The sequence below is a fragment of the Megascapheus bottae genome, chromosome X, assembly GCF_031878675.1.
Source record: "Megascapheus bottae isolate mThoBot1 chromosome X, mThoBot2.hap1, whole genome shotgun sequence".
NCBI lineage: Eukaryota > Metazoa > Chordata > Mammalia > Rodentia > Geomyidae > Megascapheus > Megascapheus bottae.
Genome location: NC_143547.1, coordinates 81087921 through 81159548, shown reverse-complemented (window position 1 = coordinate 81159548; position 71628 = coordinate 81087921). Strand labels below are relative to the sequence as shown.

General features: G+C 39.8%; 2 protein-coding genes across 7 annotated transcripts in view; one reads left to right on the top strand and one right to left on the bottom strand.

Moving 5' to 3' along the window:
* The window catches only part of Mcts1 (MCTS1 re-initiation and release factor), a 10178-nt gene extending 1446 nt beyond the window's left edge, over nt 1-8732 (bottom strand). Inside the window, exons 1-4 of one of the 2 annotated variants that reach the window (XM_090325818.1) lie at nt 8400-8732; nt 7095-7247; nt 5822-5919; nt 2192-2325 (exon numbers count right to left, since the gene is read on the bottom strand). In XM_090325818.1, the coding sequence (XP_090181944.1) occupies nt 2192-2325; nt 5822-5919; nt 7095-7247; nt 8400-8410 (396 nt within the window). In that variant the 5' untranslated portion in view covers nt 8411-8732. Of the gene's footprint in view, nt 1-2191; nt 2326-5821; nt 5920-7094; nt 7248-7792; nt 7967-8399 lie in introns of those variants that run through there. The other variant, XM_090325816.1, reaches the window with a different exon arrangement.
* Nucleotides 8733-15115: 6383 nt separating this feature from the next.
* On the top strand, nt 15116-70153 carry Cul4b (cullin 4B). Of its 5 annotated transcripts, none has more exons than XM_090326805.1 (22): nt 15116-15220; nt 16611-16682; nt 30461-31024; nt 32927-33042; nt 39977-40080; nt 40621-40690; nt 41842-41915; nt 43407-43569; nt 43710-43799; nt 44097-44179; nt 44784-44851; nt 47378-47496; nt 48296-48488; nt 51325-51429; nt 52877-52987; nt 53659-53744; nt 55406-55513; nt 56663-56776; nt 58681-58786; nt 61453-61625; nt 65130-65282; nt 67629-70153. In XM_090326805.1, exons 2-22 carry the CDS (start codon nt 16625-16627, stop codon nt 67722-67724), a joined length of 2754 nt encoding a protein of 917 aa, XP_090182931.1. In that variant the 5' UTR covers nt 15116-15220; nt 16611-16624; the 3' UTR covers nt 67725-70153. The 5 variants fall into 5 exon arrangements, with proteins under 5 accessions (XP_090182931.1, XP_090182930.1, XP_090182934.1 ...); XM_090326804.1 differs by having other exon boundaries at nt 40618-40690; XM_090326808.1 differs by lacking the exons at nt 15116-15220; nt 16611-16682 and adding an exon at nt 29641-29722.
* Nucleotides 70154-71628: the final 1475 nt, after the last annotated feature.

Below are 71628 nucleotides of genomic sequence, written 5' to 3'. Positions count from 1 at the left end.
ACCTACAAAATAAATATCCATTTCTCTAACTGCTTTGGTCCCTGAATACTGGCCTTATATAAAAGACATAGTAGGCCTGGGAGTGTGGACTAGGGGTAGAGTGCTTGCCTACCCTGCATGAAGCCCAGGGTTCTATTCACTGGTACCAAATATATAGAAAAATCCAGAAGTGGTGCTGTGGCTCAAGGGTAGAACACTAGTCTTGAGAAAGCCCAAGGACAGTGCTCAGGCCCTGAGTTCAAGCCCCAGGACTGGCAAAAAAAAAGACATAGTAAAATAATAATTGTATACCAGGTGGGTGTGATAATACATTCCTGTAATTTTGGTCCTTGGAAAGCAACAAGACTGCAAGATTGAGACCAGCTTCAACTACAGCAAATAAACACAAGGCCACGCTGAGCTACTGTGAAACTCTGTGTCAAAAAAGATGATAATAACCCAATTTTTTTTATTTTAAAGATTCCCAGGGGAAAAAAGTCCAGTATTGGTTACTACCTGAAGCTTCTGGAAAAATACTGGCTGGCACACACACACCCACCCACCCACCCACCCACACACACACACACACACACACACCAAAAAAAAGAACCCTACTGTAGTATGTGTTTATAGGACACAAGCTAATCGTGAAATTCAAGCCATCAAGAGGCTATGACTTTAACACCAGTACTACCATTTAAAAAAATGCCTCCAGGGTACAGAAAACCTCTTTAACTCTGTATACTACCTTTCAGCACTTGCTTATAAGTCTATACTATTTCAAAGTACAAATTATTTTTTTTTAAAGTTGCTAGGTGTGGTAGTTCATACCTACCTACTACCTGAATAGTTCTGTTAATCAGGATACTGAGGCAGGATCAATTTCACCCATGCATTTGAGACAAGCCTAAACAAGATAGCAAGACTGAGCTAAAAATATAAATAAGAAGTGGAACTCTGGCTCAAAGTGGTAAACACTAGCCTTGAGAGAAAAAGATTAGGGACAGTGCCAGGCACTGAGTTCAAGCCCTGAGACAGGTGTGTGTGTGTGTGTGTGTGTGTGTGTGTGTGTGTGTGTGTGTGTGTATGTGTATGTGTGTGTCTGTGTGTGTCTGTGTGTGTGTGTGTGTAGTTACTCGCAAATCTTCCATTTAAGAAGTCTACTGCTGGGCTGGAATGTGGTTTAGTGGTAGAGTACTTGCCTAATATGCATGAAGCCCTCAGTTCAATTCTTCAGAACCATATAAACAGAAAAACCAGAAGTGGCGCTATGGCTCAAGTGGTACAGTGCTAGCCTTGAGCAAAAGAAACTCAGGGGCAGTGCCCAGGCCCTGCGTTCAAGTCACAGGACTGTCAAAAAAAAACTGTTTAGAATTTAAAAAGTCTTCTACTTAAAGCCTATTGGAGCAGGAGTGTGGCCTAGTGGTAGAGTGCTCACTTCGCATGCATGAAGCCCTGGGTTCAATTCCTCGGTACCACATACACAGAAAAAGCTGGAAGTGGTGCTGTGGATCAAGTGGCAGAGCACTAGCTTTGAACAAAAATTATTCAAGGACTGTGGCCAGGCCCTGAGTTCAAGCCCCAGGACTGGTGTAAAAAAAAATTTACAGAAACCACATCACCTATGTCCTTTCTACTAGTAATGAAGAATCTAAGGACATTATCTAAGTTTTATACAAAAAACAAATCAGAGCCAGGTGGCTCACACCTGTAATCCTAGCTACTCAAGAGGCTGAGATCTGAGGATCAAGGTTCAGAGCCAGCTCAGACACAAAAGGACCTGAGACTCTTATCTCCAATTAACCCCAAGAAAACAGGAAGTGGTGCTTCGCTCAAGGTTATGGTGGTAGCCTTGAGGTGAAGAGCTCAGGAAAAGTGCCCAGGCCCAGGGTTAGGGTAGCCTTGAGTTGAAGAGGTCAGGAAAAGTGCCCAGGCCCTGGGTTAGGGTAGCCTTGAGATGAAGAGCTCAGGGACAGCTCCCAGGCCTAGTTCAAGCCCCTTGATCCACTGAAAAAAAAGAACAGTCTTAATTAGCCTGCATTGCAGATGAGATTCATAACCTGTCTTCATCTAACTTTTATGAAACTATATCAGAGGAAACATAATTGTAGTATTAATATAACAGCACTTGCTTCCCATTTGTATGATAGATCTTTTTGTACTAACAATACAACCAATGCATTTTTCAGCAGTTAGAACCTGGGAAGGATACAACAATGGTATCTACTGCAGCAGGGTAAAGCTTAGCTCCGGGAGAAGTTAAGCCTGGACACATGATATTTGCTCCACTGAGTACAAACTTGATGGCTCCTTTGTCAACTTGCTGGTGTGGCAAGATAAAAGGATCTAAAAAAGAAGAAATAAATCATATAACTTATTAAGAATAAGACTCAAAAGAAAAAGCCAAAGAACATGAATAAATGTTTTCCAGAATTATAGTACTGTCTGACATGCAAAATTAAACTAAAACACTATCTTTCACTGATCCTATTACTAAATGCTGTGGTTTTTTTTCTTTATTGTAGACTTGGAATGTGGCTTAATGGTGGAGTGTTTGCTTAGCATGCATGAATCCCTGGGATCAATTCCTAAATATCATATAAACAAAAAAAGCCAGAAGTGCTGCTGTGGCTCAAATGGTCGAGTGCAAGCATTAAGCAAAGAAGCTCAGGGACAGTTCCCAGTCCCTAAGCTCAAACCTCAGCACTGATAAAAAAAAATAGCTGGAAAAAATAAAAATAAAAAAATAGCTGGGAGCAGTGGGTAATGCCTGTAATCCTAGCTACTCAGGAGGCTGAGATCTGAGGATCACGGTTCAAAACCAGCCCAGGTACAAAAGGACCTGAGCTATCTCCAATTAACCACCAGAAAACTGGAAATGGTGATGTGGCTCGAGGGGTAGGGTGGTAGCTTTGAGCTGAAGAGCTCAGGGACAACGCCCAGGCCCAGAGTTCAAGTCCCATGACCACCAAAAAAATATAGTAGACACCAATGCTGGTGTCATACACTGTACTCCTAGCTACTGAGAAGGCTGAGATCTGAGGACGGAAATTCGAAGTCAGCCTTAGCAGAAAAATCCCCATGAGACTCTTATCTCCAATTAACCACTCAAAAGCCAGAGATGTCCTAGTCCTAGTGGTAGAGTGCTTGCCTAGAAATGCACAAAGACCCAAGTTTGATTCTTCGGTATTACATACATAGAGAAACCGGAAGTGGTGCTATTTTTCAAGTGATAGAGCTCTAGCCTTAAGAAAGCCCAAAGACAGTGCTCAGGCCCTGACTTCAAGCCTCGGACTGGGGAAAAAAAAAGAACACAGGTGATATTTAAGACAGTAAAATCACTGATACTGTAACTGTATGAGAATGTCAATGGCAGTGCTCTATGCAAGTTTTAAAGAAAAGGAGGAGGAGGGGGATAGTTGTGCACCAGAGCCTCAAGCCTGTAATCCCAGCTGCTCAGGAGGTTCGGATGTTGAGGATCCCAGCTCAAAACCAGCCCAAGGAAGGAAGTCCCTGACACTCTTAATATTCAATTAACCAGCAAAAAGCTGCAAGTGAAGCTATAGCTCAAGCCTTGAGCAAGAAAGCTCAAGGGCAGTGTCCAGACCCTGAATTCAATCCTAGGACCAGCAAGAAAATAATAACCAAACTATTACATTTACTATGCACAAGCTTTGACTGAACTTATTTACTACACATTAGTTTTCATTTGTTTTCTAGACCTTCATCCTCATTAATATTTTATGCTTCATAATTATGATAATGATGATGATGATGATGATGATGATGATGACTGATGATGGTAAGTAGTACTGAACATTTATTGAACAATTACTACATCATTATAAACTCTATCATATATTGAACACTTACTATGTTTCAGGCATTGTGCTAGGTACAATACATGCACTATTTCATTTAATCCTCACAACCTCAGCGAGATGTACAGTTATAGTGTCCATTTCTAAAGATAAGGAAGCAAAACTTAAACAGGTTAAATGATTTGCCAAAGAGTGATATGCACTGAAAATTGACCCTAGCTCGGCCTAATTCCAAGATTATGTATTAAACAACCATATTATCCTGCTTTGTGTCTAAGAATAGCAAAGGTGTTCTATAAGGTAAGTCTCCAAAACATTATGAACTAGGACAACCTTTTCCTCAAATATGATAATGCTCAACTTACAGAAAAACTGGGAGAATAGTTCATAATCTCTACCTAGAATCAATAATTGCTCATTCAAAATGTTTTGTGCAACCAGGAGCTCATGAATCACACTTGTCATCCTAACTATTTAGAAGGTAGAGATCTGAGGATCTCTGAGGATCTTAGAATCTCATGAGACTCTAATATACAATTAAGCACCAAAAATCCAGAAGTGCAGCTGTGAACCAGAATTGGAGCTGTGGCTCAAGTGGTAAAATACTAGTCTTGGGCACAAAAGCTAAGGGATAGTGCTCAGGTCCTGGGTTCAAGTACCAGTAACAAGCACACACACACATTACAGTAATTACACCTAAAAATTTAATAATATTCTTATAAGTTTATCGCAGCCAGGCACTGATGGTTCATGCCTGTAATCCTTGCTACTCAGAAAGCTGAGATCTGAGGATTCAGGTAGGAAGGCAGCCCAGTCAAAAAAGTAGCCCATGAGATTCTTTTCTCCAGTGAATCACTCAAAACCTAGAAGTGGCACTGTGGTTCAAAGTGGTAGACAACCAGCCTTGAGTAAAAGAGCACATGGGGCAGTGCCCAAGCCCTGAAATCAAGCCTCCAAACCAACAAAACGTTTATAGCCAAGCCATATCTAAATTTCCCCAAATCATAAGGAAGTCTTTTATATCTTTTTTATGGGTGAGGGCTTGCATTTGTTTGTGACTCCAAAGCTCATGATAAATATTTAATAACTTTTAATCCCTATTATGTCAGTTGATGAGGAGTTCATGTCAAAATATCCTAACGTTATATTATTTTCACTTAAGACTTCTATCAGTATCATTGTATCAGTATTTAATTTCTCAGTTTTTTCAAGTCAACAGTCATACTTGCTCAAATAATTATGATTAATCCCATATAAATCTTTAAATGATTTACCTCTAGAGACTTGCCTATCAGGTTACTGCTTCAAACCTCTGTTCCACCAAGTAATTCAAAATTGATCTCTTGATTCCAAAAACTAGCACCAACAATAGAGGCTGACAGTTACCACCTTTCCTTTCCTTCTGCCTCTTGACTAAAATATTGGACTAAAAAGCAGAAATTTTCTAAACTTTCTGCTCCCTAGCATCTTATCTGCCTGTGAAATTTTCTTATACTCAACAATAACTTGCAAATGTGAGTATGAAATAAATATAAGTTAATAGTATCTGACCATGGTATTCAACTAGTATAAATGAGACTCTTACACTTAGCTAATGCTTTCCCGTGTATAGAATTACAACTATTAGGCAAATCTCGATACAAATTTAAAAAAAGATAATGCCCATAAGTCGTTGCTTTGTGAACACATATTTGTATAATTACCTGTTATCTCTTCTCCTTATTATATTATTACCTTCATAAAGATAAGGATTATGTCTGTTTCTCTAAGTATCTAGCTCAGTGCCTGGCACATACTAAGTTCAATAAATATTTATTGAATGAATGAAAGAATGAATGGAATCATTTTTATGATTTCTAGAATGCAAAATAAAAGGATTTATGATTTTCAGACTTACCATAAGATGAGCATTGACCTTATATACCTCATTACATTCTACTAATAAATAATTATTAGAGGTTATTTTCAATTCCTTCTGTGACTTTCTGTATCCCCAAATACATATTTCTAGCAAGACTTACATTTGTGAAGTAACCTTAGGGTTGGATAAAAAGGCCCTTCTCTTTGTCTAAAAAACAGTAATTCTCCATTTACTGTTAGGATTTCTATATGTTCATGGCTGCAAAAGAAATGTTACAAAGTACCAAGTTAGATATTATCTGTCAAAAAAGAATGTAAGTCAAACATCCTTGAAAATGTCTAACACAGAATTGGCACATAAAAAGATACCAATGCCTTTAACCGTGCTACTCAAGAGGCTGAGTTTTGAGGATCGTGGTGCAAAGCCAGCCCAGACACAAAAGTCCGTGAGACTTATCTCCAATTAACCACCAGAAAACTGGAAGTGGCACTGTGGCTCAAGTAGTAAAGCAATAGCCTTGAGCTGAAGAGAGGACAGTGCCCAGCCCCAGAGTTCAAGGCCCAAGACTGACAAAAAAAAAGATACAAAATGTTACAAAGTACCAAGCTAAATATCATCTGTCAAAAGTGAACAAGGGGGCCTGGAGTTTGGCCTAGTGGTAGAGTGCTTATGTGGCGGGGATCCTGGAGGTTGACCTGGGTTTTGAACTATGGGCTCAAGGCTCAAGGCTCAAGGCTAATGCCCTATCCCTTGAGCTACAGCCCCAATTCCTGTTGTCTGGTGGTTAATTGGACATAAGACACTCATGTACTTTAGTGCCCAGGATGGCTTTGAAAAGCCATCCTCAGATCTCAGCCTCCTGAATAGCTAGGATTATAGGCATGAACTTCCGCACCCTGCTCCAGTAAACATTTTATTTCAATAAAAATCCTAGTCAAGGGGCTGAGAGTTTGGCCTAGTGGTAGAGTGCTTGCTTAGCATGCATGAAGACCCAGGTTCGATTCCTCGGTACCACATACATAGAAAAAAAGCCGGAAGCGGTGCTGAGGCTCCAGTGGTAGAGCTCTAGCCTTGTGAAAGTCCAAGGACAGTGCTCAGGCCCTGAGCTCAAGCCCAGGACTGGCACACACACACACACCACACACACACACAAATCCTAGTCAACAGAGAAAACATTGTTTATTGTTTATCCTATTCCACAAAGAGAAAAAAATAGTATTTGCTATAGTCAATTTCATTTTAACATTTTATTATTTTAATTCCATTGCTAGACAATCTAAAGAATAAAATGAACTGTGAATAAAAAACATTGAGCTAGTATTTCTTTTATCTACACGTGGTTAATTTGGAAATCATTTCATTTAGAATGAGTACAAGTAATCATTTAAAATTCAGGTATGCTAAAGTTTAGATGAAGGAAAAGAACCACTTACCATCGAACAATTTTGACAGGATCTTTCTTAGGCATGATTTGATTAAGCCATGGCTCAATACCTGGAAATTGGTCTATCAATTGGTTCTTAATACCCTTAATAACGGAGGTTTTCAGTTGGATGCAGTTGGACACATTTTCTTTTTCATCAAATCTGCAAAATGATTTTTTGCAAGAAAAACAAAAACATTGATAAGCAAAGTCTGAGAATGTCTGTAAGTATTGTTCTACTTTATCATCTATTCCAAAGCAAATATTTCTATTTTAAAATTATTATAAACTAAATTATTTTAAATACCATTTTTGTTTTATTCTGTCCAATACAGAGCCACACTTAAAACAATATTAAACTGTCATGTACACAAGAATTAGTGTGTGTGTGTGTGTGAGAGAGAGAGAGAGAGAGAGAGAGAGAGAGAGAGAGAGTTTGTAGTATAATCTGTTATAAACGATATACATATATACACGCCTTTCTTGGAAAATCTTATACTAAAAGAAGAGACAGAAGCTCGCTCGCACTAATAAAAGCCGTCTTTAAAAAAAAAAGCATTAAAACACAAAATAACAACCGAAGCATAACAAATCAAATCGGTCCCTACTAATGTATGTAATCTTCTGTGATTGGTTTTAAGAGATGGTAGCGATGATTTCTAAGATCTTTAGCTATCTTTTCCTCAAAATTTTACATGCAAAACCCACCTTCCTTTGCCCATGTTCCCCGTTTGATTTTCGCGTCTACCAAGTGTGGAAAGTAAACGCACTAGGTAGGATCCCCAGTAATTTTGTCTTCGTTTCACTGAATAGCCTATGGGGCAATCACGTTATTTTCAAGACAAGGTTAATCTAGCAACTAGGCAATTGGCTTGACAGGCCACTGGCTTCCTGTCACCCAGACTCCTTCGCTCCCATGACCCAGGAAGTCAAGCCTTCCTTTATTCAAGTTCATAAGTAATAACCACATGGCAGCGAACGCAGGGCTTCCCTCTCAGCTAAAGAGGATAAGCCCCTAAATCGCAGTGCAAAGATGTGATTGGTAGAACCCTAGTAATGGAGATAGGATTGCGGGTGGGGACAAAAGAAAGATGGGATGGGGGGGGAAGGAAATGGGAGTGGAGGTACCGAAACTCCATGGAGAATTAGGGATGAAAAGCTGAAAGAAGTGTGGCAAGTTGCGAGTGAGAGAAAACCTTAGGGAGTCAGGATGGCAGGGACACAGGGGGAAAAAGGCTGTGAGCTCTCTCCCTCTCCCCCACCCCCACCCCACCGCCTTTGGGATCAGTCGATGGAGGCCACAGCATGTCCTTACTTCTTGAACATGATCCAAGGTGAAGGGGGCGACGATAGGGAAGGGCCCGGAAAGGGAAAGAAATGGAATTAGCAAGGGCCCGGCAGATTCCCTTTACACGAGGAAGGCCGGCACTGACAGTCTGAGCAGGTGTCGTTATCCGGAAGGTGAGCAAGCCATCCGCGCTTTACGACCCTAAGTGAAATCTGACTACTTCCGCTCCTCGGAAATCCACGTCGACGCTTTCGCTGGCTCCTTTTGGGTAATCGATTTTCACCATTGGGGGGGGGGGGCAGCCGAAAAGGCGGGACTTTGAGAAGAAAGAAGTGGTCGAGCAACTCTTTTCAAGTTGCCAGAAGGGAAGAATGGAAGCGGGCAAATCAATCAAATTAGCGAGTGTGTCACTTGGGTCAGCTACGGGTTCCTGAAAAGGCCAAGATTCTTTCGTACTTTGGTATCGCAGTTCCTTGATTGGCTTGGCTTTTTTTTTGTTTGTTTGTTTCTGTCATTTTGCTTTTGTGTATGTGTGTGCCAGTCCGAAACTTTAACTTAAACCCAGGGCCTGGTCACTATCCCTGAGCTATTTGTATACAAGAGTAGCACTCAACCACTGCAGCTTCAGGCCCATTTCACACTTTTTTTCTACTGGTTAATTACAGATAAGAGTCTCACTGACTTTCCTGCCCTGCTTAGCTTCCAACGGCATTCTCCAAGTCTCACCACTTGAGTAGCCAGTATTATGCACATGAACCAGCAGCGGCAAACTAGACATGTCTTTTGTTCCCTGTCTGGGGCAACTGAATGGATTAGTACCTACTAAGCACCATAAACTCAACGAAGCCTAACACTTCGTGTTAATGTACTAGTACTCTTCTCGGGAGTAGCAAAATAAAACGACAACATAGTTAAACTTGAATTTAAAATAGTGAACTTTTTTTAGTATAGGTGTACCTTATCAATATTGTAGGAATACCTACACTAAAAATATATAAAATACTTGTTAATCTGAATCTCAGTGTACTGTTGTTTGTTTTTCTTTTGTTGCCTATCTTGTAACCCTATATGCTGGCTGCAATCAGACGCCCCCATAAAAATCATTAAATAAGTCACTACATGTTGTCTGTTACTTCACCCCAATTCTTGTAAGTTGGACTATAAATCAAGGGAAGTAATTTCCTTGAAGAAAAGAATTTCCTGAAGAAGAGAGGGAAAGGGGTACAAAAACATGAGAAGGGTATCAAGGTTGCAGAAGTAATGTACCCACTACCTGGCAAATGTAACTGTAACCCTACTATACATTATCCCAACAAAAAAATACAATGAAAATGTTTTTAAACAAGAAAAAAGAAAAGAATGTCCTCTAGCAATCAATGCTATCTGACTAAAGAGATAACAGCTAAAACATTTTACTCATCTTGGGTTATTATGGTTTGTAAGGCTTGTTTTTTTCTTACCAATACTGAGACTTGAACTCTGCCTAGATGCCTAGATGCTATCCCTTAGCTTTATTTACTCAGGAATTGCACTCTGTTACACAAGCCACAGCTCCATTTCTAGCTCTTTTTTTTTTGGTGGTGGTGGTGGGAGTGAGGGGTGATACTTTATTGGAGGTAAGATCCACGTGAATTTTTTTTTGTCAGTCATGGGGCTTGAACTCTGGGCCTGGGCACGCTTCAGCTCAAGGCTCCTGCTCTACCACTTGGAGCCATAGCTTTTATGGTGGTTAACTGGAGATGAGAGTCTCACAGACTTTCCTAGCTGGGCTGGCTCTGAACTGCAATCCTCGGATCTCAGCTTCCTGGTAACTAGAATTACAAATATAGCCACTAGCACCTGGCTGCAACTGTATTTCAATATTTCTTTCTCAGTACATTTTTGTGGTACTAGAGATGGGACCCAGTGCTCATACACACGGGAAAAGCACTGTAGAACTAAGCCACATTCCTAGCCCTTATGTTTTCAATTTACTTTCCGAAACATGTTCTCACTAGCTTTTCATAGACTGGTGTCAGACTCATAATCCTACCTTTGTATCCTAGAGAGCTAGGATTAAAGGCATGTGCATGTGTACCATTATAACACAATATTATGAGACAAGTTGGTTTATAGATAATACAAATGCAAATTCTCATAGTTCTGCAGGCAGAGAAGCCCAAGATTAAGGCATCTTTGAATTCAGTGTGTAGTGAAGTCTGTTCCTCATAAATAACAAGAGTGAGGGAACGGCACCAAATCCCATTCATGAGAATTGTCCTCAGTTGCCACCTAAATGCTATTTCTCTGAATACATTTCAATTGTGGATGAAGTTTCAATATAAATTTTGGAGAGGGTAAAAACATTCAAAGCATAGAATATGTCTAGCAAAACCATGTATCGCAACAGATTCAATGAAGAAAACATAAAATTCAGCTTCTGTTAATCCAGGTTTTAAAAAGACCTCCAGGACCAGCCATGGTAGGTAGTAAATGGTTAGACTCCTAGCTTTTGACAGGCTAGGGCAGGTAAATTGTGAGTCCCAGACTACCTGATCAACATAACAAGATTTTGACTCCAAAAATATGATCTTATGGGTAACAAAGATGCATTGTATACACAATGAAACCCCCTTCTGCCACTATTTAAAGATGGGCGGGGCAGGAGTTTGGCCTAGTGATAGAGTGCTTGCCTAGCATGCACAAAGACCTGGGTTCAATTCCTCAGTACCACATAAACAGAAAAGGCCAGAAGTGGCACTATGGCTCAAGTGGTAGAGTGCTAGAGTTGATCAAAAGAAGTTCAAGGACAGTGTCCAAGCCCTGAGTTCAAGCCCCAGGACTGCCAAAAAAAGTGAGAAAGGGAAAGACAAACAAGAGGGGAGGATAGAACTAGGCTCTAAGTACTCCTGTACTGCCTGTCCCCACACACACAGAGCTTGCTGACACATGGTGTCCTTCACCATGTTCAGAACTCCCACTATTGCACTTTTTCTCATCAGAGCCAAATACTACCTTTCCAGTTAATTGCTTTGCTTTGCCTTTTGTTCCTTATCCAATACTTTCTATGGTCTATTGTGGTCTTGTAAGCTTTTCATTGAGTTGTCTTCTTAGGATGAGTATAAAATTATTAAAAATAACCCCTAAAGTTTTGCATCGCCTGGTCAATATCTAACTTTTCACGAAATTTTCCACTTACTGTCTGACCTCTAGTTACCTAGCTCTTCTTTGACAGAGTGTACTTTTGCCACAGGGCTTTGCACATGCCCAAGGGCTAAGTTAGAACATCACTTGTCTTTTTTCATGTGGTCAACATCAATGTACTCTTTGATCTCTGAGAAAGTTTTTTCAGGGAGCCATCTCTTACTTCATGAATCCCTGTACCTCTTCTACAGAAGATTCATCACAGTTGTCACTTTACATGTATTTCAATAGGTATTGAAATAATATTTGTCTCCATGAATAAGTGTCATGTGGAAGATACCAAGGTTATTTTGCAGTAATGTGAATGCAATACTTAACAAAATGTCTACTATATGTTATGTGGTAAGTATATATTTGTTGGAAGACAAGAGAAGTCAGAAAGGGCTGGGAGTTTGGCCTAGTGGTAGAGTGCTTGCCTAGCATACTCGTAGACCCGGGATCAATTCCTCCATACCACACATGTAGAAAAGCCAGAAGTGGTACTGTGACTTAAGTGGTAGAGCAATAGCCTTGAGGAAAGCCCAAGGACAGTGCTCAGGCACTGAGTTCAGTCCCCAGGACTGGCAAAAAAATTAAAAATGAAGGCAGAAAATAAATAAGGAGCCGGGTGTGGGTGCGGTGGCGATTGTCTGTAATCCTAGCTACTCAGGAGGCTGAGATCTGAGGATCAAGATCCAAAGCCAGCCCGGGCACAAAAGGACCTGAGACTCTTATCTCCAATTAACCTCTAGAAAATGGCAAGTGGGGCTTGACTTAAGGGTAGGACGGTAGCCTTGAGCTGAAGAGCTCAGGGACAGTGCCAGGTCAAGTTCAAGTCCCATGACCCACCCCCCCCCCCACACACACACATGCACATACACAAGAGTCAGGAAAGGAGAGAGTGTCGCGGGAGGGGGGGGCGGGATGGGGACAAAAACATGAGAAAAGAGATATTAATGTGCAAGAAGTGAATGCACCTACTACCTGATGAATGTAACTGTAACCCCTCTATAAAAAGAGCAAGGAAAAAAAGAAGGAAAGGTGAAAAAACAGAGAGAGAATTTCCTTTTCTATTTGTACATTTTTATTTTTCTTGTCCTCTTTCCGTTTTGTGTGAGTTATAATATTGCTAGCCAGACCAGCTCAGCTTGAAACTCTCAGCCCAGGCTGCCCTCAAACTTTGAATTCTCCTCAGGTCCCCAAATGTTATGATTTAGAAGCATATACAATCATGGCTACATTCCTTCTTTCTATATTCCTGACAGGTTTCATATGCCTCTAATTTATGTCATTTTGTGAATAAAAACATTGATAGTCACATTCTTTTTGCCGGTCCTGGGGCTTGAACTCAGAGCCTGGGCACTATCCTTGGGCTTTTTTTTTCTACATTTAGTTACTTTCACTGTTAGATTCAATTTCCTTATTCCCAAGTGGTATATTAACAGTTATAGTCCTTATTCACTTTTTTTTGCCAGTCCTGGGCTTGAGCTCAGGGCCTGAGCACTGTCCTTGGACTTTCTCAAGGCTATAGCTTTACCACCTGAGCCTCAGCACCACTTCCGGCTTTTTTTTCTATGTATATAGTACCAAGGAATCGAACCCAGGTCTTCGTGCATGCTAGGCAAGAACTCTACCACTAGGCCAAACTCCCTTATTCACCTTTTATGTGGATAATTTATGTTGGAATAATGGATGTGTGAGGAAAACTTCCAAGGTCTTGATTACTGGTTTTCGTTGGCCTATGAGACTATACTTTGAAGAACATATATAAGGCTTTCCTACCCAGGACCACAATCCTCAGATCTCAGCCTCCTGTGTGGCTGAGATCTGAGGTTTGAGCCATTAGTATCTAGCTTGCTTGTTTTTGAGATAGAATTTTGCTGTGTAGTCCAGGCTGGCTACTAAGTCACAGTGCGCTTGTCTTAGTGTCCAAAGTACTTGGATCCTCTAGGCCTGGACAGGCCTGTGGTAGACTTTTTCTGAACATTTCTAGAAATAGTTTTCTGATTATTTATATTAACAAGGGAAATTTTGAGTATTTACATGTAGTTCATGGGTAGTTTGCCTAGTATGGTAAGTTCCTACGTAATTTCCACCCTCAATCCTTCAGTAAAGCACGGAAACAAATTGAAAGTTTCCTTAGCTGTTTTCTTGGCCTGTGTTCCTGGATTGTCTTATTTCCTGGGGGAGAGAATTTAGGATCAGTGGATTGAAGAGAGATAAGAAAAATCCCAGAGGACAGAGGCCTTGTGTCTAAGCACTGCGAATGGCCCTGTTTCTGCAGGGTGTGATACACATCTGAGCTGTTTGTATGGGAATTAGATTTCACCAATATTCTACTAGTGAACTAAAATTTGTTATTGACCTGTCACGACAGGCTTTTCTTGCAAGGTGAGTGATAGGTCCTTTTCCCCTCTATAATCTGTCAGAATAATTTTAGTCTGGCAGTAGTACTTTAGTGTATCCCTCTTGTGATCAAACCTGGATCTCCCCCTCCCTATGTTTTCTATAGGTCCAGAACACACTAAGGTCTATTCTACCTAGGATTCAACCATTACATTAGCAAACTTTTGAAATTACACTTCTTTTAGTATTAGATCCTAGGGTTAAAAAATAAATCTGTGGCCGGGCGCGGTGGCTCACACCTGTAATCCTAACTACTCAGGAGGCTGAGATCTGAGGATCGCAGTTTAAAGCCAGCCCAGGCACTAAATGTCTGTGAGACTCATCTCCAATTTATCATTGGGAGTGGCATTGTGTGTGCATAAAGAGTTAGGATGGCAGCCATGAGCTGAAGAGCTCAGGGACCAGGCCCAGAGTTCAAGTCTCATGACTGACAAAAATAAAAATAAAAATCGTATCATTATGGAAGGAAATTCCATTTTGACAATTTTACTCATGTTTACAATGTATTGCAATCCTAAAAAAAAGCTGGAGGAAGTAAGGACATGATGGTCACAAAGGCACGCAACCTGCCTCTGTGTGTGTGTGTGTGTGTGTGTGTGTGTGTGTGTGTGTGTGTGTACAAGTAGTGGGGTTTTAACTGAGTGGTTTATGTTATTGCTTAGCTTTTTGGGGGGGTGGGTCAAGGCTGGTACTCTGCAATTTGAGCCATACATCCAGTTCTAGCTTTATGGATGATTAATTGAAGATGCCCTGCTGTTGTCAATAGGACTCCTCAGATCTAGATTTCAGCGTTCCAAGTAGCTAGGATTAAAGGTATAAGACACTGGTGGTCAGCCTTCCCAATGTCTCCCTCCTCCCTCCAAGTTCTGGGGATGGAACTCAGGACCTGGACACTGTCCTAGAGTGTTCTGAAAGGTAGCGCCGTATACCACTTGAGTCACAGTGCCACTTCCAGCTTTTTCTGTGTATGTGGTAATGAGCCAGGGTTTCATGCATGCTAGGCAAGTACTCTACGGCTAAGCCACATACACAGCTCCGTCATTTTCTTTTATGATTCCATGTCTACAGGACTCTAAGAACATTGTGGTTTGCTTTGCGGTGATTGGTCAACTCTGCTGTCAATCATCTATGAAGGTCCAGCCTCCTCTGTTGGCCCGTTTGGAATAAAGCTCATTGTGAAGTTTGTTTCTCCGATGGTCTCTTCTGCTGCACCGCTTTTGAGAGATCGGATGGACATTAGATAGAACAAAACAGCAAATTTCCTTGATCCTACAGTGACGGTGAGCAAACAGGTCTTCTGAGATAAGGAAATGTATTTTCTTTAGAAAATTAGGAATGTGTGCCTACTTTCAGTCCCTGGGGGTCCGGCAAAGTGCCACGGCCTAAAGTGAAGCCACATTTTGTGGCTGCTTTTAATTACTTCCACTTTTAGACTTAATTTCCATATTCCCAAGGTGGTTATTGACAGTTATAGTCCTTATTCACCTTTTATGTAGATAATTTATGTTCGAATAATGGGTATCTGTGAATAAAATATCCCAGTCAGGTCTTGATTACTGGTTTTTGTTTGCCTATGCGACTACACTTAGAAAAACATACAATAAAAAAGGCGGGGGAATCTGGGATCTTCTATTTGTTTTTGACCTTCAAGCTAGTGGGGATTCCCAACGGAAATGTAATTTAAAGTGTATGTCACATGAGCTGGGTGCCGTTGGCTCAAACTTCTAAATCCAAGCTACTCTGGAGGCAGAGATTTGAAGATGGCGTTTGAAGCGAGCTGTGGCAGGAAAGACCATTAGACGCTTATCTCCAGTTAATGGCCAGAAAACCGGAAATGGCATTGTTGCACATGTCACCCGGGCCCTGAGTTCAAGCCCCGCAATGGACATTAAAAAAAAGAAAAATTAAGAAAAGAAACAATACTAGTATGACAAATGCACATAACTCTCAAATTAACTTTAAATAGAAAAGGAAAAAATAGAAGAAAAGTAATACTGGAAGCCGGAGGTTTAATCCTCAACACCAACAGAATAAAAACAACAAACACACAAACAAAAACACCCTCGGACTGCCAGTTTGGCCTAGTGGTAAAGTGCTTGCCTAGCATGCACGAAGACCCAGGTTCGATTCCTTGGTACCACACACATAGAAAAAAGCCGGGAGTGGTGCTGAGGCTCAAGTGGTAGAGCTCTACCGTTGAGAAACTCCAAGGACAATGCTCAGACCCTGAGTTCAAGCCCAGGACTGGCAATAAAAAAAAAAAACACCCCATAAACCTAAATTCAGGAGGCTGGTATCTGAGGACATGCAGGGAAGCCAGCTTGTGCAGCAAAGTCCATGAGAATGTTAGCACCAATAAACTACGCAGAAAAAGCCACAACACTGTGGCTAAAGTGGTAGAACACTAGCTTTAAGTGCCAAGGCCTTGCGATCAAGCCATAGGACTACCACCAACAACAACAACAAAGACAAAAACCAATAACTATCATCAGCATTGAAGAGAACAGGATAAAAATAAGAGCACACGGATACAATTAGCAGGGTAAATCTTATTTTAAAAGTTTTTTTTTAAAAAGTAAATAGGATAAGATATAAACCAGGGTCAAGGAATCCTTAATATTATGCAAATGAGGGAGGTGCTACTATATAAGTGAATTGTATTTCTTACAGGTCCCAAAGACAGGATGTCACAGTCGGGATCAGGCAAAGGGAGTGATGATGGATCCAGCTCAGAAAAAAAATGTGAGTAAATGATCTACTAAAACTTAGATTTGGGAGCCAGAAGTTTGGCCTAGTGTTAAGAGTGCTTACCTAGCACACATGAAGACACTGAGTTCAAGCCCCAGGACTGGCAAAAAAATAATAATTAAACTTAGATTTGTCTAAATTGTTAATACTGTGTCTAGCAATGGGAGAGGGATTTTGCCCTAGAGTGCTTGCCTAGCATTCACGAAGACCCGGACTCAATTCCTTGGTACCACATACATAGAAAAAAGCTGGAAGTGGTGCTGTGGCTCAAGTGGTAGAGCACTAGCCATAGAGAAAAAGCCCAAAGACAGTGCTCAGGCCCTGAGTTAAGGTCCCAGGACTGGCAAAAAAAAAAGAAGAATATGTCTAGCAAGCATGAATGCATTAAGTGTCTCTGGTCGATAGGCACGCCTCAAGAGGAAGAGAGCCTGCCTAGCAAGCCCAGTGTTGCATACCAAACACCACACAAAGAAAAGTATTCCTAAGAAGCTCAAGTATAGTGAAACAATAAAAATTCACAAAAGTGGGTATAAATTTCTCCAAAGAGAACTGGGAGAAAAATCAATGCACCATAGTTTGCAAAACCTTAGTCTAGTTTATGTAAATTTTTGTAGTGCTGCCCAAGAGAATGATTGTATTAACACACTTGTATTTGTATTATTATTCACCCTTGGCTTTATTTTCGTTTTCATCCCTTCCCTCCTTTGTGATTCTCAGTTTCTATAAACATGGACCAGTCCAACATATAGGTCTAATTCTGAAGTAAGTATGGATCAAGGCAGTATTATCAGTAATCACAGCTCTAATAGCAAGTAAGGTATATAAAGGTATGCTAGAGACCTAAGAATTGTCATCATAGACTTCAGACTGGTATATACCACCTCGATTTTCTTTGTTAGATACTCAGTTTTTTTTGTTATTGTCATAATAATGTATAGAGGGGTTACAATTACATTCATCAGGTTGTAGATGTATTACTTCACACACACATTGATACCCCTTCTCATGCTTTTTGTCCCCATTTCCCTCCCCACACTCCCTTCCAAACATCTCCTTATCCCCCTTTTCTCTTTCCTGATTCAAAAACAAAACAAAACAAAAAACCACCACCACCAACAACAACAAAAAAAACAAGCCAGCTGTGATGGCTCTTACCTGTAATCCTAGCTACTCAGGAGGCTGAGATCTGAGGATCAAGGTTCAAAGCCAGCCCAGCCACAAAAGGACCTAGAAAAAAAACAGGAAGTGGTATCCTTGAGCTGAAAGAGCTCATGATAATGCCCAGGCCTAGGGGTAGGGTGGTAGTCTTGAGCTGAAGAGCTCAGGGACAGTGCCCAGGCAAGTTCAAGCCCCATAACCCACACAAAGAAAATGTGTATACAATACACCAGGTAGGCCGGGAGTTTGGCCTAGTGGTTAAAGTGCTTGCCTAGCATGCATGAAGACCCAGGTTCGATTCCTTGGTACCACATACATAGAAAAAAGCCAGAAGTGGTGCTGAGGCTCAAGTGGTAGAGCTCTAGCCTTGAGAAAGTCCAAGGACAGTGCTCAGGCCCTGAGCTCAAGCCCAGGACTGGCCAAAGAAAAAAAAAAAACAATATACCAGGTAACAAAGTCAGATACAGCAACAACATGAGATTAACCATAAGGGCAAAAAAAAGAGAACCTAGTATATTATGAACAACAATCTCACCAGATAAAGCTCTTGTTTACATATCCTAGAGTTCATTTCATTTAGTCTCATCCTATATGACCTTATGAACCTAGGTTTTGAGTTATTGTAATCTACTAGGAGAGTCCTAGATGTGCACTAATCATTACAAATGAGGGCTTACTTCACTTATATGATTTTTTTCCCAAGCCTTTCATTTCCTTACAAATGGGACGATATCATTCTTTCTGATGGCAGCAGAGAATTCCATTGTGTATAAGTACCCCATCTTCTTGATCCAATCATCTACTGAGAGGCATCTGGGTTGGTTCCATATCTTCGCTATGGTAAATAATGCTGAAATGAACATTGGTGTGCTAGTGGCTTTAGTATGTCCTTGTTTCTGGACATTTGGGTAAATGCCAAGGAGTGTAATTGCTGGGTCATAGGGGAGCTCTATATGTTTAGTCTTTTTTTTGCCAGTTCTGGGCCTTGAACTCAGGGCCTGAGCACTGCTCTTGGGCTTTCTCACGGCTAGAGCAATACCACTTGAGCCACAGCCCCACTTCTGGCTTTTTTCTATGTATCTGGTACTGAGGAATTGAACCCGGGTCTTCATGCATGCTAGGCAAGTACTCTACCACTAGGCCAAACTCCTGGCCCATATATGTTTAGTCTTTTGAGGAATTGTCATACTGCTTTCCAGAGTGGTTGAACGAGTTTACACTCCCACCAACAGTATAGTAGGGATCGCTCCTGGCCACATCTCTGCCAGCATCTGTTATTAGATTTCTTAATGATAGCCATTCTAACTGCAGTGAGTTGTTTTTATTTGCATTTCTTTTATGGCTAGAGATGTCGAGCATTTCTTCATGTGTCTATAGGCCATTCTTATTTCCCCTTCAGAGAAGTCTCTAAGACTTTAGCCCACTTTTTAATGCAATGGTTGTTTCTTTGATGATTTGTTTCAGAGAGATTCAATTTTTTAGCTGTAGATATATTTTAGGTATGAGGTCTTTGTTGTATGGCTAGTGAAGATCTTCTCCCACTCTGTGGGCTATCTACTTAACTTGCTAGCTATGCCTTTTTGCCATAGAGGAGCTCTACAGTTTAATGCAGTCCCATTTGTGCAAACTTTGATTTGTTGTTTGTGGGTGTCTATCAAGAAAGTTTCCACCTGTGCAAAGGAGACCTAGCATATATCCTATTTCTTTTTATAAAGGTTTCAGGATATCTGCTTTTACCTCAAGTTTTTGATCCATTTGGAATTAATCCTGGTGCAGAGTGACATAGAAGGATCCAACTTTAGTTTTCTGCAGGTGCTTAACCAATTCTGCCAGCACCATTTGTTGAAGAGGCTATATTTCTTCCATCTTTTTTTGTTTCTTTTTTTGTTTTTGGCTTCTTTATAAAAGATTAGGTGGCCATAGGTCTGCGGGTTGATTTCTTGGTCTTCAGTTCTATTCCAATGGTCCTCAGGCCTGTTCTTGTGCCAGTACCAAGCTGTTTTGGTTACTATAGCTTTGTAATAGAGTCTAAAAGTTGGTATTGATATTCCTCCAGAGCTGTTCTTTTCTGCTAAGGATTGTTTTCACTATATGGGGTCTTTTATTATTCGGTATGAAATTTGGATTGCTTTTTCTATTTCCTTAAAGAATGACATTGGGATATTGATGGGTATTGCATTGAATTTATAGATAGCCCCTGGCAGGATTGCCATTTTCACGATGTTAATTCTTCCAATCCAGGAGCATGGGAGGTTTTTCCATTTCCTCAATTCTGCTTTAATTTCCTTTTTCAGGGTTTTAAAGTTTTCCTCATAAAGGTCCTTTACATTATTAGATAAGTTAATTCCTAAGTACGTTATTTTCCTTGAGGCTATTGCAAAGGAGTTGCTTTCCTGATTTCTGCCTTGCTCATCTCATTGTTGGCATACAGGAAAGCAGTTGATTTTTGACAGCTAATTTTTTACCCTGCTACTTTGCCAAAGTTTTTAATAAGCTTAAGCAACTTGGAAGTGGAGTCTATAAGGTTTCCTGGAGCTTGAACTCAGGGCCTGAGCACTGTCCTTGAACTTTCTCGAGGCTAGAGCTCTACCACTTGAGCCACATCACCCTTTCTGGCTTTTTCTATGTATGTGATACCAGGGAATGGAACCCAGGTCTTCGTGCATGCTAGACAAGCACTCTACTACTAGACCAAACTCCCGGCCCAGAGTCTATAGGGTTCTTTAAATACAGAATCATGTCTAGATATTCAGATTTTTGGTAATAACTAGTCTGATTTTAATTTCTTTAAGTATGCCTTATTCTGTCTCAGAGTTGTCTGAGAGAGAACTTTAAATTGAATCGCTATGTCTGAATGTTCCTAACTGCCCTCCCACCACCACTCTAACCTCTTTCTCTCTCTCTTCTAGTTTGGGCCAAATAGCCCTCTATTGGGTTCCCAGTGTACCCTTTATAATTCTACCCTACCATTTTCTCTTATCTAGTAAGCCAAGTATTAACTGAGGGTCGAGGATGTTTCAGTACTATTAGGGACTAGATATTACCAGGCAGTGTTTACCTGGATTATTGGGGGGAGGGGTGTATGTGCCAGGGCTTGAACTAAGGGCCTAGACACTGTCCCTGAACTTTTTGGTTTGCTTCACAAGGCTAGCATTCTACCACTTGAGCCAAAGCTCCACTTCTGGGGTTTTTGGTAGTCAATTGGAGATTAACAGACTCACAGACTTTCCTGCCCAGGCTGTCTTCAAACTATGATTCTCATGGGCTGGACTTTGGCCTACTGGTAGAGTGCTTGCCTAGCATTCAGGAAGCCCTGGGTTCAAGTCCTTGGTACCACATACACAGAAAAAGCTAGAAGTGGTGCTGTGATTCAAGTGGTAGAACACTAGCCTTGAGAAAGCCCAAAGGCAGTGCCCAGGCCCTGAGTTCAGGCCCCAGGTCTGGCAAACAAAACAACTATGATCCTCAGATCTGTCTCCTGAGAAGTTAGGATTACAAGTATGAGCCACTGGTGCCCAACTTTTACATGGATTTGGTCAGAAAAGGGGTTGTGTTTTACCTCTCATGAAGTTCAGCCACAAGATGAGTGTTCAACCAAGAAATGGACTAATTTTCTATAACCAAATAGCCACTGTTTCCTGAAAAGTGCATTGCCTGTTACTTTGTCCTACCTTTTAGATGATGAACAGCTTGAACTACATCCAAGTTTGGTCTCTCTTTGAATATTTTGATCAGCTCTTCCTAACTTGTCTGATGCTTGATACTATTTTATAACATATCTTCGTACTGAATTGTAAACTACGACAGGTATTATACTTGAGGTTGCTGAATTATTTGATTAAAGTTTGTGTCCTTAATGACTTAGGTACATAGATTTTTACCTCCTTGGCTGAGCCTGTATCTCATCTATAAAATGGGAATGGTATCTGATCTACCTTACATAAGGATAAAATAAGATTGTGTGTGGGAAAAAATTGAAAATCTGTAAATATCAGCTATAACAAAGTAAGAAGTGACATTATCCAAAAAGAAATATTCTCATGCCAGTGGTTCATACCTGTAATCCTAGCTACTCAGGAGACTGAGATCTGAGGATCACAGTTCAAAGCCAGTCCCGGCAGGAAAGTCCATGAAACTCTTATTTCCAGTTAACTACCTGGAAACAGGAAGTGGTGCTGTGGCTCAAAGTGGAAGAGCCTTGAGTGCAAAAGTTCAGGGATAGTGCAGACCTGAGTTCAAGCCCTATGACTGATAAAAAAAAATAAACTCATTACCTGACTTACTAAATAGTAACCCTTCCATAAAACTTTTTAATAATCACAACAAAATTATATATAAACAGAATTTTAAAAGTAAATAAATAAACCATAAATGGGATTTTGTATTACTTAAGTATTCCCTTATAGCATCTAGCACCATTCCTTGCCTAGAGTGACTAAATTGGTAAGCTAAAGTTATTGGTAGTGAAAAAGCACATTTCACAGCATCAAAAACAAAAAACAGAGCTGGGAGTTTGGCCTTGTGGTCTGGGTCTTAGTGTATGGTACCACATACATAGAAAAGGCTGGAAGTGGTGCTATGGCTCAAGTGGTAGAGCACTAGCCTTAAGAAAGTGCAAGGACAGTGCTCAGGCCCTGAGTTCAAGCCTCAGGACAAATAATAAAAATTAAAATTAAAAAGCTGGGTGTGGTGGCTCATGACTGTAATCCTAGCTACTCTAGGAGGCTGAGATCTGAGGATCGAGGTTCAAAGCCAGCCTGGGCTCCTAAATGGGGTTTATAATTCAGAAGTTGGGTATCAAAACATGGAAATTTACACCTATAATCCCAGCTACTAAGGACAGGTGGACATAAGAAGAACTGTGGGTTGAGGCAAGTCCAGGCAATCAGTTTTTGAAAACTCATTTCAAGTAAGCCAAGCATGTCTTAAATAAGCTCCCTGGGGCACATTTAGGAACTAGCCCTGGGCAAAATGTACAAGACCATGTCTGCAAAACAACTAAAGCTTGGCTCATGTAGCAGATCATTTTCCTTAGAAACTGGGCACTTGTGGATAATTCAAATCTATATTCTTTCTTTTCTGAGATAAGATCTCACTTTGTAGCCCAGGCCAGTGTAGAATTTATAATCCTTCTGCTTCAGCCTCCAGAGTGCTAGAATACAGGTATGTGCTAACCCACTGGACTCAAATCTGATACTAATGTCTGATTTTGCTTATAAATATATGTAAAATTTTTAAGTGACTTTGGCAAGTGAGATAAGCAATAAAACTGGACTAGACTTACATATACCATTATTGGGAAGAAAGATTAGCCCTAGGCAAAACTATAATGTCAGAAAAAATTTACTCCCCAAAATATTTCCTGGTGAATTATTTTTGTGGGTCATGGGGCTTGAACTCTGGTCCTGGGCACTATCCCTGAGCTCTTCAGCTCAAGGCTATGGCCCTACCCCTTTGAGACTCAGCCCCATTTCCTGTTTTCTAGTAATTAGTTGGAGATAAGAGTCTCATATTCTTGTTTTTTTTGGGGGGGGGGGAGTCATGGAGCTTGAACTCTGGGCTTGGGCGCACAGTCCCTGTGCTCTTCAGCTCAAGGTTACCGCCCTACCCTTGAGCCACAGCCCCACTTCCCATTTTCTAGAGAATAATTGGAGATAAGAGTCTCAAGGCTTTGTTGTGCCCGAGAGGAATGGCTTTGAAACGTCATCCTCTGATCTCAGACTCCTGAGTAGGGAGGATTACAGGCATGAGCCACCATACCTGGCGAATCTCGCATTCTTTACTACCGGAGCTGGCTTTGTTCCTTGATCCTCAGATCTCAGCTTCCTGAGTAGGTAGGATTACAGGTGTGAGCCACTGTGCCTGGCTTTCTTCTGAATTTTTGTATTTGTCTCTTACCATAAAAGTTAGTTGATGTTGGAGAGGCTTTATGAATTCAAGGCCAATTCAAGACATTGGTAACTCAGGCCTGTAATCCTAGCTATTCAGGAGGTCAAACTCTTGAGGATCAAGATAATATGCCAGCACAGGCAGAAAAGTCTATGAGACTCTTATTCCCAATAAACTACTGAGAAAAGCATAAGTGGAGCTGTAGCTCAAGTGGTAAAGTGCTGGCCTTGAGCTAAAGAAGCTCAGGAACAGGGGCCGGAGTTTAGCCTAGTAGTGGAGTGCTTGCCTAGCATGCATGAAGACCCGGGTACCACATACATAGAAAAACCTGGAATTGGTGCTGAGGCTCAAGTGGTAGAACTCTAGCCTTAAGAAAGTCCAAGGACAGTGCTCAGACCCTGAGCTCAAGCCCAGGACTGGCAAAAAAAAAAAAAAACACTCAGGAAGTGTACCGGACCAGACCCATAGTTCAAAGCCTCAGGACAGAAAAAAAATTGAAGGCCAAAGCCAGGTGCAGTGGCTCATTCCTATAATCCTAGATACACTAGAAGCTGAGCTCTGAGGATCAAGATACAGCTGGGTTGGATCAAAAAGGCTCCGAAACTCCTTTTTTTTTTTTTTGTGGGTCATGGGGCTTGAAATCTTGGACCTGGTGTTGTCGCTGAGCTCTTCAGTTCAAGGCTACCTCCCTACCCCTTGAGCCATAGCCTCACTTCACATTTTCTAGCGGTTAATTGGGGATAAATGTCTCACATTCTTTAATGCAGGGCGAGATCTGGCGCCTGATGAATGATCTGAAACTCTTATCTTCAATTAATCACTAAAAAGCCAGAAGTTGAGGTGTAGCTAAAGTGATAGAGGGCTAGTTGAGCAAAAAATCTTGGAGACCTTGCCCAGGCTGTGAGTTCAATCACCAGGATCAGTACAAAATAACAATAAATGAATAAATAAACAAATAAATAAATAAATAATAATTCAAGGCCAGTTTTGAATGTCTCAAAAAAAAAGCGGTGCACTAAGTCTGTTAAGTCAATTTAGATTTATTTTTTGAGTGGGTTGTGGGGCTTGAACAAGGCCTTTACGCTCTTCAGCTCAAGGCTAGTACTCTATCACTGGAGGCTCAGCACCACTTCCGGCTTCTTCTGATTATATGATACTGAGGAATTGAACCCAGGGCTTCATGAATGGTAGGCAAGCATTCTACCACTAAGCAAAATCCCCAGCCCCTAGGGATTTCGTAGACTACTCCTTGTATGTATTTCTCCCTTTATACATATGTTTATCTATAAAATAAAGTTTGGTTAAAAGAAAACCAATAACTACACCTCACCAGACAACATTGTAAACTTTAATTGATGTTTTGAAGGTATGTGTAGAACTCACAACATGAAAGATTCTATAAACAAAATATGTATTAAGTGACCAATCTGGTTTAGTCTGGTAATGGCTACAATTGTATGGTGTTCTATACTACATTTTGATTATTGTAGGTTCACCCTCAAAAATGTATTTAATTTAATGATTAGAATGAAGTTAACTATAATTGAGAACGTTTGGATATATGGATTCAGTGCCCATATTTTAGCTAGCCCCAATTAATTGATTTGTGGGTGGACAGGGAGCTTGTGGGTCTTGAACTCAGGGCTTGGATGTTGTTTCTGATTTTAGCTCAAGGCTAGTGCTTTATTACTTAGAGCCACAACTCCATTTCTGTTTTTTTTTTCCCCAGATGACTAATTAGAGATAAGTCTCACTGAGCCGTCTTCCCTGAGCTGGCTTTGAACTATCTATATCCTCAGATCTTAGTCTCCAGCGTAGCTAGGATTCCAGGCATAAGTCAAGAGCATCCAGCCTAGTTGATTCTTTTTTGTGCTTTAACGCTGGGTCTAGTGCTCTTGCCTGTGTGTGTACCAGTTCTGGGGCTAGAACTGAGGGCCTGGTTACTGTCTCTGATCGTGCCTTTGTTCAAGGCTAAGGCTCTACCTTTTTCAGCCACAGTGCCATTTCCAGATTTTTTGGTAGTTAATTGGAGATAAGAGTCTCCTAGACATTCTTGCTTGAGCTGGCTTTGAACTTAGATCTTTATATTTCAGCTTCCTGAGTAGTCAAGATTACACATGTGAACCATCGATTCCTGCCTTGCTTGTCTTTTTTGTTCACAGCTGGCACTTGAGACATAAGCACTTTGAGTCTCAGCTCTCTGTCTCTTGAGTAGCTAAGTATTACAGGCATAAATCACAGCTCCTCTTCCACAGTAATTTTGTAATTGTGATATAAATATGTTTTACAAAACAATGGAGAGATTTTTCTGCCAAAACTTGTTCCAGGGCCAGAGCAATGGCTGATGTGTGTAATCTTAGCTACTCAAGAGACTAAGATATGAGGATCAAGGTCAAAGCCAGCTCTGGCCTCAAGTCAGTAAGATTTTATCTCCAATTAACAACCAGAAAACTGGAAATAGGGCTGTGGCTCCAGGGGTAGGGTGGTAGCCTTGAGCTGAAGAGCTCAGGGACAGCCCCCAGGCCCACAGTTCAAGCCCCACAATCAACAAAACAAACAAACAAACAAAAAACTGTTCCAGAGTCCAAGTAAAAACGAAATTCTGGTCCTTAGAATACTTAGTAACTTGTAAGTTGGTTTGTGTAACAAAATGTCAGTCTTAAAGAAAAAACTTTAAAATTAGCTCAGCCCTGTTATCCCAGCTACTCAGGATGTCACCAGACAGAGGGGCTGTTTAGTGAAGTCCCCCTTTAAATAGAAGAAATCTTCACTTTAGATCCTTGACTTCAATGGCAGAATGAGAATTTCAGGACAAGTCAATATAGTAAGAAAACTTGGCAGCGCTTTATTGAGTAAAATAAACAGGCAGTCAGACATATAGACAAAAAGCAGACAAACAGAAGGGTAGGGGCACACTTACAGAGTGTGGGTGTGTGCTCTCATAGGGAGATAGAGAAGCACACAGCTCCTTGGGCTGTTAGGGTATTTATAGGGTAAAGGCAGGGGGCCTGGCTTCAATGTTATGCAAAGATAGATACTTTGTTTTTCTCTAATTTTTACCTGGTGTCACTTTGATTTTCTAAGTAAGAATGTATCCTGCCATAAAACAGAAGCTTATCCTTGAGAGGAGGATATGGGCCATATTTTTGAGTTGTCTTTACCAGTCCTCAGTTTCCTTAAGTTATCCTACTACAAGGAGGCTAGATCTGAGGATTATGGTTTGAAGCCAGCACAGGCAGGAAAGTCTGTGCAGACAAAGGCAGAAAAGTCCTTCCCCCCCCTACCTTTGTGTGTGTGTGTGGGGGGGGGATAATCGTGCTTGAACTCGGCCTGGGCGGCCTGGGCGCTGTCCCTGAGCTCTTCAGCTCAAGGCTACTACCCTACCCTTCAGCCAAGCCCCACTTCCCGTTCTAGAGGTGAATAAGAGTCTCAGGGTCTTTAGTGCCAGGGCTGGCTTTGAACCATGATCTTTTTGTTGTTGTTGTCATCTATCTTAGCACTTGAATTCAGGTCCTGGGTGCTGTTCCTGAGCTTCTTCTCTCAAGGCTAGTGTTCTACCACAGGACCACAGCACTATTTCCTGTTTTCTGGTGGTAAATTCAAGAAAGTCCTGTGGACTTTGCTGCCTGGGCTGGCTTCAAACCTCAATGCTGAGATCTTACCTTTCTGAGTAGCTAGGATTATGGGCAGTAGCCACCAGCCCAGGGCCTGTAAGACTCTTACCTCCAACTAACAACAATAAAAAAAGTGCCAGAAGTGGAGTTGTGACTCAAGCGGCAGACTGCTAGCCTTGAGTAAAATAGCTTCCCTGTTTTCTAGTGATTCATTGGAGATAAGAGTTTCTTGTTCTTTAGTGTCTGGGCTGTCTTTGAACCATGATCCTTAGATCTCAGCCTCCTGAGTGGCTAGGATTACAGGCATGAGCCACCTTGCCTGGCTCACACACGCCTTTTTTTAAAATTTAATTTTATTGGCAGGGTGATGTACAGAGGGATTACAGTTACATATGTAAGGTAGTCACACACACCTTTTTAAACACTGATTGGACTGGAGGTGTTATTCAAAGTGGTATAGAGACTAAACAGATGGGGAGACTAAACAGAGAGGGGAGGGGAGAGGAGAGGGGGGAATAGAGAGGGAGGGAGGGAGAGAGAAGAGAAAGGGAGAGAAAAGAGAAAGGGAAAGAGAGGGGGAGAGAAAGGGAAAGAGAGAGGGAGATTATTCCTTATATAAAAGTGATTTATTTGTAGTATTCTGATTTTGCTCATCAGTAGGTAATACCATAGCAGCAGCTTTTACTCTAGTCTTTGAGCCTGTTAATGCCTTGTCTTCTTGCTGTCTACCACTACATATACAGGATAGGTGGCACCAACTTTTGGTTTGGTGTCCCAGGGAGTTTCATCTCCTATACTTGTAACTCCAACCAGACATCCTAGTTTCAAGGCGAACTACACTTTCCATAAATTGGCCAAGCAAGCCTTTTCTTTTACATTTTCTTTCTTTTTTTCTTTCTTTCTTTCTTCTCTCTCTCTTTCTTTCTTTCTTTCTTTCTTTGTTTCTTTCTTTCTTTCTTTCTTTCTTTCTCTTCTTTTTAAGTCAGTCATTGGATTTGAACCGTGGGCCTGGGCATGGTCCCGGAGCTCTTCAACTCAAGGCTACCACCCTACCCCTTCAGGTACAGTGCCATTTCCAGTTTGGGGTGTTTAATTAGAGATAACTCTCACTGTTCTTTAGTGCCCGGGCTGGCTTTGAACCTCAAACCTCAGATCTTAGCCTCCTGAGTAGCTAGGATTACAAGGTGTGATCCACCAGGAATGGTCATGTACTTGTTTCCCTTATTCAGAGTGCACATGCTTCTCCTTGTCCTTGTTTTGCCTTTGTGAAATGCATCTTATTTCACATTTGCACACAGTGCTTGTTTTGTGTCTTCTTAGAATACTTCGTACTTTTTGTTTTGTAACAATGTTATAAAAATTTATTTTAACTATTTTTCCACACTGGCTTCTAGAAGGGAGGTGCTTGGATAAATGCTTATGGAATGATCAACAGGTTGACATGTAGTTTAATTGAACATGTTCCCTCCAGCGAAAATGTCCTAGGATTACATTAAGGAATTTGTAAGGATATTTTGGTAGTTTACTCATATTTCAAGTTATTTGTTTTATCAGTTACCAAAATGTAAACGTTGAGTTTTGCAAATATTATTGTTTTCTACAGCGTGTCCTTTGAAACTTTATAAAGTGAGATTCAGTAAATGAAGGGAGTGGGCTGTAGTTTTGTTAGGTCTGGAAATGACTGATACATGTGGGTGGAAGGAGGAGGGGCGATCCCTGGAATTGTGGTGGGGAGTAAGTCGCCGTTTTACAAGAATGGTTTAATTGGTAGGAATGTAAACGAACTTAAAGCTGTATTATTGAGAAAAATAAAAAAAATCGGTTTCTTTTCAGTATTCGACTTGTGATAGCGTTGACATAAAGGAGAAAACACTTTAGTCAGTGTATAGAATCAAAAACCTTTTTTTCTTTAGCTTTATTTTTTGGTGGGGGTGTTTTCCTTTCATCTTAGTAGTGTAACTTTTTTGTTTAACGTCAAGCTTAGACAAAGCTTCATTTTATTTTCTTCCACAACCTTGTAAATTCGCCTTTATTCCTTTTTTCTCTTTCAAAGTTTCCATTCTCCGGGTTTCCTACTTTTTACTCCCTTTCTTCTAGTCTTTTCCTTGCTAGCTCACCCCGCCCCTTGCAATCACCACCTATCCTTGCTAAGACTCCCTTCCCGCTCCTACTCTAGCCATTCGCCCCCCCCCCAGAGGTCCGCCCGCCCGCCCGCCTCAGGTTCGGAAAGGTCCAATCAGAAGCTTCCAAGGCCAGCCCCTCCCCCCTTTCCACTTCTCTTACCCCCCTTCTTCCTTACCCCCCCTCTAGTCCTGCGGACCTGGGGGCTTTGGGATCTGGGCGCTATGAAAAGTGTCTGCCCAGTCACTTCCGGTAAGGAGGCTGCAGTGCGAAGATGTGTGCGGGATCACTAAGGAGGGGGTGGGAGTTACTGATGGGCCTGGGGTGGAGGGTGCTGCCAGGGAAGAAGAGGGAGAACCATAGAAGGAGCGCAGTAACTCGGGCGACTGGAGCGTGTTTGCTGCCCGTCCGCGAGCCAGCTCTCCCCCACCCCATCCGTACTGCCTCACTCTACCTTTCCCCTCCCCCTCCCGCCCGGGAGAGCGATAGCGTCCCTCCTTCGGCGCCGCGTGACCGGAAGTGTCGCCATCTTTAGCCTCTTGTGCTATTGACAATAACAAGCCCCGGTTCTCTCCTCCTCCCCCTCCCCCCCATCCACCGCGTCTCCCCTCCCTGGGAGAGGGAGAGAAGGCGGAGGTGGAGTTGCTGCTTCACAGACTCTGAGTCGCTCCTGCAGAAAGTGGGGAGAGACTGATTGAAAAGCAGGGGAGGGGGGACGGCACGTCCGTTTACCTGTCTGCCTCCTCCTTTGCTCTCCCCTTTCGTTCTGCTTACTCTGGGTGTCAACCTAACCGCCTTTCCAAACCCTCCCATTCCCCGGTGTCCCCCCCTCTCACTTTCCTTGTCGTCCTCTGTGTTTCTCCTGTCTTCTTTCTTCCCTTCCCCCTCTGATACCGCCACCTTCTTTCCTACACGTAAGCAGGCATATATAAACGTAGATTTTGGATGCTCCTCTGCCTGTTGACCCCGCTATTTTCATGTTTCCAACAGGTTTTTCTTCCCCCAATCCCTCAGCTGCTGCTGCTGCACAGGAGGTCAGATCGGCCACTGATGGTAATACCAGCACTACTCCGCCCACCTCTGCCAAGAAGAGAAAGTTAAACAGCAGCAGCAGCAGTAGCAGCACCAGCAGCAATAGCAGCACTAATAGTAGTAACGAGAGAGAAGACTTTGATTGCTCGTCTTCCTTCTCATCCATTCCTCCCTTACAACCCAGGGATTCAGCATCCCCTTCAACCTCATCCTTCTGCCTAGGTGTTTCAGTGCCTTCTTCTAGCCACATACCAATACAGAAGAAGCTACGTTTTGAAGACACCCTGGAGTTTGTAGGGTTTGATGCGAAGATGGCCGAGGAATCCTCCTCCTCCTCCTCCTCATCTTCACCAACTGCTGCTACATCTCAGCAGCAGCAACTTAAAAATAAGAGTATATTAATTTCTTCTATGACTTCGGTGCATCATGCAAACGGCCTAGCCAAATCTTCTACCACCGTCTCTAGCTTTGCTAACAGCAAGCCTGGCTCTGCTAAGAAGTTAGTGATCAAGAACTTTAAAGGTAACCAAGGCCAAAATCCCTAATCAACTACTAAGGATTTGACACTTGAGCAGTCACATGCTCTTTTATGTTAATATATTAAGCAATATAGAGGTTTTATGTATAATCATTGAGGTGGTGGACGATTCATTTTCCACAGGGAGTTTTTGTGTTCTGCTTAAGCACACGCTGTATGTTTTACTATTTGTCTCAACCTAGTCTGTTATTCCTTGTAACTGACAATTTGCAGTATGACTAGGATTTAACAGGGGAGAATTTTGTATTCTAAACAGTTTTATTTATTTCAAGTGCATCCTTAGACTGGACACTTTTTTTCTACTTCAGTAGGCTACATTCTTCAGTCCTTAGAAATGCAGACAGCAATGGTGATCTTTCTATGCTAAAATAAAATTGATAAGTAGATTTATAGTATTGACTACCATAGTCATGAAACTCATTATGGAACAGTATTTGAACAAAATGTTTTTGGTCTCTTCATTTTTTCCAAAGATAGGGATTAGAAATGTAAAGTGTTATGTATACACAAAACTAGTAACTCTGTGCACCACTCTTCTAAAGACAGAAGCAGTTGCTACATTTTTTGTTACTAGGATATGTTTTAAAGTGTTGACATGAAGCTTTTAGGAAAATTTGTCCATTGAGTTTAAGATGTCACTGAAAGAATTATGAATGCCTTGATTTAAAAAATAAAAGTTTAGCAGATCTTTTAAAATCTCTTCTATGTTTCTGTTTTAACTTTTTCAACACTAAACTAGCAGGTAGTAGATGCTAAAATCTTAAATGGGACAGCAAATGAATGAACTTAAGTACTCTAGTGAATAAGTGCCTTGTGGCTAAACATTAACCCTGAAAAAATTAAATATTCTGTGCTTTTGTTTTCATCATTAGTGGAAGTCAGTCAGTGTGCTCTATTTAGTCTCAAGCAGAGGATTATGCTTTTTTAACCCTATTTTATATCACTGCCCCTCTATCCCCAGGCTCAGAAGTATTCCTTTTGATTCAATAGTAGAGCTTGCTAAAGTGAATATGAATCATAATTGCTTGCTAAAGTGAATATGAATCATAATTGGTTAATGTGCTAATAATTTCACCTACAGTTGTATTGGTTTGATAGCAAATTGCATTTGCAGACTTGTTTCAAATTTTTCATTTTTCCCTTCCTCTGGAAGTAAAAGCATGTTAAAGTATTTGGATGCTTTAATTGTTTTTTTTAACTTATTTCTGGTCCGGTGAAGTTAAAGTCAAGATTAAGGTGGTTCTTTCCATTATGAAAATACTGCATAGATTCTGAAATTATCTAGAGGTTTCAGTTGTTTTACATTTCATTATATTTGTCAATGTGATCTAAAACCTAAGACAGTTTTTTTTTCATTTCTGTGATTGCTGCATGCATTTGGGGGGCATATAGACCTATATTAGAATTCCACCTTTGCCATTGACTATGGTGACCTTGAACAAGTTTACCAAAAGAGTTCTGAGCCTCAGTTTCCTTACTTAAAAATATTGGTGTTTTATTGTTGGGATAAGTTTATAAGATGCACATAGAAATATTGCAGATCTTAAGAAAAAGATTTATGTTGGCTGAGGTATTACACACAATAGAATAGGATCAGGATTGTTAATTTTTATCATGTCATTTTTGAGTTTTTATTTTTTGAAACCAGTTTAATCAATAGGACAAAAAAAACCTCAACTTCGGTTTTAATGGGAGAAACAAAATGACTAAAAGAGTATTCTGTCATTTAAAACTTTGTTTATACTGAGCTTAAATACAGTGGTTATTTTAATATTTAGGCATAATAGTTATAGAGTCTGAAATAGTAATGCTGTTTGATTTTTATGGGTCGTTAGTTACTATAGCCTATACATTATTCTAATACCAGTCTTTTGCACATTATTTAGATAAGCCTAAATTACCAGAAAACTACACAGATGAAACATGGCAGAAACTGAAAGAAGCAGTAGAAGCTATTCAGAATAGTACTTCAATTAAGTACAATTTAGAAGAACTCTACCAGGTACGTACTAGTATGGACAACCAAATATGGACTACATAAATTGTGGTAGAATTCATATGGGTTTTTTCTTTTTTTCTCTTCATTTTTTGAAATAAGGTACTGCCTGTATAATCCCGACTGGCCTGGAAATCACTGTGTTGTTAGTTCAGGTTGGTCTTGAACTACCTACATCCACCCAAGTGCTAGGATTATACCTGTGAGCTACCATACCTGAGTTAGATTTTAGTTTCTGAAATGGGTTTTAAATACCCTTCTTTGTTTGTTTCTTGTTAGTTGAGGCATTCTGTTTTCTAATCAGACCACAGACCATAAACTTCGGATACACAATTGGGACTCTCAATAAAGATTTGGCTAGATATCCGTTGATATGATAGAGGTTTTACTTATAATGGAGTTCTATAGCATAGATGGTTTTTGTTGACATCTTATTTCTTAGGTGTTATCTACCTACAGAAATCATTTCAAGATAGCCAATCTTCTTTGTATCCTTTAGTCTGCCTCCTTATTAGCTTTTAGTCATTTTTTTCTTGCTGTTTATATTTGCTGGTCAACATAACATACCTTGGACTAGAAATAAGCAGCAGATTGTGGTATAACAATTTAGTTTGATTGAAATTTATTTCTTTTACATAGAAAATAGATCTTTACTTAAAATATTTAACTTCAATATGTTAGGAGCAATTACTGACTTAGACTTCATACCCAGGAGAATTTGCTATGTTTTTAACACATGCTAATTTAACACAAACTAATTTAAGGATTTTTTTCCCTTTAGAGGATCAGCATTTCAGTATTTAAATATGCCTCTTTGTACAATATGTTGAAGCTTTTTGGAGATAAGAGTCTCAGGGACTTTAGTGCCCAGTTTGGCTTTGAGCCTCAATCTCCAGATCTCGGCCTCCTGAGAGTTAGGATTACAGGCTTGAGCCATCTCGCTCCCTCGCTCTAGCACTTCCAGCGCTCTAGCACTTCCAGCGTTTTCTGAGTAGTTTATTGGAGTTGAGTCTCTCAGATTTTATTGTCTGGGATGGCTTTGAACTATGATCCTCAGAGCTCAGCCTCCTGAATGGCTAGGATTATAGACATGACCAATTGGTGCCGGGCTGTTGTTTTGTTCCCATACTGGAGCTTCAACTCGTGGTTTCTTATTCTTAATTTTATTTTTGTTTACATGGTATAAAGGAATTGAACCCAGGGCCTCATGCATGCTTGTTAAGCATTTTCACTAAATCCCATTCCTAGCTGGTTTCTTCTTCATTATTATTATTATTGTTGGTCGTGGTGCTTGAACTCTGGGCCTGGGTGCTCTCCCTGAGCTCTTCACCTCAAGGCTATCACTCTACCACTTGAGCCACAGTGCCACTTCCATTTTCTGGTATTTAATTGAAGATAAGAGTCTTATGGACTTTTGGTGCCTGTGCTTACAGGTGTGAGCCACCAGTGCCCGGCAATCTTTTTTCTTTGCCTATTCTGGGGCTGTAACTCAGGACCTGGGCACTGTTCTTGAGACTTCTCAAGGCTAACACTCTACCACTTGAGCCATAGCATCATTTCTGAATTTTTCTATATGTGTGGTATGAGAAATCTAATGCTAGACAAGCACTCTACCACTAGGCCACACTCTGGGCCTGGATTGCTCTCTCTCTCTTTTTTGCTGGTCATGGGGCTTGAAATCAGGGCCTGAGCACTGGTCTTAAGCTTTTTTCTCAAGACTAGCACTCTACCAATTTGTTTTTAATTTTATTGTCTGGGTGATGTTAATATAGGGAGGTTACAGTTATATTTGTAAAGTAGTGAGTATATCACTTCTTGAACATTGTTATTCCTTCCCATATTTTTCTCTAACTTTCCTTCCCCCACCCCCTTCCCCAGGTTTTTCATTCATTTTTCTTTTCTTTTCTTTCTTTTTTTTTTAGATTGTGTGTGTGTGTGTGTGTGTGTGTGTGTGTGTGTGTGTGTGTGTGTGTGTATGTCATGGGGCTTGAACTCTGGGCCTGGGTGTTGTCCCTGAGCTCTTCAGCTCTAGGCTACCACCCTACCCTTGAGCCAAGCCCCATTTCCTGTTTCCTAGAGGTTAATTGGAGATGAGTCTCAGGTCTTATTGTACCTTGACTGGCTTTGAACCTTGATCCTCAGATCTCAGCTTTCTGAGTAGCTAGGATTACAGGTGTGAGCCACAGGCAGTTTTTCATTTTTGATCAACTTTTTCACTCAAGACTGGTACTCTACTGCTTGAGCCATAGCTCCAGTGCCAGCTTTTGTGTGTGTCAGTACTAGGGCTTATACTGAGGGCCTTGAGCTCTCTCACTTGCCTTTTTCACTCAAGGCTGACATTCTACCGCTTGAGCCACCTTTCCACTTCTGGCTTTCTGGTGCTTAATAGGAGGTGAGTCTCATGGACAACTGCCTGGGAAGGCTTCAAACCTCTGTCCTCTGATCTCGCTCTTTTAAGTAGCTAATATTATAGGCATGAGCCTCTAGTGCTTGGTTGGCTCATTTCCAGGTTTTGCTGGTTAATTGGAGATAAGAATCTCATGGATTATATGCCTAGTTGACTTTGACTGAGATCCTCAGATCTTAGCCTATTGAGTAGCTAAAATTATAGGCAGCGCTAGCAGAGAGCTTGGTGTGTTTATAGTTTTTGTGTTTCCATTGTGGAGATAGTTTATTGAAGGATAAACCACAGATTTGGAGTCAGAGACATATTTGGGATATAATTTTTTTTTCCAGTCCTGGGTTTGAGCTCAAGGTCTGAGCACTGTCCTTGACTTTCTCAAGGCTAGAGCTCTACCACTTGAGCCTCAGCACCACTTCTGGCTTTTTTTCTATATATGTGGTACGGAGGAATTGAACCGGGGTCTTCGTGCATGCTAGGCAAGCACTCTACCACTAGGCCAAACTCCCAGCCCTGGGATATAATTTTGACTTCAGTTACCTTTGATATTTTGGACAAGGTACTAAATTCTTGGCATTAGTTTCCTTCTCTGCAGAGTAAGAGAAAGAATACCTGCCCTAGCTACATCTTATGGATGATTCTAAGAATCAAATGTCTGTGAAAATACCTTACTAAAGCCCTGATAGATAAATATAGGAAGATTTTATCATTAGTCAAAATTTTACAAATCAAGATTTATCTTGTTCACTTGTAATATATTAATTGACATTCACCAGGTTTGGTTGCTGAGAAAATTAAGAGTCAGAGTATACAAAACACTCAGACCATTGCTCAACACATAGTAATAATGCTATGTAAGTGTACTTGATAGTTTTAGTACTAAGCAAACAGAGAATAAATCCACCTCATTTGGCTCTTTTGATATGTTTATGTGGCATCACTTTTATGTGGCTCCTGAGTTGCACAATAATATTATAGAATTATAAAATTAGAGCAGGGGATCCAGGCACTGGTGGCTCACCCCTGTAATCCTAGTTTCTCAAAAGGCTGAGATCTGAAGATTGCATTTCTTTTTTCTTTTTTTTTTGCCAGTCTTAGGCTTAAGCTCAGGGCCTGAGCACTATCCTTGGATTTTTCTCAAGGCTAGAACTCTACCACTTGAGCCTCAGCACCACTTCTGGCTTTTTCTAAGTATGTGGTACCAAGGAATCGAACCCGGGTCTTCGTGCATGCTAGGCAAGCACTCTACCACTAGGCCAAACTCCCAGCCCCTGAGGATTGCATTTCAAAGCTACCCAGACAGGAAGGCCCTTGAGACTTATCTCCAATTAATTACTCAAAAAACACCCAAAAGTGGAGCTGTGGCTCAAGTGGTAGAGGATTAATTATCCTTGGACACAAAAGCTTAGCCCCCTAAATTCATGAAATTCAATTTTTGTTGTTTTTTTTTTAACTGTATTTTTTTTGTCTTTTCTTTTTTGGCACTGGGGATCGAACCCATGATGTTGCACTTGCTAGGCAAGTGCTTTGCCACTGAGCTACATCCCAGCCCATGAAATTCAATTTTTGGATTAAAATTTAGGATGGAAGTCCCAAGTATGGTTTACACATACCACCTACTAAGCTTTGAATTTTTAGAAAAGAAAATGTTCTAATTACATTTGCAATAAGCAAACAGTGACTTTATTTTGCAAGCACAGGAGGCTTGAACTCTGAGCCGAGGTGCTCTCCTTTAACATTTTTGATTAAGGGTCATAATCTATATTACTTGAACCACAGCTCTACTTCCAGCTTTTTGGTGAGTAATAGGTGAGAAAGGCTTTATGATCTTTCCTGCCAAGGCTAGCTTCAAACCGAGACTTTTTTGTCCATTATGGGGCTTGAACTCTGGGCCTTGGCGCTGTCCTTTAACTCTTCAGCTCAAACCTAGCTACCACTCTAGCACTCTGAGCCACAGCACCATTTCTGGTATTCTAGTGGTTAATTGGTGATAAGAATCTCTTGGACTTTTCTGGCTGGGCCCGTTTCAAACATCAAATCCTCAGCCTCCTGAGTAGCTAAGGATTGTAGGTGTGAGCCACCACCATTTGGCAGAAATTCTTTTTGTATGTGTGTGGGTCATGGGACTTGAACTTGGCTGGGGTGCTGTCTCTGAGCTCTTCTGCTCAAGGCTACTGCCCTACCCCTGAGGCTGGATATTGTTCCTGAGTTCTTATTTTCCACTAGCAATTTATCCTTTTTCTTCTGGGGACACAATTTTGGGACTCAGGCTCTTTACCTTGACCTTGAACAACAAAGCTCAGAGAGAGTGCCTAGGCCCTGAATTCAAGTCCCAGGACAGGTGCGCGCGCGCGTGCGCACGCGCACACACACACACACACACACACACACACACACATACACACACACACACTGAGGACATGGCAAGCCATTGTTGTATGGTGGGTGGGAGTGCTGCATGAGTCACACTGGCTTCTGAGTAGTTAAGAGCTTACTGGAAAAAGTGGGACCTAGTTGGAGAATATATGATATTTTGTGTAAGAAGGTAGGTTTGTCTATTGCTTTGGGGGAGAAAGGTAAAATTAACACAAGGAAATGGGATAAATGGGATTTAGATAAATTCTGGAAGGGAGAAAAGAGTGGACAATGATTAAGTATGCCCTAAATAATATAACAGGAATCTAGGAGGGGAAATGGTAAATGTTGAGAAAATGAGTCAGTCCAGGAGGAAAAGAGATAGACTACAGAGGACCTGAGGCACAAGAAAAAAATACGAAATTACTATTAGGTATTTCTGGCCTAACTCCACGTTGCATTGGTTAAAATTTCCTATTCCTTCTTAGCTGTTGAAACAATTGACTTGTGCATCCCTAGTGAGATATCACAACTTCCCCAATGAGATAGTAGGTTTCTTTAAGCTTTCCTTAAGTTAGCTAATTAATTTATAGGACCTGTACACTAGGAACATGACTTCCAGTTACATATGAATTAAATTCACTCTAATCAACTAGAATCTAGATGCTCTTCCTTAAGTCTATTTTAATGGAAGCTTTGTCTTGATATATTTATTTTTGCTAGGCTGAATTATAGATACTATTGGAGTTCATGGGCTAGAGCATAGCCTAGTGGTAGCGTGCTTGCTTAACATTCACGAAGCCCTGGTTTTGATTTCTCAGTACTACATACACAGAAAAAGCTGGGAGTGGTGCCATGGCTCAAGTGGCAGAGTGCTAGCCTTGAACAAATCGTGCCCAAGGACAGTGCCCAGGTTCTGAGCTCAAGTGCCGAGACTGCCAAAAAAAAAAATCAGAGTTCATTGGAGTTTTGCCATTCCTGTTTTTTTAAATCTCTTGATAGACATATAACAAGAAATTCACAACATCTAAACTTGCCCTGTTGTGTTTTGAGTGTAATAGAGGCCCGATTGAACTTTTCCAGTGATATAAAGATATAATCATTTATTTTGTAATTAATGCTTATTCTTTTGTGCAAAGTGTAAAGCTACTATATGCTTAAATTGAAATAATGGAGAAAATGTTTGGTATTTAATCATTTTAATAATACTAAAAATTAATTTCTGCTTTGATACATTCAGGAAAACTTGAAGGTATAAAGAAGTTGGAATTTAGTTGTAGCTGTGTAATGCCCACTTGATATAAATTCATTGATGAAATTATTTGAGTTAAGATGGAGTTGTGCTTATAAAAATTAGTAAAATTGCCAACCGCCGGTGGCTCATGCCTGTAATCCTAGCTACTCAGGAGGCTGAGATCTGAGGATAATGGTTCAATGCCAGCTCAGGCACTAAAAGACTAGGAGACTCAAGCTCCAGAAGTGGCAAAAACAAAACCAACCAAATAAATGAAAAGACATGGCACTTACATTTTATCTTAGCTTGTCTTTTCTTTTTTTTTTTTTTTTTTGAGATAGACTTCCAAGTTCCTCATGCTGGCCTCCAATTTAAGATCTCATACATCAACTTCCTGAGTATCTGGGATACTTTACACTGTAAAGAGATGAATAGCTACTTTGTTGTTGTTGTTGCTGGTTGTGGGGCTGGCTTGAACTCATGGCTTGGCTACTGTCTCTAAACTCCTTTACTCAAGGCTAGAGCTCTACAGTTTTGAGCCACAACTCCACATTTAGGTATCTGTTGGTTAACTGGAGATGAATCTCATGAGCTTTTCCTTCCTGGGCTGGCTTTGAATTATGATCCTCAGATCTCAGCCTCTAGAGTAAATAGGATTATGGGCATGAGCCACCTGGGCCTGAGCACGGTCCTTGGCTGTTCTCAAGGTTAGAGCTCTACCACTTGAGCCACAGCACCACTTCTGGCTTTTTTTATGTATGTGGTACCAAGGAATAGAACCCAGGTCTTCATACTAGGCAAGCACTCTACCAGTAGGCCAGTCTCCTGGCCCCATAACTACTTTTAATAAGCTAGTGTTACAGAAATATCAATATACTAGAAGGTCCTTGTAGATAATTGAGAAACTATCCTCATCTCCTCCCTAAGAAATTCCGTGTTTTATCTTGCAGGCTGTAGAAAATCTTTGTTCTTACAAGATTTCTGCAAATTTGTATAAACAGCTGAGGCAGATTTGTGAAGATCACATCAAAGCACAGATTCATCAGTTCAGAGAATATCCTTTTCAAAACAAAGTATCTTACATTCTTCTCCTCTCCTCTCACTATGTAATCTAGTTTGAAATGGAATGTCTGTTTTGTACATTTGTTATTTTTGTTCTTTGTGTTTGTAGAGGAATTTTTTTTAACTTTTTAGCATTGCAGTTCAAATATATCTGGTATTCATGTAAATATAATTTCTTTTTATTGTTACCATTTTGTACCAGCAAATCATAAGGAAAATGATAAACTGAAGACATCATGCTCAATTTGTGTAAGACTTATTTTAAATTTTTTGTTATAAAGGTGATGTACAGAGGGGTTGCAGCTCATAAGTCAAGTAATGGTGAGACTTTTAAAGGTACCTTAGTGAGAGATCTTGATTTTTTTTTTGTATTTTAAGAAATATCAATTTGAAAAAAACGAAGAAATATCATTTTGTTCTGTAGTTGCCATTGTGTTTATTTAATGTAAAGAATATGTTTATGATAAATATGCTTCTATATTGCATATATTACTTGTATTAAGCAATTAAAAATATCCTTAACATGCACTATGGATTCATTGGATAGTGTTCTTTTTCTAAAGAAGATTGACAGATGCTGGCAAAACCATTGTAGGCAAATGGTAAGTTAAAAATAATAGTATATTTCGGGGCTGGGAGTTTTGCCTAGTGGTTAAAGTGCTTGCCTAGCATGCACAAAGACCCGGGTTCGATTCCTTGGTACCACATACATACAAAAAAGCCGGAAGTGGTGCTGAGGCACAAGTAGTAGAGCTCTAGCCTTGAGAAAGTCCAAGGACAGTGCTCAGGCCCTGAGCTCAAGCCCAGGACTGGCAAAAAAAAACAATAGTATATTTCAACTTTAAAAATCAAGTATAGGAATGTTACTTTGAAAAACCTTGTGTGTGGGGGTGGGGGGTGCGGAGTGTGGCCTGGTGGTAGAGTGCTTGCCTAGCATGCACGAAGCCAGAATTGGCACTGTGACTCAAGTGGCAGAGTGCTAGCCTTGAGCAAAAAGTGGTCCAAGGATAGTGCCTAAGCGCTGAGTTAAAGCCCCAGAACTGGCAAAACAAAACAAACCTTGTAGGAAGCTGGGTGCAGTGGCTCATGCCTGTAATCCTAGCTATGCAGGAGGCTGAGATCTGAGGATTGCAGTTCAAAGCCAGCCAAGGCTCCTAAAAAGTCCAAGAGTCCTGTTTTCTAGTGATTAATTGGGGATAAGAGTCTCATGTTCTTTAGTACCAAGGTTGGCTTTGAACCTTGATTCTCAGATTTCAGCGGACTTAGTAGCTAGGATTACAAGTGTGAGCCACCCGTGCCTACCTGCCTAGCTCCTGAGCTTCTTTTGCTCATGGCTAGCTCTCTACCACTTGAGCCACAGCTCCACTTCTGGCTTATTTTTGGTAATTTATTGGAAATAATTCATGGACTTTCCTGTCTGGGCTGGCTTCTAATTGGGATCCTCAGATCTCAACCTCTTAAGTAGCTAGGATTACAGGCGTGAGCCAGTATCACCCAGCTTGATTCCCTTTTTATACTTAAGTAGCAGGGAAGTCAGAGGACTATTTTGTTTCTTTTCTAGAAACCTCAATAAGGATTATATGTTCTCAGATAAATATCTGTCTGTCTGTCTGTCTGTCTGTCTGTCTGTCTATCTGTCTATCTGTCGGATCCCCATAGTCTAGTATAAAACTCAAGGGTTTTTTTTCTCTTATTGAGAATAAATATTTGTTTCACAAAATATAAAACTTGTTTAATTTCTCTTATTTTACAGATAATGATTAGAAGCATTTTTTTGTTTCTGGATAGAACTTACGTTCTTCAGAATTCAATGCTACCCTCCATTTGGTAAGGAAGTTAGAAAATTGAGATTTGTTACAAATTAGTCTTAATTACATTCATAAAAAACAAGTCATACTGTAAATATCTTAAAAATTCACATTAAACTTCTACATATGCTAATGTTGAAGATGGCTAACTTTCCTTAGTGTATATTAAAGTAAGAAGCTTTTTTTGGGGGGGATGGGTGGGTCATGGGGCTTGAACTCAGTCTGGGCACTGTCCTTTAGCTCTTCAGCTCAAGACTACCACCTTACAACTGGGCCTGGACATTGTCCCTGAGCTCTTCAACTCAAGGCTAATGCCCTACCTTGAACCAAGTCCCACTTCCCATTTTCTAGAGGTTAATTGGAGATAAGAGTTTCAGGTCTTTTTGTGCCTGGGCTGGCTTTGGACCTTGATCCTCAGATCTCAGCTTCCTGAGTAGCTAGGATTACAGGCGTGAGCCACCTTGCCAGCTATGAAGCTGTTTTTCTTGGTAGGCAACATTGAAGTTTGTGCTGGAATGTCTTTGAGTAATTTACTACTTATCATCCAGACTTTAATTGTTTTCTTTTTTTTTTAACTCTGGGACTGGGGCACTGTCGCTGAGCTCTTCAGCTCAATATTACTGCCCTATCCCTTGATCCACAGTGCCATTCCTTCAATTATTCTCTTGTAATAATAATATAGAAATATATATGTGCACACAAAAATGGGTTAGTTTAGTAAACTCCCCTACCAGGTACCTAGTTATCTCTAGTAGTAATCTGATTTTGTAGTACTGAAGTTCGTTAAAAATTCTGAATAAGCTTTCAGTACCAGTACTTTGAAAATAGTTGTGTGTTTGAACTAATTATTTGTTTCTTGAAATAAGGTCTCACTGTGTAGGTCAGGTTTGCCTGACATTCACTATGTAGTCCAGACTGCCCTCAAATTTATAATACCTTCGCCTCAGCTTCTTGAATGCTGAAATTACAAATATGCAACACAATGCCCTGCTTTTTTGTAAGAGATTTTTTTGCCAGTCCTGGGCTTGAGCTCAGGGCCTGAGCACCATCCTTGGACTTTCTCAAGGCTAGAGTTCTACCATTTAAGCCTCGGCACCACTTCCAGCTTTTTTTCCTGGGTAACTGGTACTGGGGAATCGAACCCGGGCCTTCGTGCATGCTAGGCAAGTACTCTACCAGTAGGCCAAACTCCCAGTCTTGCCCTGCTTTTTTGAACTAATGTTATCTCTTGATTTGGCCAAATCAAATGTTATCAGGTGATAATATCATTTACTCTACCAGAGGAAATAATAAAAAACTTAATTATGGAGGATAGGAGTTCCGTTTTCATTAAAGACACAAATAAGTTTTCTGTATGTTTTAATCTAATCGTGTTATTCAAAATCTAATGTGGATTTAACTTTTTACAATTACTCCTTTGAAGCCAAGAATCCTAATTAATGTGTAAGAAATTAAGCAAGCCTGTTCAGAAATGGTATTGTGAATTAATTGTGATTTTTGTTAATTTTAGGGACATGGGACTGGAATTATTTAGGGCTCATATTATAAGTGATCAAAAAGTCCAGAATAAGACAATTGATGGCATTCTTCTCTTGATTGAGAGGGAGAGGAATGGTGAAGCAATTGATAGAAGTTTACTCCGAAGCCTTTTAAGCATGCTTTCTGACTTGCAAGTAAGTTATTTTATGCCTACAGATCTAATTGTAGTCCCTAGTCTGATGTTTAAAATCCACATTTATAGTGTTTTTCATATAGAAGACATTCAATAAATATTTGTTGAATAAATGAACTTCATTTTCCTCCCTGCTGCCAGATTTATCAAGATTCTTTTGAACAGCGATTTTTGGAAGAAACTAACAGGCTCTATGCAGCTGAAGGCCAAAAGTTAATGCAAGAAAGAGAGGTATTTTAAGTCATGTTTAATAAGTCCACTTTCTCTTACAATAGTCCTTACTTTGTAGAACATAGACGTCCCCTTACATTTATCTTCCCAACATTATGCTGCTTTTCTCTCACTTAGGTGCTCCTTTCTTTTCTCTCTTCTTAAAGGCCAGAATTCTGGATCATAATCTACCTATAATTTTACATATGATTCACCCCTGTCACATTTGACAGGGCTGCTCCCAGGATCTTTTGGACTTGAGATTTTCTGAATGATTTAAGGGGCGGAAAACAATAATATAAAACACTATCTTTGTAGGTTCCTGAGTATCTTCATCATGTTAATAAACGTCTAGAAGAAGAAGCAGACAGACTTATTACTTACTTAGATCAGACCACCCAGTAAGTATTACATGCTCACTCTAATACCTTAAAACTGCTATGAAATCTCTTAAGTCACTTTAGGCATGTTAAACATGTTGGTAACATTTTTTAGGTGTAATTTAGTTTTTATCTGTTGTTTTTATGAATACAGATTTCAAGTAATCATTTTCTCCAGTTAATTCGATTTGATCAAGAATTTGATTGTTGGCTCTTTAGTGTTTAAATTATAATGTAAAATAATATTAAAGACTCATGTGATATTTTAAGTCTTTAGGGTGATTAAAATTTGATATGTATTCATAGGAGAAACTGTTTCTGTACTTTCCTAAATATTCCCATGGTGTTCCAGTAAGCAGCATAGATAACTTATTTACCTTTGTAATAAAAAGAGAAACTTGGGAAAAACCAGCCACAGCAAGATCATGGAGATATTACTAAATCTAATTTTGAAATATACTGTTTTTCTTCTTCTTGGCAGAAAGTAAAATAAGTGAACACTGTTAAATTGGCACATTGCATAGGAATTTCAAAATTAGCAAAAATTTAATGTTTTTTTTCTCAAAAGAGGCTTTGATTTTCAGGGAAGTCAACTTCAATCATTTTAATTTTTTTTTACTTGTAGGAAGTCATTAATTGCTACTGTTGAAAAACAACTACTAGGTGAACACTTAACAGCAATTCTTCAGAAAGGTAATTGGCAATTTGTCAATAATTTATTTTTCATGATAATTGCAAACTGAGTAGGAAATTATAAACATTTTGCCTTTTTTTTGCCAGTCCTGGGCTTCAGCTCAGGGCCTGAACACTGTCCTTGGACTTTTCCTCAAGGCTAGTGTTCTACCCTGACCCACCGCACCACTTCTGGCTTTTTCTGTGTGTGGTACTGAGGAATCGAACCTGGGTCTTCATACATGCTAGGCAGGTACTCTACCACTAGGCCAAACTCCCGGCCCCGCATTTTGCCTTTTTTTGGTTAGTCTTGGGGCTTGAACTCAGGGCCTGAGCACTATCCTTGGGCTGTCAAGGCTAGAGCTCTACCACTTGAGTGACAGCACCAATTCCAGCATTTTCTATATATGTGGTACCAAGGAATCAAAAACCCAGGTCTTCCTGCATGCTAGGCAAGCGCTCTCCAACTAGGCCAAACTAGAGGCACATTTTGCCATTTTAAAAGCTTGAAAGAATGTGCCTACATTTCTGAGAAAGACAACCAACCCTTTTACCTGTTCACTGTAGTAAACTTTCTAGTGTTGTTAGAGGAGTTGGGAAAAATTCACTGATACCAATAAAGAAACAAAGAAGGGCTTGAGAGTGTGACTTGATGAGAACACAAACCCAGAGTTATCCCTAGCACTACAAAACATGAAAACTATACATTTGGTAATCTTTTGTTGTTGTTGTTGGTGGTGGTGGTGGTGGTGGTGGTGGTCGTGGTCATGGTCATGGTCATGGTCATGGGGCTTGTACTCTGGGCCGGGGTGCTGTCCTTGAGCTCTTCAGCTCAAATCTAACCACTCTACTACTTAAGCCACAGTGCCATTTCCAGTTTTCTTGTAGTTAATTGGAGACAAGTCTCACGGACTTCCCGGCCTGGGCTGGCTTTGAACGGTGATCCTCAGATCTCAGCCTCCTGAGTAGCTAGGATTACAGGCATGAGCCACCAGTGTCCAACATCAACAATATTTCCTACCTTTCCTTTTTCTTTTCCCTTTCCCCTTCCTTCCTTCCTTCCTCTTCCTCTTCCTCTTCCTCTTTCTCTTCCTCTTTCTCTTTCCTTCTTTGTCATGGCGCTTGAACTCAGGGCCTGGCTCTGTCCCTGAGATATTCAACTCAATGCTAGCATTCAATCACTTTGAACCACAACACCACTTCCTGTTTTATGGTGGTTAAATGGAGATAAGAGTCTCTCAGACTTTCCTGCCCAGCCTGACTTTGAACTATGATCCTCAGATCTCAGCTTCTTGAATAGTTAGGATTATAGGCATGAGCAACTGGTGCCTGGCAACAATAATTTCTTTTAAGTAACTATAGTTCGAATTTTAATGCAGTTAAATTACTATTTTGTTTGGAAAATCAAATATAGTAGAACAGTTAGATTTTACCTATTTATGTATGGCTTTTGATTTATCATAGTCTATAGTCAATATTTGAAATGTACATTTAGAAAGCCAGATAGCCAGATTGTAAACATTGTTTTATATATCTAATCCATCATGGAAATGGCACAAACCATTATTCAGCTAATGTGTGTGTGTGTGTGTGTGTGTGTGTGTGTGTGTGTGCGCGCGTATGCGCACATGTGCGCATGTGCGCATGTGCTGGTACTGGGTCTCAATCTCAGGGCCTTTTGCTTTAGGTTTTTTTTTTCATTCAAGGCTGATACTCTACCATTTGAGCCATATTTCCAACTTTTTTCCTTTTGTAACTTGTTTTTGGCCAGTCCTGGGGCCTAGGCACTGTCCTTGAGCTTATTTTGCTAGCACTCTATCACTTGAGTCACAGCACCACTTCTGGTCTTTTCTGTGTATATGGTACTAAATAATCAAACCCAGGGCTTCATGCATGATAGGCAAGCTCTCTACCACTAAGCCACATTCCTAACCCTCATTTGTAAGTTTTCAAATAGGATTTCCATTTTTACCCAGGCTGACCTGAACCATTCCTCTTATTTATACTTTCTGTGCAACTGGGGTCACAGGTGTACACCACTACTATGCTCTTTTTTTTGCCAGTCCTCGGGCTTGAACTCAGGGCCTGAGCACTGTCCTTGGGCTTTTTCAAGGCTAGTGATCTACCACTTGAGCCGCAGCACATACTTCTGGCTTTTTCTGTTTATGTGGTACTGTAGAGTCTAGTAAGCCACATTCCCAGCCCGTTCTTTCCTCCTTGCTCATTTTTATACTGGCTGAGATGGAGTTTCATAGACTATTTGGCTCATCTGGCTTTGAATCCTAATCCTCTTAATTTTTGTTTCCAAGCACCTAGGATTACAAGAGTCAACTATTGTAGCCACTTCACTGTTTCCATAGCAACCAAAGTAAACATAATTTTCACTCAGAAAGGTGGTCAATTTGGGTTTAAAGGAAATGTCTATATTCTAATTTACATATAGACCATTTATAGGTCAAACCAGTAGTATCACATTAGAAATTTTAATATAAATTTAATTAAATCCTGTGTTTACTGTATTTTAATGCCCAAATCTCTCAAAATCAGGTTTAAATAACCTCCTTGATGAAAACCGAATTCAAGATTTATCTCTCCTGTATCAGCTCTTTAGCCGAGTTCGAGGTGGAATTCAGGTTCTCTTGCAACAGTGGATTGAATACATAAAGGTATTAACATTCAACTGTCATTTTTTGTTAATGGTTTACAATTTACAGAGTGAGTATCAGCTTTTTAAGCATTTATTCTAAGATCCAAATTTATTTATTCATTTATTTGTGCTGTCCTGGGACTTGAACTCAGGGCCTACATGCTGTTCCTGAGCTTTTGTGCTCAAGGCTAGTGTTCTACCACTTGAATCACAGCTCCATGTTTGGATTTGATAGTATATTGGAGGTAAGAGTCTCATGGACTTTTTGTTTCCAGGCTGGCTTCTAACATGATCCTCAGAAATCAACCTCTTGAATTGTTAGGATTATAGATGTGAGTCACTGGTGTCTGGCTTACTTATATTTTACTTATTTGTTAACTTATTCGTTGGTTTGTGTGTGTGTGTGTGTGTGTGTGTGTGTGTGTGTGTGTGTGTATATGCGTGTGTGTGCGCGCGCGCGCGCGCGTGCCAGTCTAGGGATATGGTTCAAGTGGTACAGCACCAGCTAAGCTAAGCAAAACTCAAGTCTGATTTCAAGCTACATTACTCATCCAAAATAATTTTCATAGATGTCTTATTTATAAGGAAAAGATCTTAAAAACTTTCATTAATACCCTTTTAGGATATTGTGAATCCAGTGGTCAGTCTTATTAGTTTTATAATTATAGTTTAATGGCACCAGTTTTGATATTTTCCTCATCTCAGAAACGTCTGATATTTTAGGATCTTCAAGTATACATGGCAACTTAGACTTATTTTGGGATTGTTTTCATTTAATATAATCAATTTCAGTAAAAAGTTTCATTTTTTATTTTTAGGCCTTTGGGAGTACTATTGTTATTAATCCTGAAAAAGATAAGACCATGGTTCAGGAATTGCTGGATTTTAAAGACAAAGTTGACCACATAATTGATATTTGCTTTTTGAAGAATGAAAAATTTATTAATGCCATGAAAGAAGCATTTGAAACCTTCATTAACAAAAGACCAAATAAACCTGCCGAACTTATAGGTATGTTTTCAATCCTGTTTTTGTGATGATTTAATGTCCATTTATTATCTTAAGTCTGAAATTTGGCAAAGTTATAATTTAGTTTAATTTGGAGTTTCTTTCCTGGTAGTGCGATTCTAGAAAGTATCTCTCAGGACATGAGTGTAAAGAATGAAGTTCTTTAAGCTAAAGTACATTTCAAAGCACACATGTAAATATGACACGCCTTCTTTGTCAGACAGAACATTGGACCCTATTTACTTTTATTGACAGTAAGCTTGGTTATCTTTTTTTCTGTGACTTCAAATTAAGAATAGGATGCTAGAGGCAGGTGTGGTGGCTCACACCTGTAATCCTAGCTACTCAGGAGGCGGAGATCTGAGGATCAAGGTTTAAAGCCACACCAGGCATTAAAGAATGGGACAATCTTTTTTTTTTTTTTTTGCCAGTCCTGGGCTTGAGCTCAGGGCCTGACCAATGTCCTTGGACTTTCTCAAGGCTAGAGCTCTACCACTTGAGCCTCAGCACCACTTCCGGCTTTTTTCTATGTATGTGGTACCAAGGAATCGAACCCGGGTCTTCATGCATGCTAGGCAAGCACTTTAACCACTAGGCCAAACTCCCGGCCCCTTTAGATTTTTTTTTGCCAGTCCTGGGCTTGAGCTCAGGGCCTGAGCAATGTCCTTGGACTTTCTCAAGGCTAGAGCTCTATCACTTGAGCCTCAGCACCACTTCTGGCTTTTTTCTATGTATGTAGTACCAAGGAATCGAACCCGGGTCTTCATGCATGCTAGGCAAGCACTTTAACCACTAGGCCAAACTCCCGGCCCCGAATGGGAGAATCTTATCTCCAAATAATCACTAGAAAACAGAAAGTGGGGCTGTGGCTCAAGGGGTAGGGCAGTAGCCTTGAGCTGAAGAGCTCTGGGACAACGCTTAGGCCCAGAGTTCAAGCCCCACAAAAACAAACAAAAAGAACAGGATGCTGGTTCTACAGGTCCATCAAGATATAAGAAAGATAGCATGAAATTAATTGCCAGTAAAAAAAATTCCAGAATGAAAATGAATGTAAAGATTTCAGTCTACCTAGTGTACATGCTTGGTATCTGCTGCATTGGTTTTCAAGTATACTCATGAAATTTCATTTTAGGAAAAAAATAATGGAGAAATTGTACCCATTAATGTCAGAGGAGGGGATATGCTGGATCTAGGTTCCTCTGTCCAAAGGATGAAATTTTGTTGAAATCTTTATCTCTTAAACGTTATGCCAGTTTCGCCTTCTATTCTGTATTGGGTTTATTTCAATAAAAGGTAATTTTAGCAGAGCTTGGTGCCACATGGCTTTGATCTTAACACTCAAGAGATTGAGCGGGAGGATTCTTAGTTTGAACAGTGGCTGGGCTAGATAGTGAGAGATTTTGTCTCAAAATAAATATCAAGAACATAATTCTTAAGGATGTTTACAATGGGGCCAGGAGTTTGGCCTAGTGGTTAAAGTGCTTGCCTAACATGCACAGACCCAGGTTTGAGTCCTTGGTACCACATACATAGAAAAAAGTCAGAAGTGGTGCTGAGGCTCAAGTGGTAGAGCCCTAGCCTTGAGAAAAGCCCAAGGGCAGTGCTCAGGCCCCTGAGCTCAAGCCCAGGACTGGCAAAATAAATAAATAAAAAAGGGTATTTACAATAAATGCAAAACAGAAGCTGCCATGGATACTCCAAATCTTGGTGGCTTTGATTACTCCCACTACATGTAGCTTCCTCATAGGGTTTCTTTTGTTTATTTATTTATTTTGCCAGTCCTGGGTCTTGAACTTGGGGCCTGGGCACTCTCCCTGATCTTTTTACTCGAAAAGCTAAAATACTACCATTTAAGCTACAACTCCACTTTTGGCTTTTTTGGTTTCTTTGGTAGTTTATTGAGGATAAGAGTCTCATAGGAGCCGGTGTGGTGGCTCACGCCTGTAACCCTAGCTACTCAGGAAGCTGAGATCTGAGGATCAAGGTTCAGAGCCAGCCTAGGCAATACAAAGCAGAGAGACTGTTATCTCCAATTAATCACTCACTAGAAGTGGGGCTATGCCTCAAGGGTAGGGTGGTAGCCTTGAGAGGAAGCTCTTAGAAAACCCCCAGGCCCAGGGGTAGGGAGGTAGGTAGCCTTGAACTGAAGAGCTCAGGGGCAGAGTTTAAGCTCCATGACCCTCCCCCCCCAAAAAAAATCTCCTGGGCTTTCCTACCCAGGCTGGCTTTGAACTGTGATCCTCCAATCTCAGCTTAAGTTGTTAGCATTGTAGGTGAGAGCCAGAAGTTCCTGGTCATATTCCATTTTGTTAAATATTATTATAGCAAAAATATATTCAATCTGGATTGGAAGACTTGGGTTTGAGTTTTGGGCTCTAGCATTTATTAGCTGTGTGACATCGAACAGTTATAATGTCTTGACTTTGGAAACTTTAAATCACATGCATGTGAATAGAGAGAGAAAGGCTGGGTGAATACATACAGTCATTATATTCAATTTATACAGGTGAAAATGGAGCCATATAACTTGAGGATATGGATGGGGTCAGAAAGATGCGGGAGAACTGTGGAAACAGTGACATTGGTCAAGATACATTGTACTTATAAAGTTATTGAAACTCCTTTGTACAACTACTTAAAGATAATTTAAAAATAAAATAAGCAAACACATATATATGTACACACACACACGTATATATGCATATAGAAGTGTATGTAGGTGCAAATATCCAAGCACAGAAAAACTCAGTATATTATATTCCTATTTGAGTTTGTGTACTACCAAGTGCCTTCTGGATACTGGTGGTTACTAAACAAAAAAAATCTTTCTCCATTTCAGCTAAGTATGTGGACTCCAAGCTCCGTGCTGGAAACAAGGAAGCTACAGATGAAGAGCTTGAGAAAATGTTAGACAAAATCATGATCATATTTAGATTTATTTATGGTAAGTAATAATTCAGTTTTAATATTTTTAGCTTTTTAAAACAAAACACTGACAAAGTAGCTAGTATATGTAACCTGGAGAGACTATTTGGGGATTAGACATGTAAAATTGTATTTTATTCCTTGAATTTAATTACTTGGGGATACTGGAAGAATGTTACTAAATAGTCTTCGGCTTTGACTTTTAACTATTAAGAACTTGGGCCATTGCTGTTTGTGTAAATCTCTTGAGTTTTGGTGCTAATGCTGCTAGTTGACAAAATCTTTTTCTGAAGAACAGTTTCTGTAACCTTTATTCTTTTATTTTATTTTTTATTGTCAGGGTAATGTATAGAGGGGTTAGAGTTACATTCGCCAGATAGTAGGTGTATTACTTCTCACACATTGATACCCCTCTCCTGTTTTTGTCCCCATTTCCCTCACCCCACCCCCTCCCAATCATCTTGTTTTCCCCCTTCCCTTCCCTATTTCAAATAAATAAATATACAGTATACCTGGTAACAAAGTCAGATATAGTAACAATATGAGATTAATCAAAGGGCAATAAAAGAGAAGAGATAATATAGTACGTTAAGAATAACAATCACACGAGATAAAGCTCTTGTTTACATATCCTAGAGATCCTTTCATTTAGTCTCATCCTATATGACCTTATATATCTAGGTTTTGAGCTATTGTAATCCTCTGCTAGGAGAGTCCTAGGTTTGTACTAATTATTACAAATGAGGGAAACCATTGAGCCTGTGTTCCTTTGGGTCTGGCTTACTTCACTTAATATGATTTTTTCCAATCTTTTCATTTCATTACAAATGGGGCAATGTCATTCTTTCTGATGGCTGCACAGAATTCCATTGTGTATAAGTACCACATCTTCTTGATCCAGTCATCTACTGAGGGGCATCTAGCTTGGTTCCATATCTTTATAATGGTAAATAGTGCTGCAGTGAACATCCTTGTGCTAGTGGTTTTAGTATGCCCTTGTTACTGGGTGTCTGTAACCTGGAGCCCTGGAGCCGGTGGTGGCGGCTCAGGCCTGTAATCTTAGCTACTCAGGAGGCTGAGATCTGAGGATCTTGGTTCAAAGCCAACCTGGGCACTAAAGACCTTGAGACTCTTATCTGCAATTAATCACTAGAAAAGGGGAAGTGGTGCTGTGACTTCAGGGGTATGGCAGTAGCCTTAAGCTGAAGAGCTCAGGGGCAACCCCCAGACCCAGAGATAGAGCGTAGCCTTGAGCTGAAGCGTTCAGGGACAGAACCCAGGCCAAGTTCAAGCCCCAGGAATGAAAAAAAAAAGGAACTTTCAAACTGTCTCACAGAGAAATGGACCTCCTTTATGTTTTTGAATTTAACAAACTGAGATAAAATATATAAATTTACCTGATATAATTTAGCCCTGCAGTCATTTTGTCAGCATTTCAATTGTGTTATATTCATTATTTATTATAGGCAAAGATGTTTTTGAGGCCTTCTATAAGAAAGATTTAGCTAAGCGCCTGTTAGTTGGAAAGAGTGCATCTGTAGATGCTGAAAAATCAATGCTGTCCAAACTTAAACATGGTATGTTTTCCATTCCCTATTTTTTCTGTTATTTCTTTCTTTTTCTTCTTTTCTTTTGGTGACACTTGGGTTTGAATTCAAAGCTTACTAGGCAGGTGCTTTACCACTTGATTTATACCCCGAGCCTTCTTGATTGCTTTGTGTATGTGTGCTGATCCTAGAGCTTGAATGCAGGGCTTGCATAGTGTCCTTGAATTTTTGCTTAAGGCACAATATCATTTGAGCCACAACTCCACTTCAAGCTTTTCACTGGTTAATTGGAGAAAAGAATCTCTCAGATGTATTCGCCTGGGCTGGCTTTGAACAGTGATCCTCAGCTCTCAGTAGCTAGGATTACAGGTATAAACCACCAGAGCCCCCCCCTTTTCTTGATATCTGGGGAAAATGTTGAACTTACGGGGTTTTTTCCCCTTGGTTGCCTCTTTTGTTAATTATTTAATGTATAAGTGATACAAGTACAAATGGCAAGCTCACAGGTTTCCAATTTATTATTTATATCTAGAGCTGTTGCCTTCTTAAAGTGGAACATTATTCTTCATTTTAGTTTGTTTAAAATATTATCTTTATTTCATCCTAAAGTGAGTTTTCCATTTCATGTTTCCTATTTAAAATTCTTTGTTTTTTATTTTTGTACTAAAGTATATCATGAATGTACAAACATTTTTTAATAGAATGTGGAGCTGCTTTCACCAGCAAACTTGAAGGAATGTTTAAAGACATGGAACTTTCTAAAGACATCATGATTCAGTTCAAACAGGTAAAAGTGAGTTAAATTCTTGGTTCCTCAATCTTAAATAAATTTATCTCCTGTGAGGGTTTATATTAGAGATTATAGCTCTATGTGTTGTAAGAATTTCATAGCATCTTAAATGATAATCACAGTAAATGAAAAAGATCACCAATGAAATGTAAGTGTAATTGACCTACTTTTAGATTTTTTTCTTAGTAAACATTCAGTATAACACAAAAATAGAAATAAAATTTATTGAACTGAGTCAGCCCAAGAAGTATAGCTAGACAGTGGGAACAGGGTTTTCCCTGGTTTGTAATCACTTGGTAATTTGCATGTTCATAGCTTTCAATGAAAACAGAGGAGAGGTGATAAAGTGGTTTTATGAAGTTTATGGGGGATATTGGGGAATGAAAAACTAGATGTATAATTTTAAACATGTGGGTAGAAAATAGTTTTTTAAATATTTAATAACATTGCTGGGTGCAGGGATGTGTACCTATATATAGTCCCAGTTAATGGAGAAGTTGAGGTGGGAGGATTGTTTGAGTCCAGGAATTTGAGACCAGCTTGGGGAATAGAGCAAGACCTGGTCTCAAAGAATAACGCAACAGTAGCATGGGTGATAGTGATGGCAATTTAGACTTTTCACCTTTGAGGTTTTAATGCTGACTTCTTGATTACTATATTGGGAAGTTGGGAAATGAAAGTAAAAGGCACAAGAAAAGATCAGGGTCACTAGGATCATGGATCTTGTTGTAGCTACAGAATAAGGTTTATAAGCTTTGCTATTTCCTCCCTCTTCTTCCTTCCCTACTTCAGGTTACCTCCTGAAAACAGGCGGTGGAGCAGGTGAAAAATCTGAGACTTGGGCTGTCTGGTGGGGTGAGGAATGGGGGTTGCTGCAAGGTGTTCCAGGCCACAATACTAATCTCCAAAAGTGGAGACTTCAGGTGGCATTGGGGGCAGAATGGAGAAGACATCTTACTCAGCTGTATGTGAAAAATCATTCAAATTAATAATGCCTAGAGTAATACAGAATTGTAGTAAGACGTATCAAAATGGTGACCTCTGTACTTTTCTAATTTTGTGTATACTTTAAAGTCATCTTAATAACCTTTTATTTTCAGGATGATCAGTATTCACATGTAGTTTCATAGTAAGGACTTTCTTTTTCTTTTCTTTTCTTTTCTTTTAATTTTCTGAGTCCTGGGTCTTGAACTCATGGCCTGGGCATTGTCTTGAGCTTTGTTTTGCTCAAGACAAGTGCTCTACCACTTGAACCACAGTGCCACTTCTTGCTTATTTTGTGTATGTGGTGCTGAGGGCTTCATACACGCTAGGTAAGCACTCTTCCAACTAGCCTATATTCCCGGCACAAGGAATTTCATTTTTGTTGTTGTGGGGCTTGAACTTGGGGGCCTGGGCTTTGTCCCTTTTGCTCAAGGCTAGTACTCTAACACTTTGAGTCACAGCTCCACTCCCAGTTTTCTGGTGGTTAATTGGAGATAAGAGTCTCATTGACTTTGCTGCTTGTGCTGGCTTCAAACTGCGATCCTCAGATCCCAGCCTCCTAAGTAGCTAAGATTATAGGAATGAGCGCCCGGCTAGGAATTTCTTAAATTTGTATTATGACATGAACAGTATGTACTTTATTTTACAATTTCATTGTGTTGATCTTTTCATAGTATATGCAGAATCAGAATGTTCCTGGGAATATTGAATTAACTGTGAATATCCTGACAATGGGTTATTGGCCAACGTATGTGCCTATGGAAGTCCATTTGCCACCAGAGGTAAGATTTACTGTTTAGGATTTAAGTTATAGGCATAGAGATCACATTACTTTCTTGCTTATCATTTAAAAATAGATACTTTTTAAAGGCTTATATCAGCAGACATACCAACAAAAAAGGTTAAGTGCTTTAAGATTTTATCTTTGTACTGAAATTTCTGTCTTTTTAGCTTATAGCTAATGATGTCAGGTTAGTAAGGTGAGGATCAGTTTTACTCTTATTTCCCCAGTTTATTTGTGACCCTCACTCTAGCTGGTTGTCAGGTTTTTTTGTTTGTTTTGTTGTTGTTGTTGTTTTGGTGCAGGTACTGGGGCTTGCACTCAGGGCCTGAGCATTGTCCCTTAGCTCCACCACTTGAGCCACAGTTCCACTTCCAACTTTTTGGTAATTAAATGGACATTAAGTCTCATGGCCTTTCCTGCCTGGACTGACTTTGAACTGTGATCCTCCAGTTTCAGCCTTCTGAATAAGCTAGGATTACAACAGGCATGAGCCACAGGTGCCCAGCTTGTCAGTACTTTCTTGTCTACATTTTGTTTGGTTGGAGACAGGATTATTAAGTGAAGATACATGAGTAAATTCACCCTAATTCCTGGGGAAATACCTAGAAAAGTTAGAGAGGGAGATACTGAGAGTCTTCCATGGAGATGATCATGGAAGCCCAGGAAGTAGATTTCTCTCAGTCAGGAGAAGATAGAGGCAAAGTAGAAAAAAATGTACAGAGGCAGAACTTCTGAAAAGGTTCAAGATGAGGCTATTCCCCAGCTCTTTCTTAGCATGTATGAGGCCTTGAGTTAACTTCAATACCATCAAAACAAATTAAAGGAACATAATTGTCAAGTGGTAGGAAGAGGAAACTGCTATGATAACTTGAGCAGAAGCAGCAGTGACAGAAGGGAACCAGCATAGTATAGAGGTGCTAGAGCTACTGGAGGTAAATGTTTTATAACGGGATGATTAAATGATGCAAAGATCAGTATAATGACTGAGAAATGACATTAAATTTGATGATAGGAAAATTATTACCATACATAAAATGACTGGGATTATTTAAAACTTTCAGAAATTATTACAGATAGGTAGCCGAAAAGATTGGTAAGCATGATATTTATGTAGAGCTAAAGTACTGCCTTAATTTATATATTTTAGATGGTAAAACTACAGGAAATTTTCAAGACATTTTACCTAGGTAAACACAGTGGCAGGAAACTTCAATGGCAATCAACCCTCGGACACTGTGTGCTAAAAGCAGAATTTAAAGAGGTAAGTGGATGATCCTTAAACTTAGTTTTGTTTTTTTTTTTTTTTTGTCAGTCATGGGGCTTGAACTGTGGGCGTGGGCTTTGTCACTGAGCTCTTTAATTCAAGCACTCTTACCACTTGAGCCACTTGAGCCACAGCACCACTTCCAGTTTTCTGGTGGTTAATTAGACATGAGTATCATAGACTTTTCTGCCTGGGCCGGCTTTGAACCATGATCCTCAGATCTCAGCCTCATGAGTAACTAGGATTATGGGCGTGAGCCACCAGTGCCCAGCTAGCATATTTAATATTGAGTTTAGTCATTTTAATTTAAGAGTTCGAGCCATTGTGTTAGAACTATATCCTAGATATTTACATGAAAATAGCAATAGCTTATCACACCTTCTATAGCTTTTTAAATCTTGCAGTCTCCCTTCCTTCCTTCCTTCCTTCCTTCCTGCCTGCCTGCCTGCCTGCCTGCCTGCCTTCTTTCCTGTGGGTCATAGAGCTTGAATTTTGGGCCTAGGCGTTGTCCCTGAGCTCTTTAGGTCAAGGCTACCACCCTACCCCTGGAGCCACAACACCACTTCCAGTTTTCTAGAGGTTAATTGGAGATACCAGGCCCAGAAAACTTGCAGTCTTTTCTACATTTTTTTCCAGTCCTGTGCTTTAGGTCAGGGCCTAAGCACCGTCCTTGTTTTTCTTTTTTCTTTTTTCTGTGTATGTGGTACCAAGGAATCAAAACTGGATCTTTGTGCATGCTGGGCAAGCAAGCACTCTACCACTAGGCCAGACTCCCGGTGCTTTTTGTTTTGTTTTGTTTTTTGTTTTTGTCTTTGTTTTGAGTCATGGGGCTTGAACTCTGGGCCTGGGCGTCCCTGAGCTCCTCAGCTCAAGGCTACCAACCTATCCTGGAGCCACAGCCCCACTTCCCTTTTCTAGTGATTAATTGGAGAGTTTCTCTCTCTCCCTCTCCCTCTTCCTCTCCCTCTCTCCCTCCCTCCCCCCCCCCTCCCTCATACTTTTGTGCCCTGGCTAGCTTTGTACCCAGATCCTTAGATCTCAGCTTCCTGAGTATCTAGGATTATAGGCATGAGCCACCTCGCCTGGCCCCAGCCCATCTTTTCTACAATTGATGTGACCCTTTGTGCAAGACCTGAAGACCTTACTCACAATCATGATTTTTCCCCCACTTGTGAATGCAAAATTCACACTGCCACTTGTCAGAAATCTTTTTTCTTAGAACTAGAGAGTAGAATGGGAATTAAAGGTAACAGTGTCAATAACTAATTTTTAAAAATTCCTGAACTGAAGCTTTTCATGATTAATCTGAACCAAACAAGTGAAAAATATACTTGAAATAATGAATTCTTGGGCCGGGAGTTTGGCCTAGTGGTTAAAATGCTTGCCTAGCATGCATGAAGACCCAGGTTCAATTCCTTGGTACCACATACTAGAAAAAAGCCAGAAGTGGTGCTGAGGCTCAAGTGGTAGAGCTCTAGCCTTGAGAAAGTCCAAGGACATTGCTCAGGCCCTGAGCTCAAGCCCAGGACTGGCAAAAAAAAAATGAATTCTTGCTGCTTATGTGTTAGTAATGTTTGTGAAGTAATGCACCTTCTACTTGGTGAATATAATGTAACCCTTCTCGTAATTACAATAAAAATATATGAAAAAAACATATAGAGTTATTAGCTTTATAAGACTTTCAAAAGACCTGTTAAGAGTCAAGTAATTTTTCAACTTACTTTAGGTAAAAATCGCACCTAAATTCCACCCTGCGCAACTGTATTACCACCTGAAATAATTTTCTACAGTAATGTTAATCTGATTAAACCTGCTAATTAATGTTTTTCCTGAAAGAGATTACTTATTTGAATTTTTCAAGTTTTTTTTAATGATGTCTAAAAACTTATTTCTCCAAACAGGGTAAAAAAGAACTCCAAGTGTCTCTTTTTCAAACACTGGTGCTGCTAATGTTCAACGAAGGAGAGGAGTTCAGTTTAGAAGAGATCAAGCAGGCCACTGGAATAGGTTTGTATTAAAGCATTTGAGTAACAAACATTAGATGCCCACTATGTAAAGGGTTTGCGGAATATTAGTAATAATTCTTTTGCATACTCTTTGTATAACCAGGGACAATGGACAATGATACTTGAAGTTCAAAACCAATAGGTACTAGTCTGTGGTGCTATCAGGAAGTGTGTTAATTTAACCAAGAAAGAGATCATTGTAGACTGGCAAATGGGAAAGCCTTCATGAAGGAAGTAGATTTGTTTTTTTGGTTAGTTGTTGTGGGGCTTGACCTCAGGGCCTAGACACTGTCCCTGAGCTTTTTCACTCAAGGCTCTCTACCCCTTTGAATAAAGCACCACTTCCAGTTCTCTGGTAGTTAAATGGAGATAAGTGTCTCAAGAACTTTTCTGTCTGGGCTGGTATCAAATCTCCATCCTCAGATCTGTCTCCTGAGTATCTAGGATTACAGATATGAACCACTGGCAGCTGGCAAGGAAGTAAATCTTGAGCTAGACATTCCAACTATATTTTTAATTTTAATTTTCTTATTGTTACTATATTGATGATATACAGAGAGGTTACAGTTCCTTCTGAGCTTTGGTCAGATTAAAAGCGTATTAAGACAAGTGCTGATGACTCATACCTATAACCCTAGCTACTCAAGAGGCTGAGATCAGAGGCTCTCAGTTCAAAGCCAACCTGGGCTTTGAACATCATACAATCTAATCGTTTTGGCATGGCTTATATGTATGTGTGTATACATCATAATTCTAATCTTGATATGGCGTGCATTAAAAAAAAGTTTGAAGAGGCCAAAGCCTTTTATTGTCCATGACATTACTTGGGCAGAACAGTCTGTGAAACTATTATTTCCAGTAAACTACTTATAAAAAGCAGTAATGGAGCTGTGGCTCAAGCGGCAGAGCAAAAGATGCTCAGGAATAGTTCCCACACCCTGATTTAAAGTGCCAGGACTGTCAAAAAAGCATATTAGGCCAGGAGTTTGGCCTAGTGGTTAAAGTGCTTGCCTAGCATGCATAAAGACCCGGGTTTGATTCCTTGGTACCACATACATAGAAAAAAGCCAGAAGTGGTGCTGAGGCTCAAGTGGTAGAGCTCTAGCCTTGAGAAAGTCCAAGGACATTGCTCAGGCCCTGAGCTCAAGCCCAGGACTGGCAAAAAAAAGCATATTAAAGTAAGGGGAAAACCACGTGAAAAGAGGCTTGGACTAGGAATGGTAGCATGTAGGCAGAAATCTAAAAGCCTAATTGTAGCTTAGACTAGTGAGAAATAAAATCTGAGAAGATATGTAGGATCATATCATGGAGAGCCTGATAATTCAGAAAATTAAATATATGTTCTGGTTTTCTCAAATGTGTAAATTAATATAAATAATATAAATAATAATAGTTTATTTGGACCACTTTTCTGGAATCAGTAGACTGGGAAACTTAGAGAATAAAGAGGTTCTGGTCCAGAAGCTATAAACATAATCCAGGCATAAAGTGCTATGGACTTATACTAAAATGAGGTAGTGAGAATGTAGAAGAGCTTTCTTTAAAAAGTACCTCCTAGGAAATGGTGCTGTGGCTCAAAGTGGCAGAGTGCTAGCTTTGAGTAAAAGTGATCAGGGATAACACCCCAGACCCCTAATTCAAGCCCCATAACCAACCAATCAACAGATAGCAACTACTAGACACATGGAAGAATGAGGGAGATCAAAGACATCAAAAATGACTCAGGATAGCTTGATGAGGTAGCTCATGCCTGTAATCCTAGTTTCTCTGGAGGCTAGATCTGAGGATTGACCCAAGCACTGAAGAACCTGAGATGCTTATTTCCAATTAGCCTCTAGAAAATGGGAAGTGGGGCTGTGGATCCAGGGGTAGGGTGATAGCCTTGAGCTGAAGAACTCAGGGACAATGCCCAGGCCCAAAGTTCAAGCCCCATGACTCACCAAAAAAAATGATTCAGGATTATTTCATCAATATAGGTTGTAGTATTACTACTAATAATTGGAAAAAGTATAACGTTTTATGGGAAAAACCGAGATTATGGGACATTATGTTCATATTGGAGCTAATAGCAAAATACCCAAGTGGAAATACTCCATAGATTAGAAATTAAGAAAGAAGTGAAGGGCTGTGAGTTTTGGCCAAGTGGTAGAGTGCTTGCCTAGCATGCATGAATACCTGGGTTTGATTCCTCAGTACCACATGCATAGACTGGCAGAAAAAAAAAAGTAGAAAGAAGTGAAATGTTATTACAGATGATTTGGTAGTTGTCTTCATGGAATAATAATTGACACTTTTAGAAAGCCTGCTTTTATTTATTTTTTATTTATTTTGCCAGTCCTGGGTCTTGAACTCAGGACTTGGGCACTGTCCTTGGGCACTTTTTGCTCAAGGCTACCACACTGCCACTTGAGCCACAGCACCACCACCAGCTTTTTCTGTGTATGTGGTACTGTGGAATCAAACCCAGGGTTTTGTGCATGCTAGGCGAGCACTCTACCACTAGGCTGCGCTCCCAGCCTAGAAGCCTAGTTTAAATAGAACAGAATAGTCTTTGATGACCTTGGGAGAAAATGAAACAGCTTTAATTGAAAATACATTGAGGTTGAATTGTCACTGTTCAATGCTGACAATCTACTTAACCAATAATTAAAACTGCTCTTTCTTCAGAGGATGGAGAATTAAGGAGAACACTGCAATCATTAGCTTGTGGCAAAGCTAGAGTCTTGGCAAAAAATCCAAAGGGCAAAGACATTGAAGATGGTGACAAGTTCATTTGTAATGATGATTTCAAACACAAACTTTTCAGGATAAAGATCAATCAAATCCAAATGAAAGAAACGGTAAATCTTTTGCTTTCTTCTAGTCTTGACATATTAGGATAGATAGATAGAGGTAAATATATTCAAAGTGAAAAATTGTAAATATTTTATACCTGTTATACTACTACAACTACTATTAACATTTTCTCTGCTCATATCTAGCTAGTGCTTTAGATTGGATTTCTTTTGAGGGGGCCTAATGTACCTGTGATTAGATGGATAGATGACAAGCATGCACCACTGTGTCCAGCTATAGATTGAGAAGGAGCTCATGAACTTTTCTGCTGGGATTAGCTTTGAACCTTGGTTACATCTGTGCCTAGCCTGCATGATACTCTTTCACGTGGTTATTATTATTATTATTATTGTTATTATTTAATTTACTTTTTGCCAGTCCTGGGCTTGAGCTCAGGGCCTGGGCACTGTCTTTGGGCTTTCTCAAGGCTAGAGCTCTATCACTTGAGCTTCAGCATCACTACCGGCTTTTTTCTATGTATGTGGTACCGAGGAATTGAACCCTGGTCTTTGTGCATGCTAGGCAAGTACTCTACCACTAGGCCAAACTCCTGACAAAACAGTTATGAATACAGTCCATCTTTTTTTTTTCTTTTTTGTTTTTTATTGTAATTAGTAAAAGGGTTACATGATATTTGCCAGATAGAAGGTGCATTAATTCACATACATTGATACCCTTTCACATGTCTTGGTAGATACAGTCCATCTTGATTAATGCCACCTATTTCAAGATTCTTACCCATTCTTCTCTACCTACCCCTTTCTTCACTTTTCTTAAATTTGTAGGACATAGATTGAATTTTATACTGTATTCTCCTCCGCTTTTCCTTCATTGGTCTTACCCCCTTTCCTTTGATCCCACCCAACCCCTTATAGGTACTTATTAACTGCTGTTTATTTTGTTAAACTTTGACTTTACCTTTTTAAGGAATTGCATTAGTTGAATTTTTCCTTAAATATACCATATTTCAGTTAGTACATTTTATACACTTGCATACCACCCAATATATTTACTTATAAATTCATAAGCTAAACCTAAATTCCATGTATTAGGAGAAACAGTCATCCTTTGTCTCTCTAGACCCAACTTAACTTTCTCAGTCTTTCCATTTCTTTAAAAATGTCATTCTTTTTAATAGTTGAGTAAAATTCCTTAGTGTATATATACCATATTTGTTTGATCCATTTGTCCATGGAGGGGCTGATTCCATACCTTGACTATGGTGAATAGTGCTGCAATGAACATTGATGTGCTGGTGGCTTTACTGTGTCCTGGTTTGTAATCTTTTGGGTAAATGGCCAGGAATGGAATTCCTGTATCATAGGGTAGTGCTTTGTTTAATGTTTTTAGGAACTTCCACACTCCTTTCCAGAGTGTTTAAGCAAGCTTATATTCCCACCAACAGTGTAATGGCGTTCCCTTTTTGCTGTATCTCCACCAGCATCAGTTACCATTTGTTTTCTTGATAATGGCCATTCTAACTAGGGTGAGATAGAATCACATTGTTGTTTTAACTCACAGTTCCTTTGCGGCCAAAGCTGTTGAGCGTTTCTTCATATGTCTATTGGCCATTTTTGCTTTTTCTGAGAAGAGCCTCTTTAACTCATTAGCCCATATGAATTTTGTTTTTTTTTTTTGTCGGTCATAGGGCTTGAGCTCGGCCTGGGCCCTGTCCCTGAGCTCTCTAGCTCAAGGATACCGCCCTACCCTCAAGCCAAGCCTCACTTACTGGTTTCTAGAGGTTAATTGGAGATAAGAGTTTCAGGTTCTTTTGTGCCCTGGCTGGATTTGATCCTTGATCCTCAGATCTCAGCCTCCTGAGTAGGTAGGATTACAGGCATGAGCCACTTTTTCCAACTCCATATAAGTTATTTTTAATGAAACCAACTGGTAAGCACTTAGAAGTGGGTTGATTTTCAGTACCATAAAGATTGAATGCCATTTATTTATTTATAGGTAGTTTTTAAATAGTTTTAATACCACATGTCAGCTTTTATAAGTACAGTGTATTTTGTTTAATGTCACCCATTTCATCTTTCCCCCATCTCTCCTAATTTCACTTATCCCCTCAAATTACCTCCTTCATAAATATAATCTTCAGAAAAAATTTTAATGTGAGACAAAGGTTTTATCTTCAAATGAGTTTCTTTATTTACATATACGTTGAAAACAATACTCCTTTAAGAGGTCACCTTGTCCTTACAAAGCATTTAGGTTGTATCAGTCAGAAACTGCTGGGGGGGCAGGAGTTTGGCCTAGTGGTAGAATGCTTCCTAGCATGCACATGCAGGTTCGATTCCTTGGTACCACATATATAGAAAAAGTTGGAAGTGGTTCTGTGGCTCAATTGGTAGAGCTCTAGCCTTGAGAAAGCCCAAGGACAGTGCTCAGGTCCTGAGTTTAAGCCCTGGAACTGTCAAAAAAATAAAGAAAAGAAAAGCAAACAAGCAAGCAAGAAAGAAACAAACAAATTGCTGGGGCAAGTCCAAACTAATTGTTTTTGTAGTCAGGGGGCTTGAACTCTGGACCTGGGCATTGTACCTGAGTTCTTCAACTCAAGGTTACCGCCCTACCCCTGGAGACACAGTGCTACTTTCCGTTTTCTAGTGCATAATTGGAATTAAGAGCCTCACAGACTTCAGTGCCCAGGCTGGCTTTGAACCGCGATCCTCAGATCTCAGCTTCCTGAGTAGCTAGGATTATAGGTGTGAGGCACCCCACTGGCCCAAACTATTCTTTTGGTGTGATTACTAAATATTAACATTTATTTTAGTATCAAGACTGATTAATTATTAAATTTCTGTAAGTCATAGAGGACTATAAACAGCAAATTACATTTGAGATTTATATTTTACCAAATAAATATTAATTTTAAAACACTGACTGACTTTAACTACTTTGCTTCCAAATACTTTAGGACCATGCCTTGTGTCAGAGATCAGAGGCAATGACTATAGATTTAACAACAGAACATTGGTCAGAAACCCTTTGTATACTTGAACACAGAAGTGTGTTGGGAAGAGAGCAGAATGAAAGCAAATAATGAATTCTGCATGACTATCTATAGTTTTAGAAACACAATTCAGGGGCTGGTAAAGCACTTGCTTAGCATGCACGAAGACCTGGGTTCAATTCCTCAGTACCACATGCATAGAAAGAAGCCAGAAGTGGTGCTGTGGCTCAAGTGGTAGAGCTGTATCCTTCAAAAAGCCTAAGGACAGTACTCAGGCCCTGAGTTCAAGCCCCAGGACTGGCAAAAAAAAAGAAAAGAAAAGAAATTTAAACATTGATGTTTTTCTATTATCTAATATTGGTATTTGCTGGTATAGTGCAGTATAAATAGGATAGAAAGTTAATGTTTGTAGATTTTTTTTCTGTTGGATCATCACTTGGAAGGTCCTATTCAGATAATTCAATACACTTAAAGGATAGGAAGTTAATAGGCGCAATTTGTATGAGTAATAAAGTTTCAATTCAGAGATAGTTCTTATTTTTAAAATATTTTTTAGGTTGAAGAGCAAGCAAGCACTACAGAGAGAGTATTTCAAGATAGACAATATCAAATTGATGCTGCAATTGTTCGAATTATGAAGATGAGAAAGACACTTAGCCACAATCTTCTTGTTTCAGAAGTATACAACCAGTTAAAATTTCCAGTAAAGGTAAATATTTCCTTGTCTGTTTGCCTGCCTGTTCTTCCTTCCTTCCTCCCTTCCCTCCTTCCTTCCTTCCTTCCTTCCTTCCTTCCTTCCTTCCTTCCTTCCTTCCTTCCTTCCTTCTTTCCTTCCTTCCTTCCTTCCTTCCTTCCTTCCTTCCTTCCTTCCCTTCTCCCAGGCCTGGGCACTGTCCCTCCTGACCCTCTCTGTACTCAAGACTAGTGTTTTACCACTTGAGCCACAGGGCCACTTCCAGCTTTTTTTCTGAGTAGTTTATTGGTGATAAGAGTCAGGATTTTTGGCCCCGGGCTGACCATGATCCTCAGATCTCACTCAGCCTCTTGAGTAACTAGGATTACAGTTGTGAGCCTCCAGTACCTGGCTGTTTGTTTTTCTATTGTTATAAATAAACTAGAATACCTTAGATTTCCAGGCACTAATTTTACAAGTACATGTTTAAGACAAGACTGGAGAGACAGGACTTAATTTCCTATTTGCTGATATATGATTTAAAAAACAACTTTGTTGGCTTATGTGGCTAGCTGTGTAAAACAAGGAAAAACTTTTTTTGCCATTTCTGGGCTTAAGCTCAGGGCCAGAGGACTGTCCTTGGATTTTTCTCAAGGCTAGAACTCTACCACTCGAGCCACAGCACTAATTCTGGCTTTTCTATATATGTGGTACTGAGGCATCGAACCAGGGACTTTGTGCATGCTAGGCAAGCACTCTACCACTAAGCCAAACTGCCAGCCCCCAGAAAAACATTTTATAAAACACATCATACTTGAAAGGTTAGTGAGTAAATGAGGCTTTTAAATTTTCATTTTGATTTTATAAGCTCACTATACTTCACTGTATGTCTTATGAACCTTTTACTCCATGAAATGATTTGGTATTTGACAGATTTATTTTTGTTTGTTTTAGAATGAATTAGATCTTCTGTTTGATTAACTTATATAAATGTTGGTTTGGGGTTTTTTTGTTTTGGGGGTTTTCTGGTTGGTCATGGGGCTTGCAGTTTGGGCATGAGTGCTGTCCCTGAGCTTTTCAGCTCTACTGCCCTACCCCTGAGCCACAGCGCCACTTCCCTTTTCTAGTGATTAATTGGAGATAAAAGTCTTATAGTCTTTAGTGCCTGGGTTGACTTTAAACCATGATCCTCAGATCTCAGCCTCCTGAGTTGCTAGGATTACAGGCATGAGCCACCACACACAGCTCAAACTATTTTTATAAAACCAAAATAGCATTGCTTTCCTAAATTGTAAGTTTATTCCTCATGTGAAATTATGGTAAGTCTGATCATTTCCTGCCGGGGCCAACCGGCAGCAAACCAGGGTTCGCAGATTGGGGTTCCTGAAATAGGGGGCAAGGACTAGGAGGAAATAGAAGAGAGACAGACACACCGGGTCCGGGATGTCCGCAGTCCAGGTAAAGACTGCCGCATTTATTTTTCACTCCCCCTTCTTCCCCCCTCCTGACCCCAGGAACCTCCAGGTGTTACATTCATATGGTAAATCTCAGGTCATTTACATAGAATAGGGCCAGAAAACAATAAGACAATAAAGCCATTGTCTGATGCATGTCAAGGTACAGTTTGATTCCACTCTGGCTCCCAACAATTTCCATTTTATTATGCATAGGATAGCTGGTCCTCTTTTTCTTTAAAATAAAGAACCAGTAGTAAATATATTACAATGTCAAAGAGTATGATTATTTTATTTTTTGTTGGTTGTGGGCGTTGAACTCAGGGCCTGGGCAGTGTCTCTGAGTTCTTTGCTCAAGGCTAGCACTCTACCATTTTGTGCCATAACCCTACTTATAGTTTTCTGGTGGTTAATTGGAGATAAGAGTCTCATGAACTTTCCTTCCTGGGCTGTCTTTGAACCATGATCTTCAAATCTCAGCCTCCTGAATAGCTAAGATTATAGACATGAGACACCAGTGCATGGCAAGATGATTTGTTTTTGTTTTGTTTTGTTTTCCATGTGTACGTTTGAGGCCTAGACTCACCTAGAGCTTGTGATCTTCCTGCCTCAGCTTCCTGAGGATATTTTATGTACTACCATATCTATTCCTCATTCTTTTTTTTTGCCAGTCCTGGGCTTGGGCTCAGGGCCTGAGCACTGTCCTTGGACTTTCTCAAGGCTAGAGCTCTACCACTTGAGCCTCAGCACCACTTCCGGCTTTTTTCTATGTATGTGGGACCGAGGAATTGAACCCGGTCTTCATGCATGCTAGGCAAGCACTCTACCACTCCCGGCCCTCCTCATTCATTTTTATATTAGAGTTTTGGTAAGTGGGTTTGTAGTAAACATTATGAGCTTTGCATTGAAAATTTGTCTTCTTTTGCAGCCTGCTGATCTAAAGAAGAGAATAGAATCCTTAATTGATCGAGACTACATGGAAAGAGATAAAGAAAATCCAAATCAGTACAACTATATTGCATAGAATGCTGGCCTTGAAGCAATTGTTGTCATATGCTGTAGCCAATGGATAAACTAATTTCTTGATCCGATATCATTTGACTTCTTTTATATTACCAATGACCAAAATGAAGCAATGTTAATGGAAATAGTTGAGTGAACTTTCTCTCAGTGGTTAACATGCCCATTTTAAAGAGTAATACTTACCTTTAAAAAGAATGTTGTTGAACTCTTTGCATGTTATTTAGTATGATGTGCAGAAATCTCTTAAGAAAAGTTCTTGCTTTTTATGATTCCTTTTGGAACTGGGGAAGAGATCCCTACAGCTGTTAAATAAGTTGTGTGTTGGAGGGTTCTTATACACCAATACTAATGAAGCAAAAGGTTTATTTGCTTAATATGTCATTTAAAGATACATAAACTGCATGCAAACTTTATTTACTGTACAGAATTCTGGATGTATTTATCAAATAGAAAAACCACCCTGTACTTGATTGTTCACCTTTTTTGTGATTTCCCTTGAAGAGAAAAGTGAATTGTCATAGCTATTGATATTTTACTAGATAATATTCTGCTGTGCTGAAAGTAATGTTTTAAAGAAGTCTTATTTGGAAACAGATTTTCAAGTAGGGCAACAGTTGGTTTCATAGTATCTTGTGTAGTCATATCTTAAAATTTTCTGTTTGTGAGTATGGGATGTTTGTATATCGCTTAGCCCTCAGTTTCCTTTGCTAATTAACTGGTCCTACTAAAGGAGCATCACAGGAGAGGAAAAAATAATCCAGTTCTTCCTTTATATTACAAATGAATCTAATATGAAAATTGCATAAGAGACCAAAATCAATGTATTTGTAAGTTATTTCAGGAGCAAAACTTCATCAAGTAGTTTTCAGTATGCCTTAGTCTTTAAATGTCATTTGGATAACTCTGTGTGTGTGTGTGTGTGTGTGTGTGTGTGTGTGTGTGTGTGTGTGTGTGTGTATGAGTATGAGTGTGTGTGTGCACCAGTCCTGGGATTTGAGCTCTGTGTGTATGCGCGTGTGTGTCCTGGGATTTGAACTCAGGGCTTGGGCGCTGTCCCTGAGCTTCTTTTGTTCAAGGCTAGCGTTCTACCACTTGAGCCACAGCTTCACTTCTGAATTTTTTTTGTAGTTAATTGGAGTCTCATGGACTTTACTTCTCAGGCTAGCTTCAAACTGCAATCCTCCAATCTCATTTTCCTGAGTAGCTAGGATAACAGACATGAGCCACAGGCACTTGGCCTCTGTCTTTACTTGGACCAATTGTAGATTGCTACAGGCTTCCTAGGATTTAGCATTCCAGTTTATTATATATATTTTTGAAGCATCCCAACTCTTCTCTTTGTTGATAAGGCTTTTACTATCATCCTGTTTTAGCTTCTTAAAACTCTAGGAATGAAGATCTTGCTTCTTTTGCCCCACACGACCCCGATTGGGAATTTGTGAATTCTTTTTAAACATTTCTTGAAGAGTTCTTATAGCCATTGTGCACTTGCTTTTCAGGGAAATGTCCTCAAATTATTCATACTTGGAAAATAACAAAAGTATTGTTGTTCAAATTAGTAACATGACAAAAAGGCTTCCCTTTATTGTCAGTGGGTTTGTTTTGTCTCCTTGTTTATTTTTTTCTTGAAGAAATTCATCACAGAAGAGAATCAGAAAAGTTTGCTGTTTTTTTTTCTTTTCAATTGAAATTTCTTCAATGATTTTTGTAACAACCTATTTCCTTGCCTGTTAGGAGCCATTAGGAAGAATGCCTGGTCCTATCAACTTGGAACTTAGAACTCTTGTGTCTACCAGTGATTATTTTCTTGAGTTTTCAAAAACCTGTGGCCAGCCATATACATAAGTATACATACACACATGTGTGTGTATATGTTTATATATATATATCCATTTCTGTTTAATTGAGAAATCTTGCACACTTGTCCACCTATATATAGTATATAGAATCTCTTCCTAATTCTTTTTTAGCAGAAATTGTCTACATTTTCTTAGCTCCTCTCTGGTTTCCTTACAGGAGATCATCTAATAATGATATGCAGCCATTTTGTTTACCTTCTCTCCATTCTAGACCATCTGTAACAGTGTTCTGACTCATCCCTGATGGTCTCTGAGATATGTATACTATTACACTAGAATTATAAGTTACTTTAAGCATTTTTATAGATTTATTACTTCTGGGAAGCTTAAAAATGTCTTCCTTATCTTGAAAGCGGGTCTCTTCCCTGAGGTTCTTAATTTTTGAATACTTGATACTGTTTCATCTGAAAAATTAGCAAGACAATTAATAGCTATTAAGGGGAGCTGTTTAAGAAATTGAAAACCATTTGCTAACAATGTTAAATCATTGTGATTTTCAGTTGCTCTGTATCAATTGAAGTTTTGTGCTCTTTTCCCTGTGTACGTGGTGGTTCTATTTTTCTCCAATAAAACTTTTATTTAAAAAAAGTTTCTGGGGAAAGTCTTTAAAGTTGGACTTAATATTCCTAATGATTTTTTTCATGAGTTCACATTTCACCATTTCATTACTTTTAAACTTAATTTTTTTGTGATAATTGTGCAATAATGCTCTAGGAGTACAGGTGAGGGTATGATAAAAAGTGAAATTATGAAGAATTATCAAGGTCAGTAGTTCTTAAATGTTATTTTAGAAAAGTCAGGTATGAACATTGTTTTATTCTAGTCCTCAAAGACAAGTAGTTTTAGAAAGTCTGTGGAACTAAAGTTGAAAAGATAAAAGATTGTAAGTTATGGCACTTGATCTGCCTGTTCTGTTAATAGATTGTTCTAGGCATAATACTATCACAGATGTTTCTTGAAATTTTTCTCAGTTCCTGAGTCTGCTTAATAGTCTTAATACAATGTCTTGCCATACTCTAAATTCTTGCCATATATGTTTAAGTGCAGGAAATTTGGTTGTTCTTCAGGTATCTGTGTCTAAAGCCTTAAGTTTATTTATCTTTATATATATAACACTTACTAATTAGATGTTTTTACTCATTTCAGTAACCACCCAGTTTAATGCTATGAATGGCAAGAATGTTATGAACATATTTCATTTATATAAAATTGTCAGAACAAATTAGTCATTGAAAAGAGGCTAATGGAAATGGGCATACTTGAGCTTTGTAAGGTGAAATCTTTGGCTAATACTTCATTAATGAATATTCTTCAGTTACCTGCATCAGTTTACATATGAATAGTAAGTTTCTTTTTTTTGTGGGTCATGGGGCTTGAACTTGGCCTGGGGGCTGTCCCTGAACTCTTCAGCTCTTCAGTGGAGCCAAGCCCCACTTCCCATTTTTTAGAGGTTAATTGGAAGAGTCTCAGATCCTTTTGTGCTGGGCTAGCTTTGAACCTTGATGCTCAGATCTCAGCCTCCTGAGTAGCTAGGATTACAGGCATGAGCCACGGCTCCCAGCAACAGGTTCTTTTATACTTGTTCAATTATTTTTTTTTATCCCTTTGCCATTAGAGAAAAAGCATTTCTCTTGAACAGACGCATGATCTTCAGTGTTTAATAATACTTAGCAGTTATGTCTTTCCCATTTTTAAGCCTTTGTTATTTGATAGTGGATGTGAAATTATACAGTATTAGATGCATTAGAACTTAGTAGTTTTGCCAACTATATTACAGCAGATCTGGGGCCAGGAGTTTGGCCTAGTGGTAGAGTGCTTGCCTACCATGCATGAAGTCCCCAGTTCAATTCCTCGGTACCACATACATAGAAAAAGCCAGAAATGGTGCTGTAGCTCAAGTGGTAGAGCTCTAGCCTTGAGAAATCTCAAGGACAGTGCCCAGGCCCTGAGTTCAAGGCCCAGGACTGGCAAGTAAAAAATAACATTCTAACCATATAGAACTACAATTCAGGTATTCAGTCCATTTTTATTATTGTATAACCATTA

What these genes read in the sequence shown, in the direction of transcription:
- Cul4b (XM_090326804.1), top strand. Translation starts at nt 16,625, where the DNA reads ATGTCACAGTCGGGATCAGGCAAAGGGAGTGATGATGGATCCAGCTCA. An exon ending in CAGATTCATCAGTTCAGAGA is followed by an intron (nt 40,081 to 40,617) that starts ATATCCTTTTCA and finishes CTTAACATGCAC; the next exon opens with TATGGATTCATTGGATAGTG. An exon ending in AAATCCAAATGAAAGAAACG is followed by an intron (nt 61,626 to 65,129) that starts GTAAATCTTTTG and finishes AATATTTTTTAG; the next exon opens with GTTGAAGAGCAAGCAAGCAC.